Here is a 72089-nt window from a genome sequence, read left to right as displayed (position 1 = left end):
TGATGAAGAGTAGGGTTTTTTTTTTTCAATTTAATACATTTGATTGAGTGAAAAGTTTGTGCCAGCCACTGCCCTGAGCCCTCAGGTAGCAAAGACGATTTTCTTGAGGAAGACAAACACGTGAAAAACACTGCAACATAATCAGTGCTGGAAGGGAGGTACTTAATGGGGGCAGGGGACACAGAGGAAGCTCCTTATCTCTGCTTGAGGATATCAGGGAGGACCTGAGGAGTCCCCAGATGGACAAAGAATGGAAGGGTATCTGTGCATTGGAAACAGCATGTGCAAAGTTTGGGAAATGAGAAAGGGTGTGGCTTCTGTAAGGAACCGTACACAGTTTGCAGGATATTTGTGTCAATGTAGGAAATGTGCCAGATCTTGAAGGGCCTTCCATCTCATGCCGAGAAGTTTGGATGATTTCTGCAGACATTTGGAAGTCACTAAAGAGGACTCCCCAAGAGGAATGTCATGGTCAGATTTGCATTTTAAAAAGGGTGCTCTGGCTGCCATGTGTGGGATCAATTAGAGGAGGGCAAGATAGAGGCAGAGCAATTTTAGAAAATTAATGAAACAATACAAGCATGAAACGATAAGGCAGCAATAGGGCTAGAGCAAGCAGGGATAACACTGACACAGCTTTGATGACCTGCTAGATGCAGGGGGCTAGTGAGAGACAGGAGAATTTCAGAGTGACTCCTAAGCTTCTGACTTGAGGGGTCAGTTGTGTGATGGTGCTTTCAGAATATAGGGTAGATTGGGGAGAAAAGAGGATGTGTTGGGTTCCAGGTTGGGAGGACCATTTTGAAGATGGAAGGAGCAGGTCAAGAGCTGGGAATATATATTGGAGAATTTTCATCTTGTGGGTGGTAGTTGAAGCTCTGAGTGTGGATAGGGTTGCCTGGAAAGATGTGGAGAGCGAAAAGAGAAAAGTAATGAGGACAATACCAGGATGGCCAATACTTGAGAGTAAGAAGAAGAGGTGAAGCTGACAAAGGGAAATAATAAGTGGTCTGAAAACAGGAGGAAATCCAGGAGAGAGTGTGGTCATGGAAGCACATGAGAAGTGAGTGTCAACTGTCACCAGAGGCCAAGTAGGACACAATCTGAAAGGGAGACATTGAATTTGGAAACCAGAAAGTCATTTATTTGTTCAAGTCAGTGAATACGCATTAAGCACCTATTAAGTGAATATGCTGCTCAAGGCACCAGGGATAAATCAATGAACAAAACAGAAAATAAAAACCCTGCCCTCTAGGCTTACATTCTAGTGGGAGACACAGACAACAAACAAATAAATATGTGAAATTTTAATATGTTGGATAAGCACTATGGAGAAAAATAAACAGGAAGGAGGTGTGGAGTTGGGGTTGAGAGAGATGTGGATGCAATGTAACATAGAGTGATTCAAAGGTTTTGGTGAGCAAGTGCAAAGGCCTTGAAATTAGAGTGATTTTTACTTGTATCAGTTTCAGTCTAGTGAAAGTAAAAGTAAGACTGCAGCGACTTGAAGAGTGAATGAGAAGAAAAAGAAGAAAAGAGCTAATGAAAGAGAAAGGAATGGAGTAAATAACTTCTCCATGAAACCTGATGCTAAAGAGAAGGCATGAGATCCTAAGTGCAGGTAGAATGGATGGGGAAAGAGTAGATGAAGGTTTGGAAACTGATAATTTCACAGGGTGGAGGCTGGGAATCGGGGCTGCGAAGCTGCACAACTCCAGGGACGTCCGTTGCTCCCTGTAATTGTGAAATGGGGTCTTCCCAACTCCCTCACTCCATTAACTCCATTTTTGCTATGAATTAGGAAGCAAGGATGTCTATTTTCAATAGAAAGAGAACAGTGATGTCATGTGGGGCTTCAACTGGTTGGGACACTAATAGTAAAGAAATAAGTAAAATTTCTCGAAAGAGTTGATGTCAGAAATAGAAATGAAAGTTGAATCTAGGGACAAGCAAAATGGTGGCCAAGTGGCACTGAGAGCTGGGAGGATGGTTGGGCCATACACTGCACCCTTCACTCACATCATCTCACCCAATCTTGCCAACAGTCTAGCAAGAAGAGCTTATTCTGACTTTCTGGATGAGAAATCCGAAGTCCACCGTGGGGAAGTACCATGCACAAGCTCATGAAGCTGGGAGGTGGTAGAGCCAAGATTCCAGAGATGATGAACTTTCCCCTACAACATGCCACTTGAGATACAAAGAGGAATAGAATATACAGTCGCTGCTCTCAGCTCTCACACACTATTGGGAACAAAAGCATATAAATAACTATAAAACAGTGAGATGAACGTGAAACTCGTTTATGAGCAAAGTGCCGTGGGAATATAGGCTTGTAAATTCTCCCAGGCGGCTGTATATTTACGGTCAGCAGGAAGGGAGAACAGGAATGACGAAGGCAAGATATTAATAAAATCTCACGATAATACAATGAGTATCCTTCACTGCTACTTTATTTTAAAATATGTATCCATCATTTCTCATTTTGAACCAGCAACTTCTTTAGTTAATATGTAGTTGGTTATTATGAGCCTGATTTGCAGATTTTTAAAAGTAGAGAGTTTAAGACTCATATAGTTAAAGTGAAGTGCTTCGAGATACGAAAACTTTTACATTTTGTATAAGGAATGAGGGAAATAGGAATTTAAATGTATAGTTATAGACTAAGTGTATATATAGATATAGCAAAGACTATATCTAGTTTTTGCACGAAGAAACGCTAGAAGGAAAAACCAAAAACCTCTCGGGTAGAGGTGTGGGGAACGATTAGAAGGGATAGGCATATAAGTGAGACTTTTCTGAGTACATCCTTTTACAGAGTTTTTGTTTGTGATCCTTGCAAATGTTTTACATATTTTTAAAAAAGCAAACCCTAAAATTAAAAACAGACTGAAACAAATTAATCAAACTATGTATCAAATGGGTAAGATAACCACACAGAGACAAGAATTTTGAATGAATTTTTTAACACAATGCTCTGATTATATATCTTACTCCTACATATTCTAAGGACAAAAATAATTTTGAAGACATCTTAAACTGCACCCTGTACTTCTATTTTGAGTTGTAATCATAGCATTTTTGAGAGTACTTTGTGTATATTGTAGAATAAAGCAAATAAATACTTTGAAATTATTAGAACCAAGATGTTTAGTGTAAGAAAAACAGTGTACAAATATGAAATTATAGAAGTTAAGAAAAAATGTAATGTTAATATCTGAACTGACCTGTGCATCAAAGGACACAATCAACAGGTGAAAAAGCAACTTAGAGAATGGAAAAAAATATTTGCAAATCACATCTCTGATATAGGATTAATATCCTGATATATAAAGAACTCCTACAACTCAATAATAATTTTCAAAAAACAGATAATCTGATCAAAAAATGGGCAAAGGACTTGAACAGACATTTCTCCAAAGAAAATATACAAATGGCCAACAAGCATGTGAAAAGATGTTCAACATCACTAATCATTAGGAGTATACAAATCAAAACCACATTGAGATATGACTTCACACCCATTAGGATGGCTACTATTATTTTTAAAAAACACAAAAATAGCAAGTGTTGGTGAGGATGCGAAGAAATCAGAACCCTTGTGCACACTGTTGATGGGAATGTAAAATGGTGCAACTGCTGTGGAAAACAGTGTGGCAGCTCCTCAAAAAATTGAACATAGGATTACCATATGATCCAGTGTTGTTATTTCTGAGTATATACTCAAAAGGATTAAAATCAAGGCCTTAAAGAGATAGTTGTACACCCATGTTCATAGCAGCATCATTCACAATGGCCAAGAGGTGGAAGCAATCCAGATATCCATCAGCTGATAAATGGATAAACAAAACGTGGTATATACGTACATTGGAATATTATTCTGCCTTAAAAAAGAAGGAAATTCTGACACTTGCTACAACATGGATGAACCTTGAAGACATTATGTTAAGTGAAATAAGCCAGTAACAAAAAGACAAATAATGTATGATTACACTTATATGAGATACCTAGAGTAGGGAAATTCGTTAGAGACATAAAGTAGAATGGTAGTTGCCAGGGGCTGGGGCAAGGGTACAACGAGGAGTGGTTGTTTAATGGGTTTAAGGGTTTCAATTTTGCAAGATGAAAAAGTTCTGCAGATTGTTTGTACAACAATGTGAATACATTTTACATCACTGAACTGTACAGTCGAAAATGATTAAGATGGTAAATTTTGTTATAGATATTTTACCACAATTTTTAAAAATCTGAATCAAAACAGCAGTATGAGCTCCTGATTTTTAAAAATATATTTCTTAGTGCTGTCCTTTGAAAGGACCAGAAGCAATGGCATCCTTAGTCTTGGTTTCTCATGCCATTTCCCACCAAAAGGACCAGAACTCCTTAGACAAATGCCTGATTTCAGTCCTGGGCAGAGAAATACAAGATGAGCCCAGGACATCTTAATGCACCAAAAAGCAGGAAAGCTCTGAAAGACTAATGGGGATGTGCCAAAAGGACACAAGAGCCAGGGTGAAGAGGCTCCCACTGGACAGATCCAAACAATCCGGACATCAAAAGGAATAACTGATTGTAAAATATTAAATTTTTAAAACTCGATGAGTTCATGGAGACAGAAATTATTACACCAACACCTTACCCTAATATTTGATAATTAAAGGGGAAGAATTAAGCATTCATCCTACCTTTTTGTAAGGAACTGTAGTTCATCGCCAGTGGATGAGGGGAAGCTCTACGGAAGAATGCAGTTAATAAATGTGGAAAGAATAATAGAAACAGAAAATCACCATTTTGCTACCTCCAATAAACTTGTTGATTCAGGCAAAGATTATATATGGAATCTAAAACCATTAGGTAAAGTGTTGTAGAGAAACAAGATATTCACACAGTGCCAATGTATCACCCATAGATTACTTACTAATTACAAAGGGAAACATTATCAAGAACTGTGAAGGGTCTGAGAAAGCCCTATCTGCAAACTGACAAGGTAGCCAGCCAGTCTCTTGGATATCTTCAAAAGACACAGGACTTCTGGCTTCATGAGAACTTATTCCTCACTGTGTATCAGCATTTTTGTGTTGGTTCCTCAAGACCCACAGGGCAAAGCAAAGAGGGCCAGGTGACACCTGCACACCATGGGTTGTATAACAATGAAAGAACCCTGAACTTAGGGAACCCTAATCTTTTATACTGGACAGTAAGCATGCCTGCCCTTGGCTGCAGAGACTGACACTATGTCTACCTTCCAAGGCTGTTTGCTATCCAAACTTCCTCGAAAACATAGTCCAGCGGGAAAAAAGGGCATTCAGTGCCTTGCTCACAAGTTGTCCAGAAAAACGAGAGACCTGTGGAGAACTGTCTCTCCATACATACACAAAGTGGAGAGGTCTGGCCATTGCCACCTTAATCAAGTGTTCAAACTTAGCATCACTAATAATGGGACACCTGTGCCTCCTGATGGGCTGCAACACAGAGCACACAGGCTCCCTATGAGTCTTCACACGGAATTGAATCAAATCTTTAAACATAACGTCCCGGTTACAAGACTTACCAGGAAGAGAGGGACAAGTTACCACCACCAGGAAGCAATCAGACAAATCTACATTTGACAAAGACAACTGGTCCAGTCAATTTAAAAAATCAATGTCGTTTTCTAAAAAAGGATACGTGGAGGGAGAATCTAGTATAAAAGAAGACATAACCAAATACAATGCATGAATCTTGATTGGATTCTGAAGCAGAAAAAAGACACTTTGGGGACAACTGGGGAAATTGGAATGTGGACCGGATATTAGATTATTTTAAGGAATTGTTTTCTTAGGTGATAATATGGGTTTTGCAGCTGAATGTCCTTATTCTTAGAAAATACATTTTGAAGAGTTATGTATATCTGCAACATATATTCAAGTTGTTCAGCAACACACCCACTCACTCAGACATTAGATTGAACTACAGGAAATTTTTCCTATTCAACCATTTTCTATTACAATTTCATATGGTTTAACCTAATAAATAAACAAAACAAATATAGCAAATGTTAACAGTTGTTGAATATGGTGGTTGATATACAAGTGTGATTGTACTATTGTTTTGACTTTTCTGATTATTTGAAAATTTTACTAATAAAATTTTGAGAAAACAAAATAAGAAAAGAGATAGTTTGACATAAAAACTCACTGAGGAAGTCAATCCTGCCTTTGCCATTTAGTAGCTATGTGACAGCCATGATGCCAAGAGAAGGTTCTTGGGGAGGGGAAGGGAACTGGGAAGGCTTGATTCCATCCACATCCTCCTTGGGGACCCCACCCACGCAGCCCCAATAAGCATAACCCTACTTAAGAACAGGGTAATTTAGCACAAGTTTCCTAAGTACTAGATTTTTGCTCCTAAGGCCCACCCACCAGATGCTACGTGACCCAGGCGAGTTACTTAATTTCTCCAAGGACTTATTATTCAGTAGATCTGAAGGATGAAGAGGAAAGAGGAGTTTAGGATGACTTCCAGATTTCTGGCCAGAGTGACACCTCAGGAAGAGGAGGCGTAAGCATCCCTGGGTGGTTGGGAGCTATTTCAGGCCAAAGGACTCAAAGAGGAAAGAGACCTTCTCTTTAGAAGTGATTTGGGTACTGTCTAATTTTAACGAAATGGGATTTCTTTCTGTACCCCAAGCTGATGAAGAGGAATACAGCAATTATGTCTATTTTCCAAATGTCCTATAACAAGTACATACTGCTTTACTTTTAAAGAAAAATTATAAAGTAGTTCTGGTATAAAGCTCAGAAACAGCAAAAGCTGACACAAGATTTTGTATATTATGAGCCATATTTTTAATTGAGCAATTATATGATTATGAGCTAAATAGTAAGCTTTCAAGTTCATGCATTTGAACTTAGGAAATAAATTTACATCAGTCAATGAATAATAATAAGATGCAGCTTGGTGTGTTTCGGCAGCAGCTGAGGGAGAAACTGACAACAGCAATAACTGCATGCTCAGGGCACCCACACTGGCAGCAGAGGTGGCATACGGAGAAGAGGTGGGCAGTGAGAGAGAGCTCACGGTTGGAATGCCGGGAGACAGAAGACATGACAGGGCAGCTGGGGCTATGAGCCATGCAAGATCCCCAAGGAAGGAAGAAACATGGGTGGGGCAGGTTGGAGGTCCAGTAACACCACCAGGAGCAAATTCTACTATTAGTAGAAATAAGAGCCACACGATGGCTCACCAGTTAGATTCCTAGGCATTAGTAATAGGTTACCCCTGACCCTCACCCTAACGCTGTAAGGCAGGATTGTTACGTTTGGTTTTTGTTTTGTCAAAGTTAAAAAAGAAAAGAAAGGCAAATAGTACAGGAAGACTTACAGCAAAAAGCAATTGTTCCTTGCTTTTTGCTTCCCAGCCTCAGACCCACTTTGCAAGTGCAAACCACTTTTACCTTCCTGGCTTTCCGTTGTCCTGCTGATGCTCTCCAATGGTGTATAGATAGACCATTGAGATGCTATTCATTTATTGACTCCTGCAATGCCAGGTCAAGATTCAGCTTACTTAGTATCACACCCACACACACAATAGTTACATCACTATTTTTAGTTCTATTGTTCACTTTTGAAACTCTCATTTCCTTAAACTTTTGTTTTTAGTTCTCTCAAACACAGACAGCATCTCTTGGCTCTCCATTTTGTGAGGAGGAGATTTGAGCTCCTACCGCTCCTAGACTCCCCTCCTCTACTTCTACCTCCAAACTTTTCATAAAGCTGAACTCTTAGATTTCCATGACTGAGAACATTTCCATTCCCTTCTGCAACCATAATTAAGTCTTCTATAATTGGTCCGCAGGTTAGAGTCTGTTAGATCTAACAGACAGTGACCAATAAAGAGCACTAACACCAGGATGTTTATGAAAACTTTCCTTCACGGAGAGCAAGAATTGTGTTTTTCTGTAATCAGTGTCACAACCTGTGCTGCTCAGTTGCTCAAAATCTTGGTTAGTTTGATTTTTGATGCTTACCGTTTTCTTTTCTTATTGAATGAGGACAGCTGTGCCACCTTGTCTGTTCTATCTATTGCATTCTTTTTTCTCTTTCTTTTTGAAGCCCACTGACGTCCTATTCTAACTTGATTCACAGTTGGATTTGGACTTTCTTATAGAGTCTTTTTAAAAAACATTTCTAGTTGCTTTTCTTCTTTTCATGCATTCTTTGCTTATAGTGTATCTTCAGGTTCCTCCAACTCTATGTTATATGAAATTCTTTTCTTTCCTGAAGCCCTATTCTTGCTGCAATATGAACTGGTGGCTAAGTCACCCACACAGCTGACATTCTTGGTCACATCTGGTATTTCCTGAATCCCACATCTTCCTCATGTTACTTTGTTGTTTTACTGATGGAATACATGCTCAAATAAGTTCTTACGAAAAGGTGTATGGCAAGTAAGCTTTCTGAGTCTTTAACAATGTCTTTATTTTGCCCTCACAAGTCATTTGACTGGGTATAGGTTTCCCAGGTCAAAAATCATTTTTCCCCTGAATTTTGAAGCTGTTATACCACTACTTCTAGTGTAGCTATAAGAAATCTAATGCCGGTATGATTCTTGTTTCTTGTAGGAGTTGGTGTTCCCTCACCCCAGGAAAGCTCTTAGGTTCTTCTCTGTATAACTTGTTCGAAAGCTTCAGATGATGTGTGGTTTTTTTCCCTTCCCCCTAATCAAAATCCAGAAGGCCCTTTTTAATTGAAAGCTCCCATCTTTAGTTCTGTAAATTTTCATTGTATTGTTTCTTTGGTATCTTTCTCTCCTTAGTCTTCTCTGCTCTTTCTAGAATTCTTATTGGTCTCTTATTGCACCCCTCTGGATTGATCTTGTGTGTGTGTGCATGTTTATACTCTCATATTTCACACATTTTTGCTCAAGGTTTTGGGAGATTTTCTCTACTTTATCTTACAATCTTCTATGGAATATTTCATTTGCAAAAGTTCCTCCCCATTTTATGATTCTTGCTTTTTATAGCATCATGTTCATGCTTAATAGATGCAATGTCATTTCACATCTCTTTAGTAATAAAGAATTAGTTTTGTAGGGTTTTTATTTGACCCTTCTTATATTCCCTGAATTATATGTTTCCTCTGGGGTCAGTTTTTCTCTGTTTAGCTTTCTTCATCATACTGTAGGCTTTTCTCAAATATTTGGGCATTCTCAGTTGTCTGGCTATTCTTAAGAATGAGACAGGAGAAAGACTGACTAGACACTCTAAGCACAGGAGTGGAACTTGCTGACCGGCGGGCTTCAATTTAGGGTAAACAGCCAGAGATCTGTTTGTTGTGCTGTGGCCCCTCAAATGCCGGAATGTAGATGGCTTCGTGCTGGGGTACCAGTGATGACTCTAGATGCCCAAGTGTTCTCAGAAAGATCCTTCAGTGTCTTTTAAAAAGTCCCTGTTGGTCATTTTTTGGTTGGCTGGTTGGTTTTGCTCTTTTCTGTGGTCAAACTACCTAGTTGCCGGGGTTCTTGGCACCAGAGTTGAGGAGTGGTGTGGAGGACGACCATTTCATACACAGACCTTCACTGTCTTCTGTCTCCCCTTCATCCAGGAACTTCTCTGAGTCCCCAACCTCTGCAAGGTTCTACCACATAGGGAGGCACCCTCATCTCCTGCAAGACTCTTCAAGCATATCCTGAGCTATAGCTTCTTCTACTCAGTGCTCTTCCAAATACTCTGTCTTCCAGAAATTCATTGAAATCACTTATCCTCTTGTTCTCTAAACCCTTTTTGGTGTGTACCTTTTATATCCCATTACTATAAGTATAAGTGAGTCTGAGAAGGGATAGGAAATAAATATGTATGCTCAAATCCCCAACATGAACCAGTAGCAAGGGTAGGTATTCTTCCCATTTTACACATGGAAAACAGAGGCTTATGTGATTAAGTGACTTGCCTAAGATCACGTAGCTAGAAAGGGAAGGGCCAGGATTAAACTTGTATTCTTTTGACTATGCTAAACTACTTCTTTTTGTCCAAACCATGACTCAGCTGGTATGACCTGGAAAAAAAAGAATTTACATAATACTATGAGTTTTAAATATGCTGTCACTTGTGCATAAAAATGACTCAGAAACTGCCCAGACTAAAAACTGTGCAACATCATTTTACAATTGCATACCTAGAATACAATGAGAAATCATCAAAGTCATAAAACAACAATTTTATATTGGGTGGGTCAGGTTGGAGTGGACCAGAACTCGAGGAGAGAAAATTGGTAGGAAAGGCTGGATTATCATTTGGGTAACGGTGGCAAGGGCTTGGCACACTGAATGCTCTCAGCTCTAGCAAATCTACTTTAGAAGTCACAATTGGGGAGCAATTGCCCCAAAGAGGTGGTGCAGACTCCAGAGCAGTGGCATGGATGGAAGAGACTTGTTAGGAAGACAGGGCACCCCATCCACTTGGAAGCCACTCTCTCATATGCATTTAATAATTGTTAAGTGACTGCCATGTACAGACACTGCAATAGACTCTAGAGACACTTTCACCTTCAGCCAGGGTGATATCTGCAAAAGATGAAGATCTCTTTGTTTCTGGAGACTTCTAGAAATCAAAACCCTACAATATCTCATAGGAACACATCACATTCATAATGGTTTAAGATTTAAAGTATTAGAATTGTTCTAGTTCAACTGCAAAGGTAGTTTTGAGGGCTTTTGAATAGCTAGTCATTTATTCCACAAATCTTTATTGAGCTTCTAGTTAATGGCAGCCACTGGGGCTAGGACCTAGGGACACAATGGTGAAGAATACGAGATTATTTCTAATGTTTACCACTTATCCACCAAAGACAATGCTGAGGCACCTAGTTTTCTCTTTCTCAGAGGCAGAGGCCAAGTTATCTTCTAAGTATGAAATGTAGAGATTGACTCTTGTTAGGGCCACAGAAAACTGGGGAGGTGGATGGTGAACATGCTATTAGCTGGTATTAGTTCACTGTGATATTAATTTAGATGCATGATATCCTGCCGAAGAACAGATCTTAACAGAAGATCTTTCTGCTCACAGTGTTTTTCTCTAATTTTCACCTTTCCTGTGGCTGTTTTGGTCTCATTCTGACACTGTAGGAAAATTCACTGTGAAATCTGGAACAAGTGAGCATGTACCCTCTGTCCTCAAAGGTTGGGACACAAGCCTGTGAACTTGGAAAGAGAACAAAGCTTTCTAGTATGATAAACAAAGAAAATGGAGATTAAAAAGTCTGGTTTCCTCTTTTTTGCATCAGCACATACCAGCTGTCAGATCCCTCTGAATAATCTATTTCTTCTGTTCCTGAAAGGTAGATATTATTATTACAGCATTTCCAGAAGGAAGTATATTTTAATTTTCAATAAAAATGGCCACAAATGAAGTGGTAATGCAAAGAACAGAAGAGAAACTTTTACAGCTATAGTATTTGCATTTGTGACTTTTTCCCGTCTAATTCCACTTTCTCCACTGATCCCTGAAACCTCGCCAGCAGGCTGACACCCTGATAAACTCCAAAAGGAAGAAGGAAAACAGTCTGAAAGGCAGGGAGGGTGTGGTCGCTAGAGGGGTCATGGTGAACAGGAAGAAAAGTGCAGCTACTCCAGTGCATGCAGATAAGGCATGAGGTTCAAGGGCTGAAAGGAAGCACACAGATTGCAGCGTGCCCACTTGGTACTGGTGACAGACTTCCAACGGAGGAGCCCCACCTTCGGGTTCTTTTGTTTAGGCCTGACTTCCAAACAAAGCAAGCTGGACGACCAGTCCTAACATCAAGCAGAAGAAAGCTTCCTTCCTTTGGGAAAATCTAGTAAAGGCATCTCTCTAAGCCCTCTTATTGCAAAAACGGCCTGCTTTCTCCTGAAGTTTCTGCTGTTAGAGAAGACTTGCGAAGGCTGTGATAGCAGAGTGCAAAGAGGTAGGCATTTAGGATAAAAATATGAGTGCACGTCCATCCAACCCTACAGGGCTAATTCCCCTCCCTGAGCCTCAAATTCTTCCTCTGTATAATGTGGTCGGGAGGTTGAATCAGAAAACAAAAGTGGTTCTAAATTTCTAAAAGACTTCTTTTCTCTATTTCCCTCTTTACCTCTTTCTTCCAATTAAAAAAGCTTAAGCTGTAAAATCATAATCCAGTCTACCTACTTTCCACATTTTTTTCTGAGTGTGCTGTGGAGTCGACTCTGACTCCTAGTGAGCCTACCCAGTCTTTATTGGCTCCATCCTTTCACCTTCCAGCTCTGTATTTGACAATGCTCCACTGCCCTTCACAGGGCTTTCACAATCAACTTTTTTCAGAAGCGGCTGGCCAGGTCCTTTTTCCTAGTCTGTCTTAGTCTGGAAGCTCTGCTGAAACCTGTCCACCATGGGTGACCCTGCTGGTGTTTGAAAACCGGCGGCATAGCTTTCAGCATCCCAGCAACATGCAGCTGCCACAGTATGACAACTGACAGACAAGTGGCGTGGTTCCCTGACCTGGAAACGAACCCCAGACTGCAGGGCAAGAGCGCTGAATCTTAACCACTAGATCACCGGGCTGGCTGCTTCCCATATACCCGAGATTAATTTAAGCACATTCTGAGTAACATGATAAAGTTATCTTTAGAAACATACACACACCAGTTTCAGAATGGCACCCCCTGGGGTCCCTGCTGCCAATTTGGTCCAGGAACACAAAGTCAGCATCTTGATGTCGGGCAGTGTCCTGGCCAACACCCACTACCCACTCCAGTTGGTGCTTTCTCAGAAGACAACACCTTGCTTTCAAAACTGTCTACTTTTTTGCTCAAAACAATGATGGATGGATGGATAGGTCTTCATTTGACTCACTACCTGAAAAATCAGCTTCTTATGTGATTTCCCCAAAGCAGAATTAACTCACATAATTTTGTGTCACATACCAGGGCTCTTCCTTGCATAAAAAACAGTAAGATATCACCAAACTCTGGCCTGAAAGTTCTTCTAGGATATCTTGTGGTATCACCATTCCTAGGTGCATGGTAGTCATAAGTGACTTCATCAGCCAAATATGAAACTGGTTCAATACTGCCCCTGTAGGTGTCAAATTCTTATGCATTTACAACTTAATAAATTACCATTCAGGGTTGTATTAGCAAGTTTGCTTTGTTCCAGCCCTTTTATAGTTGAGACTCCCAGATTTCTGTTTCAGGTTGGAATTGGCAAATGAACTTTTCAAAGCATTTCATCCTCACAAGTCACATCTTGTCATCTTTCACATCCACATGAGACACCAAGCCCTATTTCACTCTTGTTTAAATTCTATTATCATTGTTATTAGGAATAAACCAATAGAAATAGGATTACAAAGGGAAAGGTTCAGGATAAATAACTTCTTCCTTATAAATTCAAACACAGGTGCACACACACATGCTGGTCTGTGTGAGTTACTTCCTCCCCACATTCTGTCCTCCTGCACAAACAGTTATACAAAACAGTCCGCACAACAATGTGAGCAGCTGGTACCACAACCTGAGCAAAGGACCCCAGTTGTGTCAAGTCTCAGGCTGACTCTTGGTCTAGATGACCAGCTTCTCCACGCTAAGAGTACTTGTGGTTTCATCCTCTTCATTTGACCCAAAATATCCCGGGAGGTCCAGCATCCTCTGCTCGGCTTCAGTGAGGCCGAATGATGTATTGTCGTAGAAGGCGAACTCGGGGTGCGCCGGGAAGCTCTGGCACTTGTCTTTCCGACATTGAGAAGGGCTCAGAGGACTGACCCTCTGGTAGCTATCTTTGGGGGCAGTGGGGGAGGGCTGCTTCCTTGAGATACTCCTGTGACTGGGGGACGGTCCCCGCCGAGCTCTGTGAGGCTCTGTTCTCTCGCCTCCTGCCACCAATCCCGCCTGACGATCCCCTAGGTCTGGCTTCCTGGTGGGCTGCCCCAAGGTGTAGGATTTAGGGAGGGGGCTTAGTGGACCAGCGGTTCCACCTGCCCCTTGGAAATGGTCCAGTTTCTCAGGAAGCGCGGCAGCACCCCGACTCTGAGGCCTGAACCTGTCTTCTGCCTGGTCCCAGGTCCGCGTCCTAGAACTGTAGGCGGGGGCCTGCCGTGGGGTCAGGGTAGACATGCTCCTCTCCCTGAAGGGCCGCGCCTGCTTGGTCTCGTGGAAACTGGCTGTCCTCCGGAAGTGGGAACTCCTGGGGTGGCTCCGCTCTGACAGCCCCCCTCTGCTGCCCACGTGCCTCATCTGGGATTTGCGGATCACGGTCTGGCTGGGGCTCACGGCACAAGTGGCCTGCGAGACCCCGACATCCAGCCTGGAGGGAGGCCTCTCCCCGGCGCTGACCGCGGGCTGGTCCAGAAACGGGGATTTGATCCTGAACTTGTTTGCGGCAGCTTCTTCCGGGTTCTCCAAGTCTAAGGGGGAGACGGCGGCGGCGGCGTCGATGGCCGTGTCTGTCAGGGGGCTCTGAGACACGTGGTACACCTTGGTGGTTTCTGTCAGGCCTTTCTTTTTCATCTCCTTCAGCTGCTGCTGGGCAAGGCGGTAGCTGAACAGCGGTGGGATTATCTTCTGCGCGTTGGACTGGAAGCTGTCACTGCCGGGAAGCGTCGTCCTCGGGAGTGGCCGGCACGCTGCGCCTGTAGGTCAGAGGGATGCCCATGTCCCCCGGGCCCCCCACAGGCCCGTCACCCCCATCCGAGAAGCTCCCGCGCTGCTCGCTCAGCTCGCAGATGTTCTCCTCATCTGAGTTCTTCCGGAAGCTGGGCGAGTGGAGGGAGTTGTGCCGAGCGGGGGTGCTGCACTTGGGGGGGCGGCCGAACTTCCTCCACAGCGTGATGAGGACGGTGGCCACGATGATGAACAAGCACAGCGAAATCCCAGTGACCGTCACGATGTTGTTGGACTTCACCGGGCCCTGCGGCTGAAGAGGAGACGGGCTGGATGGCCGGAAAGCTACAAAAAAGGGAAGAACAAATGTATTCTCTAGTAGTGTTTTCTCTGGTGGTTTTCAGGTCTCTGAGAGGCTTTTCTAAGAACAAAGATTTCTGGTCCCACATCTGCATCTCTGCTGGCAGCTTAAGCCAAACTAAGAAACAGAGACCCATGTAAGTGAGGTGACCAGATAAGCCACACTTAAGGTGATTCCTGGACTCGGGGGCTCCTGCTGACGCTTGTCTCACATTTTTCACAAAGAAGTAGCATGAGGAAAGTTTCAAGGTAAAATCCAGGTTTTTGCTTACAATGATGTAAACATGGGATATCTGTAGTTAAATGTACCTTTGAGATGCACGTTGGAAAATTCCTACCAAGTATAAAACTTGAAATGCAAAATAATTTAGGTAGGTTGTACCTAAATTTGCACATCTCGAGAGAAATTGATAGGTGAAAGAAGATCTTCGGTAATACAACAGAATTCATTCCTCCCTTCTAATACCCAGGAACTGTCTTTCCTAAATGTTGAAGCCTCTGCTTTCTCATTCCTCTATTTTTAGCTGTCCACTTCCCTTCCTCCCTTCCAAGTGGCCTTGAGTTTTCCTCTTCTTCTCTGCTCTCTCAAACTGGTTTGTCCCACAGTCATCAAAATGTTTCAGCAAGGCTCAGAGGCCAGCGGGGCCTCAGGCTGTACTGCCACCGAAACACCTGGGAACCTGAGACCACCTAATGCCACCAGGCCTCATCTCCCTTTCCTCCGTGGTCACTGTCCTCCATTCAAGCCCTTCCAGTCACCTGTCCTCTCTCTTCTTGCCTACTCTCTTATCACCACCAGCTCTCTGCGTCATCTGCTAGACCCACACTCTCCCACTCTCTCCTCTCCTTTCTACTGTACCCTGTGGTAACCAACCTCCTCCACATCCGGAATCTCTCCACCAAACACTCCCTTTGCCTCCTTGCCTTACCTGAAGACTGAATATCCTGCAGGACACAGCTTCCCCCTGCCCACCCTCTTGGGTGGAAGCTGTGACACATACTTTATAAGCAAACAGGGCCAGAAGTAGGGTGTATCCTGTCTCCTCATTCCTGACTGCCATTTTCAACCAACTCTTTCACCTCTGTATAAAACTTCTACTCTTTTGATGCCCGTGCCATCCACCCAAACCGCCCCCGACTCCTCCTTCAACTCTGTTATCTGCCAACCTCGTGGCAGCCATCAGTCACTAGTACTTGAGTCCTACTGGAGTCCCAGTGCTTCAGTGTCCATCCAGCATGTCATACCTTTCCGTTGTCTGCAGCTGCTCCTCTTCTGAAATCTTGAACTTCACAGCCCACTTTCTGGCTGTATCCTCCCCTCTCCTTCACTCATGATTACTACACTGGGTATTCAACCTCACTGCAACTTCAGATTCCCCAACCCTTGCATTTTCTCCCAATCTGCCAGCCACCTCCTGGCCTCACTTCTCTCCCTACACCCATGATCCATCACTTAAACCATTCTCCTGCCAAAACCTCAACTCTCTGGCCACTAATACTGAGCTATAGCCCTTTCCCTGCTCTGCAGAAAAAGTCCATCCCTAGATAAATCCAGGAATGTGGGTGTGGGAATCCCAGCAGATTCTCAGCTGCTGCACCCAGGCCCTGAGCTCTGGTGGAGAAAATAATGCACCCATGCAGGCCAGTGCCTCTACGCACTGACAGCTCCCAACCTCGGCTGCCCATAACTCCGTCCATGGCTCCCTAAGCAATTCTCTCTTCCATCTTCCATTCCAATACAACTGCCTCAAAGTTTCACCACTTTCCTCACGCCCCCACCTAATCCCCTTCCTTGGCAGTCTGCTAGGTCACAAAAATAGACACCATCAGGCAAGTACATTCCCAACTTCTTCTGCCATCCTCTCCTCCCCCATAAACTTAGCAGCAGGCACATCTCTATTTACCTCTTTCTCTATGGAATTAGTGGGAGAAGTCTCTTCTTATAAAGCAAGTCCGCCCAGTACTCTCTAGGCCACCCTTCTCCAGGGGGATCGTCCCTTGGTACCAATTATCTCCAGCTTCTCCTTTGTGCAGCTCCACAGAAACATGCTCAAGCTCTTCTCACTTTGTAAAGACCTTTCTAGAACCCTCTCACTACTGCCATAGCTGTATCTTGCTCCTGGTATTCCCAGCCAAGCTTACAGAAAGAGGAGTCCACATTTGCTGACTTACTGCTTCCACATCGTCGCCTCTGGCTCCTGCAACCTGTCCCCAGGATTCCAATGAAACGGGTCCTGTCGAGGTCATTAATGATCTAATAGCCAAACGACAAATGCAAAGGCGCTCTGTCCTGATATTCCTTGACTGCTGCAGCACTGGTTACTGTCTTGACACTTCCTGTGAGTTTTTCTCTTCTTGGTTTCAATGATAACATTCACTTAACTAACTGGAGAGAAGAACATGAACTTTGGAGCCAGGGAGATCTAGATCTCATCCTGGCTGCAATAGCTCTGCTCTCTGCATCAGCATCCCAGACACCTTCACCTCCACATGCCCAAGACTCATCCTCCTCCCCCCAAAACCCCCCAGTACGATATGTCCAATCTCAACGGCATGGCCCTGCTGTCCATGCAGTTGCCAGTACCAGAATCCTGGGTTTCATCCCTGATGCTTCCCTCTCCATCACTCACCACATCGGAGTCTTGGAATCCCTCTCTCCTCTGCATCCCCACTGCCAGTGCTTCATTTCTTACCTGGGTTAGTGAAGAACTCTTAACAGGCCTTTCTGCTGCCACCCCTACCCCTTCTGATTTATATTCCACACTACAGCCGAGAGATCTCTCTAGAATACAGGTCCAAACCTTCACAGCCCCTCAGAATCTGTCTCCTGCCTACCTGTCCAGCCTCGTTTTTACCACTCCCTCCTGACACACTATCCTCTAGCCACATGAAACCATTTTCCATCCTCTGGGTCTCTTAATGTGCCACTTTCTTCCATTGCCCCCTTTGCTAAAATTTCCCTTCTCACGTATTTCACCTGGTGACACCTACTCAGCTTTCAAACTTCAGTTCAATCATCACCTCCTCCAAGAATGGAGGTGTTCCCAGCATACGTTATCACCCCTGTAAGCATCCATAGCAAGCTGTGGATACCTTCATCATTGTAGGCTCTCTATTGTACTGTGTATTGTGCCTGTTTATATGTCTGCTGAGCTACTATATCATAAGCCCCTTCCAGACAGGGACATGTCTTATCCATATATTCCCAACCCAGTCACAGTAACTTGCACATAGTTGATACTCAATAAATGTTAGATTAATTAATTGATTCATTATTAAAAAGGTAACTGCAAAATGATCAATATCCCACCAGACAGAACGTGGGTACAAGGGCTATTGGATCCTCCCACTCTTGTATTGAACAAGATGGACCAAATTAATACAGAACTACCCTCAGACTTTGGCACAAAAATAGCCTTTCAAAGCCAAACAAAACTCTAAACTCTCAACCAAGTGAAAATAGTTGAATGATGACAGACTTGATTGCTGACTCATCACTTCTTCCATCTGCAGTGGCTGCTTAGGTCAGTGGGTAGCAGCATTGCTCCGGTACATTATGGAACCCCTTACTTAGCTGTCATCTCTGACTCTGGCTGGTTCCCTGCAAAACTATGGCTGGAGGAAAGCCCAAAAGCTGCGGACCTCGCCCATCTCTGCCTCATCTAGCCTTTCCCCCTTCACCAAAAGTGATGGAGATTTCCTGATGCTAAGCAGCCTGCAAACAGATCTTTACATTTCCAAAGAGTGGAAAATAGGTTGAATAGGAAAAAGAGAACACTTGGAAGAAATGACCATTTTTACCAATGTAAGCATTTAACTGAGGACCACTTAGAGTAGAAGTAGGGTACCTGCAGCACTTACCCTTTTCACTAATTTATAATGTACAAATTTCTAGTTCCCGCCTGGAATTAAAGAGTTGAGATGCCAGAACATGAAATAATACCACATATCCTAAAAATGATTGCAAATTCCAGGCTGTCGGTGCTTCTAGAAAGCTAGACTGGCTTGTATATTAAGGCAATTATTCAAGATAGGTAGCTTAGTAGATAGGTGTCATATCTAGGTCCCTGCTTTCTAGCTTTATGGTCTCGGGCAGGTCACTTACCCTCTCTGGGCCTCCGAGTCCTCATCTGTATGTGGAGATCATGATGTACCTACTTCATATGTGCAAGGCACTTAGAAAAATGCCTGGCAGGCAGCAAGCTCTCAAGATTTGAGCCCAACATAATAATCCTTACCTCATAGAATTATTGTGAGCTGTAAGTGAGCTAATGTATTTAAAGTGCTGGCACATAGCAGATGGTCAATAAATGGTTGACACTGCTGTCACTTCCAAGGGTGCAGTAGAAGCCAGTGGCAATTAATTTTAAGTTCATCTTAGTATTATGGAACTCTACATGGAATATCTTAACCCGATTCTGTTCTCCCAGAATTGAGAGGAGCAGGCATATGTGGAGGAAGTTATACACAAGGAAGGAGCTGTGGAAAGTGAAGAGGACTTGAAAAGAGCAGACAGAGAAGAGAGCCTTAGACAACAGCATGAGACACAACTGGAGAAAGAACAATTCAGGGTGGGGCCCAGGGCTTATGAAAGAAGAGGGGCAGGGTGAGGGCTAGGAGAAGAGCCTGGGCCTGAGGCTGTAATAGGAAAACCCAGAAGTGAGGATATCCTCAGGATGCTAGAATAAAGAGAACAAAGCCTACAGTATTGGTTGGAAAGACGAGACAGCAACAATGATTTTCTAAGGCCACAGGCCGGGACACTGGCCAGGATGTAGCCAGATGCCTGTGGTTTTGGCTAAAAGGTGCTCTTTAGCCAAAAGTTGTGTTGGGAGCCAAACACAGAAAAACACCTAACTTCTCCCTATCCCAAAGGGAAAAGGAACTAGGGATGGTTTTTTAACCTGGAACTGGACAGTGGAAGAAGGCAGGACTTGACAGAATGACTTTATCTGAGAGTTGGGACCAGAGCAAAGGCCAGCCAACTAAGTGGAGGGCTGATTGTATATCAGAAGGTGGGATGGTGTGTGGGACGAGCAAGGAGCCTTTATTACTATAACCTATGCCAAATGAATGGGATGCAGCTAACTAAGTCATGTGAGCATCACATCTATGGACCATACACATCACTTATTGAGCATCTACCAGTGTGTACCTTCAAGATGCTTAGACGATTAAGGAAAGGTCAGTCTCCAGGTGAAGGAAAGAAGAAATCTCCCCACCTTCTCCTCCTGGGTAGGGGTGGTATGGAATACATGTAGAGCCATTCAAGGGACAAGACAAGCTGTCTTGCCTCGTTCTGACAAATAACCGTCTGTGTGGTCCCCTAGGGCTTCTCTGGGATGATAAGGAGAAGAAAACTTTTTGAATGTTTTCCCACAGTTTTGGTGGGGAGAAGTAACAAAACAAAAAAGCTCTTGGGAAGAAATGATCATCCCACCCATTTTTGTATTTTTAAAAATTATTTAATATATCTGAAGTTTTAAGTTAGATAGATTTCCGTGTCATTTCCTGATCTTCCACAGTGGTAAATGCCCTGTCATCCCACTGGCCAGTTACTCCCAGTCATAGACACACTAAGGAATACAGGGTTAGTACAGCCAACAGCAATAAGAGAACGTTAATGAGTCCACCCCCGAACTCAGACTGGTGACTTTCAGGCAGCTTGGGTTCAAGAATCTCTCAGATGGAGGCTCTGAGGAGAGACTCCTGAAGGCAGAATACCTACCAGCACACTCCTCCAGGGAACACAGGGAGGTCTCCGAGGACATTCCGGGGCAGCCAGGTCTGGAGCGGAAGGAAGTCAGGCACACGCGGCGACGCTCTCTGACACCATCCCCACACGTGACACTACACTGGCTCCACGGCTGCCACAGTCCCCAAGTTTCTGCAAGGACATTAGCCATGCTTTTAATGCTAGTTCATTTGAGAATCAGACTTTAACTGTACCCAAATGAAGCAGCCAACTCAAATCTCAGGTCTTGAAAAGTCAGTAAATAAAAACATTCCTAAAGATGTGAAAAAGCTGGAAAAGAGTGTTGCTCCTACCCTTAAAACAAAGAAAGGCTATATAATCTACAAAACACTAACCTTCCTAGAACCCCACAGAGGTAAGATCACAGGGCCACCAACTAGCCTGGAATATAAGGAAAGACAGGATGCAAACACTGCTTACCTGGGGCAGACACCAGGCCTCATATAAGCTGGTGAGAAGTCATCTAAAAATGTAATGAACTGCTAGAGGCCTAGTATGGGCTAGCATGGGAATATAGGACCCCTGGGAGCCACATATGCAGGGGGAATTTGTACCCATTTGCAGGCTCTTCCCGGATCTCAGCAGATGCTCACAAGGACTGAGAGCAGAGAAAGCCTCCCTTGTGATGGAAGCCCAAGCAGGGAAGGAGCAGCGCTGTGGGAAAGACACAGACCTCACCCAGACCCTCCTCCACATCTGCTCTATCAACAAAAGCCTCGACCACTGGGGACAAGGCAGCAAACCTTGTAACTCTAAGAGCACCGGTTGAAACTCAGTGCCACTACGGAATGGAGAAGGAAGAAAATCCTTCACCCTGGAAAGGAGCAGACAATATCCTGGGCCCAGACTATGAGAGAGCTTCTAGCACTGGGGAGGGGCAGGATCATCAGGAAGGCCCCATCACTGAGACTTTGGGGCACAGCACTTGCCTGAGACTAAGGCTGAACTGGAACAAGAGGATGCTCTCCCACACCCATTGCCCGACCCCCATGCTGCACCAGGCCAGCAATTACCACGTATCAAGTAACAACAGTCTACTGCTGAGGCAGGGGCAAGAGTGACAGGAAAACCTCTCTGATGTACAGGCTCAAGCCTAAAGCTGAGGGTGCAACAGAAGCATGGAGAAAAACCCTCTGGCAACCCAACTCCTACCCTAATCACAAAGTAACATTAGAAAATTTTGAACTCTGTCATGCACTGAAGGTAGCCATAGCAACAGCAAAAGCCCAAACAGCCCCAATTCCTTACCACATTGACCCAATCCCCACACTAAAGGCCTAGCAAAAACAGGGTATGCCCATTTCCAGGCATAAATACTATCTGTCGGTGTCTACAATTCTAAAAAAGATGTCCAGCTTTCAAACAAAAATTGTGAGATACACAAAGAAGCGAGAAAAAAACCATAAACCATCTAGAGACAAAGTAATCAAGAGAACCAGACTCAGATGTGACCCAGATATTGGAACTATCAAAGAGAGAAGTTAAAATAACTATAATTAATATGTTAAAGACTTTAGTCGAAAACATGAGCAAGATGCATGAACAGATGGAAAATTCATCAAAGATTCATAAGCTTAAAAGAATCAAATGGAATGAAATGAATAGCGTGCTAACAGAGATGAAGAATGCCTTCCAGAGGCTCACCAGGAGACACGACACAGCTGAGGAAAGAAGCAGTGACTCTGAATACAGATCAATAGAAATCACGAAAACTGAAACACAAAAAGGAAGAAAAGAGTGAACAAAACAGAATAGAATACACAAGAGGTCTGGGACAATATCAGATAGTCTCTTATACAAGTAACTGTAAAATAGCAGGAATGTATTATGTGTTTATAGGGCATATAAAGTAAAATGTATGACAACAATCACACAGAGAATGGGAGGAATGAATTGGGAGTGTACTGTCACAAGACCCTTACACTACATGTGAAGCAATATAACATTATTTGAAGGCAGACTGAAAGCAATTAAAGATGAATATTGCAAATTCTAGGACAACCACTAAAAAACATTTTAAGGTAGAAACAATAAACCAACAGTCTAAAGTAAACCATAAAAAATATTCAATTAATACAAAAGAAGCCAGAAAAAAGGGGGAAAAGAAACAAAGAACAGATGGAACAAATATAAAACTACCAATATGGTAGATCTTGGGGCCGGCCCCGTAGCCGAGTGGTTAAATTGGCACGCTCCACTGCGGCAGCCCAGGGTTTCGCTGGTTCGGATCCTGGGCACGGACATGGCACTGCTCATCAAGCCATGCTAAAGCGGGGTCCCACATATGCCACAACTAGAAGGACCCACAACTAAAATATGCACCTATGTACCGGAGGGCTTTGGAGAGAAAAAGGAAAAATAAAATCTTAAAAAGAAAAAAAGCTGGTAGATCTTAATCCAACCATACAATGATTACAGTAAATATAAATAATCTAAAGACACCAATTAAAAGACAGATTGTGAGACTGGATAAAAAAGCATGACCCAACTACATGCTGTTTAAAGAAAATACCTTAAATACAAATACATAAATAGGTTAAAAGTAAAAGGATGGAAGAAGTTATACCTTGTGAACATCAATCAAAAGAAAACTGGAGTGGTTATATTAACGTCAGACAAAGTAGATGCCAGAACAAGGAATACTACCAGGGATAAAGAGGGACAATACATAGAGATAAAAGGGTCAATTCAGCGAGGAGACTTAACAACCCTCACAAGACCAGAGCTTCAAAATACATAAAAAACACTCCCCAAACAGTCATTATTGCTTGAGAAAGGCAAACTTCTCTTCCAAGCATAGGTGCAACCACTCCCAGATAGAATAACTGAGTAGTCCCCTCTTAAAAAATAATCCTAATTGCCTACTCTATCAGCACCCATCCAACCCCAAGACCCATCAGGTCACGCCAACACTAGGCACCAAAACAACCTCTGCATAAAAGCCCTTCTTCATCCTTTATGAAAAAAAACTCATACCGCAGTCAAAGGTATATAAAGCACTACGAAAACATGAGGAGAACGTGGAGGGCAGAGACATTCTCAGGTGAGCCAAGTGGTGCAATCTTTGGAGTGAGTGACTCATGGAATATGAGTTCTTCACAGCAATTAAAAGTTTCTGGGATCTTCACAAGAGTGGGAGCATTACAAACCAGTATCCTGGACTCACATCAACTGAGGTGTGGTAATTATGTTCCACCCAGAGGTCCAACTGAACACAATATCGGTTCTGTGCCTCCCAGATCACACTGCAGCTCCTCAAAGGGTAGAACAATGAGCCGGCTTTGTCCTCAAGCTTCAGAGCTGTCCAGACACTAAGCCCCCAGTGCTCGCAAAGCTTTGGGACTCTCATAATAAAGTCTCTCTAAGTTAAAGTATTATGATTTATTTTTCAAATATCTACTAGGAATTCCACTACTGTGAAATCTAAATTGAAAATTAAGTCAATGTATAGTTTATCCTTCCCTTGTGCTCATATTTAAGACCACAAAAGGGAGAATTACAAAAGCTGAGAATCTTTCTGTTATTCTTTCTTAACTCTGCCTTTACTTTACATAAATGTAATTTATTTAAATACTGAAAGTCATTTGTCAAACGGAAAACAAAAATTTCATTAGTAGGTGCCAGAAAAAAATGAAAGTTTTAATAAAAGCTTGAATCTTAATGTCAAAAATCTCATTTTGAAATGTTGTGTCCTTTGCCCTTGAAAGTGAAATCACAGCTTATATGATAATCAACAATGAAAATAAGCAAACATTTAAGCTACGTTTTGTCTTTTTATTTCCAGATCAAATTAATCAAATAAGAAACACAGGAAAACATTAAAATAAAGCAATGGAAAAATTTAATCAGGCAAATAAAAAAATGCCTTAAGTAACTCTATCTGTTCCCTGAAGATTTCTACTAATAACTTTGAGGGAAATACTTGGCAAAATGGGAAGTAATTAAATAACTGTAGTTCATGTTTTAGAAATGAAGAGCAAGATGACCAATATTCCAAATAGTCTTAACTTTATGAATGGAAGGCTGTCTGTTTTGTCCTGTTTAGATGTCCACACATGCGTTCACACTCCATAACAAACCTGTTTTGCCAGGATAAATACCTTTCAGGCCACTCGAGAGGATATTAATTCTGAATGAGCAAAATTTTTCTGGAATAGTAGAAGGGAGATTGTTTCCACCCCAAGACTATCTGAAGGAATGCAGCCTGTGAAATATTCACATCTGCAAGACATTTCGCTCAAAAGACTAAGGTAACTAAACAAAACATGCTTATAAGAAGATTCTACTGACATGAGTGAGTAGCTACAAGCAGCAGTAGGAGCAAAGTCTCCTGGATAAGCAGTTCAGATTTTCTGGGCACAGAACAAGGCTCACTTATATTGGACAAATCATGCTTCTGCCTGGGCCAGTGGACTCCAAAGTGAGTTGTATGTCGCTCAAGGGGGTGGGCAGCACAAGACGAACCCATGAGATGAGGAGGAAAATATTAGAACATTTTTTTAATCTAAAAGCTTTATATTGTTTAATACATGGATTGACAGCTGATTATATGGGAGGCACCATAGAATAGTGGTAAAAGCAAACTGTCGAGCCAGTCTAACCACCAGTGGTGGTTTAGCCACTTAACCACCATTGACCTTGTTCAAGTTACTTAACCTTTCGGTGACTCCACTTCTGCACCTATAAAATTGACAGTATAATAAACCTAACTCATAGGGCTGTTATGAAGATTAAATGGGTTAATATTCATAAAGCACTGAGACCAGTGCCTCATGCAAAGTAATCACTATATAAATGTTAGCTTTATCATGTCACATGGTCACATACAGCACGTCAGCTGTCCTAAAGGGATCCCAGAGGAAGAGGGGGAGCTGCACTGAATGAAAGGGTTTTACTGGTTCATTCACTTTCAGAGAAGTGACGAGTATTACAGCATCCAAGGGTCTGCTTACAGGGATTTTTAAATTATATTTTCTAGTTTTAGGTAAACTAACTCACAAAGTAGACAAGTGGCTTAATCCGATTTCAGCAAAGGATTAAAGATAAAACCATTATCGCAAACAGCTACAAATAAGAACAAAATGACAGGGGTGACAGCACTCCTATTCTTGGTAAAAAGCTCCTGTTTAGTCATTAGGAAGGAAAAACAAGATCATCTATTCGGAGAAACAAAAAGACGGCCAAAAATGTTAAAATATCAAGAAAACTATGCATTAAATATGTACAATTTTTGTCAAAAAATAAGTAAAAAAATAAAAATATGTGAATATGAATTTATACCCTCTATCAATAATAATTCTCAACTCAAATATATATATTTTTGGCCTTGAGATACAGGGTCCATACTCCCTATCTGAAACTCTTGGGGCAGATGTGTTCAGAATTTAGAATTTCTCAATTTCGATTTTTTCAAGTTATTACAGTGCCTGTGCTGTATATTACTAACACTCCCCTAGTGGGATCTCAGGCAGCATCCCATAACCAAACGCATTAACATTTCTGCAGAGAAAAATATAAACATTCACACTAAATAGGATAAATGAAAATCATAAATAATCATTTTTGGCAACATCTATTATATATTTGCTGTAAATCGTTATTTACACACTATCTTCAGGCCCCAAGGAGACAAAAATCCATAGGACTTAGTGATTTATTATTCATAGGAGCTGAAGGAGAAGAGGAAGACGCCTGGGTTTCTGGTTTGAACAATGAGATGGGAGGTGGAGTCCAGCACTGAGGAGCAAGATTAGGGGGTAAGATGATGAATCCAATTCCAGGTACATTGCTTTTGGGGTACCTGGGAGCCATCTGAGGGGTGACAGCTATTCAGCAGCTCTTGGATGCAGGGGAGAGGCGCCAATCTGGAGTCATTGGCCAGGACAGTAATCACTTAGGAAGTGTGTGAGGAGTAAAACAATGCAGAGGTCCAACACTGAAGGGATGAGAGGAGGTGGTGGAACTGGCAGGCAAAGGAGACAGCCACGGAGGTAGGAGGTAAACAAGGTGAGTATGAGGTCACAGAATCAAGGTCAATGAAGATACGGAGGTCTGAAAAGCACCCCCGGATTTGGAGACCTGGAAGTCATCTGCTGGCTGCTTTAGTGACACCATTTTCAAGGGAGGGGTGTGGGTTTCGAGTGGGTTGAAAAGTGAATGTGAAGTGAAGAAATGAACCCCAAAGTGTAGGCAACCTTTTCAAGAACCTGGACTATGAAAGGAAGAGAGAAAGAGGGTCTTAATTGTTGGAGAACCAGGGGTTGAGGGGCGGGGTCTGTTTTGTTTTTAGATAAGAAAATTAAGTACATCTCAAAGTTGATGGGAATGAGCCAGTAAAGAGGGACAGTTAAAGACAGGAGAGAGAGAGGATAATGATTAACACAAGTTTCCTGAAATGAGCGGAGAGGCTGGGATCCACAGTGGAGAGGAGGGTTGACCTTGTACCAGAGGAATGACACCTCTCCTCCGGTGACAGCAAAGAAGGGGGAGAGGATGGGACGATGCCTGTAGGTCTACATAGATTTCAGTGGGAGGGCGAGGGAGCTCACACCTGATGGCTTCCAGCGACTCTGTGTGGTCAGAGGCAAAGTCAGCTCTGAGAGTTAGCCAGGGAGTAGGTGAGGTCCAAAGAGAAAGCAGGAGGTCTAAACGAGCTATTGTGGGGAACAGGAGCAGAGCCGACCAGGGTGCCTTACTGGGTGGCATGGTGAACCCAGCTGAGAGGAGAGGCATGACCCACCCACACTGGCCCCAGTGTACTTGGGTGTGACCTTCTCGTCCAGCTTGGGTACAGTGGGCGGCTGGCAGATTGCTGGATCCATGCAGAGCTGGGGTGTGGCCTGGCAGGTGCAACGGAAGAACAACAGGGCAGAGGAGTTTATGGTATTAGTAGGAAAGTGATTAAAGGGATGGGCCACAGAATCTAGGCCAGATAGAGAGGTAAGTGCAAGCAGGGAAGTGGCCAGTGGGCAGGGACAGAGTTAAAGGAAGGGGACGTCTTCTAAAAAGAGAATGTGGGTGAATTTGGAGCAAAATACACTTGGAGTTACAAAGATGGCCCAGGTTTGGGCCATGAGGGGGCACAGGCTCAGTAGGGAGGAAGGTAAGAGCATATGTAAGTGACCCAGGCAATCTCTGCCAGATTAGCCTCTTGCCAAGACCAGGCCTGCACCCAGCAAAAGGGAAAGAAAGGCAGAGGAACATGCGGGGTGGAGGGGATGGTGATAACCCCCTTTCCTGTGATTAGCTAGGGCATTACCCAAAGAATCCAGAATTTGAAGAAGTTTAAAAATCTTGCCCTGTAATCTCACTAAGCACACTTCCTTCCTCTAAGGAAGGAGATGTACTCAGCTGAAGGAAGACAGAAGTTACTAAACACGATTTGGGATTTAGCTTTGAACTCTGATCGTACCTGCCATGGATTTGCCATGTGACATAATAATATAATTTTTAAAATATAATGTAATAATAGCTAATGTTTATTGGTGCTTCCTATATGCCAGGCACTACGCTAAGAACTGTATCCATTTCCTTCATTCAATTCTCACAACTCTCTGAGGTAGATACTCTTACTATGTCCACTTTACTGATCGGGAAACCGAGACCTAGAGAGGTTACATGAGTGGCCAGCCAGGTCTGTTTATCAGGACTCTTGACTTTTTATATAAGGATGATAATGCCGTTTGGGACATTATGAGGAATAAACCATAAAAATTATGATACAGTTCATAGAAAATTAAGTTCACTTAAATTCAAAATCATAATTTTGATTGCATGAAGGCATCAATTTGATTTAAAAATTTTTTTTAAAATCTCAATACCAACCTATATTTCTCTGAATTAGCATGCACTCCTTCTCCTTTGTGGAAAAATGGCTTCCGCTGGAAACACCAAAGTCAAAACAGTACTTATTCCTCCCCATGTCAAACAAAGTGCAGTTGAATACTGTTCTCCTCTCTCCCAAGTTCAGGCTGTTTTCAGCCAGTCGAATGATCGCTTCCCCAGGGTGTCTGGGGGCTTCCTTGAAGACGGCGACCACTCCTTGGACAAAGATGCATGGTGGGGGCAGCACCATCACCTCCACCCCAGACTCACATGTGAGTTCCGGCACCATCACTAGTTTGTATCCAAATTTCTGGGCCAGGTCAATGGGTCCTGTGGAGGTAATGACCGAGTCTCGGCCAAGCAGCTTCAGCACCACAGTGACATAGGCTTCAGGCCCCACAGGTGCACAGCCAAACTCAACCCATTGGCCTTGAGAGAGTTCTGTCCTCTTGCTAGTTCTTATCTCCAGTGGCTGTCCCTGACTCTTTCTTGCCTCGGGAAGACTGTTGCTGAAGATGACATCCACCAAGATGTTGGGCTTGTCCACAGGGAACGGGCACAGTGGCTGATTGGTAAAAAGGCCCACCTGGAAGGTACCTTCTGCTGCCTTGGATGTCCTATTTAAGTCAACGTGAAAGACAGGCCATTCCACCTTGGGAAAGGCACTTTTCTCCCACGAGGGGATGGGAGTGCTGTTGTCTGCTGCTTCTGGAGTCATCATGAACCAGTAGTTGCCAGCCTCTTTGAAGTAGAAGCACTCAAACTCGAGCGTCCCCTGGGACTGGTTGGTCAGAAGGTACTTGGTGGTAACAGTCTGGTTGGTGTCAGCCTCCAACAACAGGACAGATACATTCCTCAGCATCCCATTAGCACCATCGAAATAATGGAAATCCACAGACACCGTGTGGTTGCTTAGCGCTACATGGCCTGGCTCTCCCAAGAGGAGGTATTCAGCTTCTCCAAGAACTGAAATGAAATGGTCAGAAAGGGCTTTAAAAAGGTGTTTTGAGCAGGACTATTGGTGCCATTGAAGAAAACAGCATTTTAGACACAAGAGAAGTCTGAACTGAGCCAAGGATGATGTAAAATGATGCCGAGTGCTTATCCTGGGAGCTGGGCACTGTGCTGCTCCCATTCTAAAGGGGCTTGTTCCTACATTTCATCTTTCATGGTTATGTTTAAAGTAACTAATCAGCGATAAATACTCTGAACTCACAACACTGAATAATGTAATATATTTGCAATGAAAATCTACAGTGCAAGAGTAACGACTCTCAACATAAAAATCCAACACCTCACTTTTCTCACTGTAATCAAATTCTGGTGTTTAAGTATTTGGGGAAAATGGATTTACAGTGAAGTGAAAGAAAGCTTGGTTTAAATGATATAATATAAACTGCTCTAGACTATTTAAAATGTAAGATCCCAAATATACTTCAAAGTTATTATTTTCTGATATTCAAGACAAGTACTTGGGCATTTTCACCAGTAAAGGAACCAGTGCCCTTGGTTTGTATGAGACAGAAGTATTTAAAGGAATAAGAAATGTTGACACTATTCTCCAAGGATCATCCAAGGGGTAGAGTGACCATTTATGAAGTAGCCTGGCTTGCCCTTGACAATTTTAATGACATTACAGTAAGTCCTATTGGCCTAGAGAGAAGAGATGACTACTAGCCCACAAGTATCACTCAGTTAGGATCAATCATACCTTCTTAAAAAAGACCTATCTGAGCAGCTGAAGTAGAGAGTGGAGAAAACAGACACACAAGAATCCTTGTTTCTATTTTGAATCTTATCCAAATACATATCAAAGGAGACAGAATTTGGCAAAGTAATAATCAGCTGGCCCATGGTTGTGGTAAGAAATAATTCTAGACTTAAGGGGCTGCAGCATCCTTTTGGTTGAAAAACAACATATGTATGAATTTGTTAGTCTTAATATGTATACATAATATAATACAATATATTATATTAATAATAATAACATACACATCCTATATGTCCAAAAGACTCAATGTGTTGTTTGGGTTGGTAGTCTTTAAATATACCTTACATGTATTCAATCAATGATTGTTAGACTCAGCACATGAATATATGGGCACATAAAGGTTTGGGTTTGTTTTTTTTTAATTAGTTCAGCATTTTACCCATTTCTTATTTAAGATGAGGTGAAATAAAATACATAAAACTTGGACAGACCTGAATGCTTGATCACCACTTGCTTGGAAACTGTAATATGATAAAGCTCTTTATTTTCACTTAGTCAGTACAGAAGTTGAGGGATACTCCCCTTTGGATGGAGATGACTCAAGTTTGAGGAAGGAAGCTGATTTTGGAGCAGCTTGGATACTGGTTCAGAGCCCACCTGGTAGCTTTTTGGGAATAGGTGGCTAAAGAGACTGCAGTGCTCACCATAGCCCAAGGAAGGAGCTAAGACTGAGAACACATGTCAGATTAATTTGAATCTGATGGGGCAGGATGGTTCTGAGATGCATTTTAAGATCGAGAGGCATACACCCCTTAGCTAACTAATGAAAGCCTACTGTCAAGGACAGAGATTGGCAATGAGGCAGATCAGATTCTGATTTGATGGGCAGCCAGCTAAAGAAAGAGACACACGTGCTCACTTGGAAATGGAGAAAAAAGATACAGTTGATGGGTACAAGCAGTGGCAAAGAGAGAACTTGCTACTTTACTCTAAAACCTTTGTTTTTACAAAGAAGAATACATTCTCATTTGGAAAACTACAGTTTGGTTGTATCATATCCTGACTACTACAGTACAGTCACGACTCGCTTAACAGTGGGGATATGTTCTGAGAAATGTGTTAGGCGATTTCATCATTGTGTGAACATCATAGAGTGTACTTACACAAACCTAGATGGCATGGCTTCCCACACACTAGGCTATATAGTACTAACCTTACAGGAACGCTGTCGTATATGTGGTCCATTGTTGACTGAAACCTCGTTATGGAGTGCATGATTGTAGAGTGTTCTCTATTCTCTCATTTCTTCTCTCTCCATTCCTTTATTGTATTTAAAGTAACTCATGTCTCAATATAAGCATGTTTTCTTTTAAAAAAACTAACTGGTAGCAACATATTTAATCAACATCAAGTGATATTGATAGAGAAGAAGGGAAAAAATCCAGCTCTATGAAAATATCTCCTTTTCCCTCAGTAGCTTGTGCACTCAACTTCTATGTTCTGCTCTATTTTACACTCATTCAACTTTTATTTTTACATTCCAGTGAGATATTTTGCTCTCAACAATGACAAACATCCTAGCAGATTTTATTTAAATAGAAGACTTTGGTGTCTTTATTTACCATTTCGAAACCAAGGACACTTTTATAATTTTTTGTATGAGGCTGTTACACATAGAACAATCTGTTTTTAAGTAGGGATCAATGATTCTAAAAGAAATGAATCCCAGATTGGTTTTCAGTAAATCAAGCATCTTCTTGTTTAACTAAACTTCTTAAAAAGAAAAGACTAGGGAAGGAGATTCCCCGGACACAATGAACAATATACACTCTGGTCTAAGTGGATATGCCACTGATACGAGACGAGCCAGGATGCTCTGTCTCTTGAATCATAATTTCTTCATCAATTTGAAAACAATTTCCACTCTCATACCATCAACTGCTTAGATGAACTGCTATGAAATATTTCGAAATCATCAAAAGAAAAGAGTATTACATTGTTGAATCTATTGGTTCAGTAGTTGCATACAACTGAGAAATGAACTCTATTTTTTGAGGCAAAAATGCAGTCCCTTAAGAGAACCCAGGGTTGCAAGGATCACAGTCTAAAAGGTACTGCACTGGAGACCCTGCCTTGCCTCCTCCACACAGGGTCGACATCAATGCATTTCTAAACCTCACGCTGATGTTTCTTTTTGACACCTATAGCATTAAGTATGCTCACAATACTCACCACAATCACAGAGCACCACCAACAAGCGATTTGAAAAGTCTTTCAACATTTGTTTCATTCTGATCAGCAAAATCCCAGGTCTTTGGTCTCCTCATGTCCTTTCTCGCATCCAAATTGTGAATTTTTTTTTCAAAAACACCTGAAACCAGAACCTCAAAAAATGGATGGCTCTGTTCAATGTGATTCATAAAATAGTAATCATGAAATGATAAAACCATTCTAAGAAGTCAAATTTCCTAGTTGGTACTGAAAACAAAATAAGGAGGACACTAATTTTTCCCGGGGAAATGATCTGTAATTCTGCATGTCCCTTTTGTTCCGTGATAGAGCACCTGTTAAGAACATTCAGGTATGCCCAACACCAAGATTGTCTTTGCGAGACAGCAAGTCTTTCTCTTTATAGCACATCCTTACATGGAGAGTTTGCTATTATTTGCTTAATTTCATCAAAGCCAATAGCCAATCTAAATGATACATCTGCTAGTCATTTCACAATGATTAATATACTAAATTTTTGCCAAAGTTTCATTGCACTGTGTAGACCTGCCTTGCTTCCACAAATGGGCTTACCAACACTGTCTCTCTTACACAATTGGTGTGTTAGTAGGATTGCTTCATTTCTTAATGCCTAGGAGCTCCATCAAAACTATCAGACCTTTAGAAAAGATACCCAGGGTATTACAATTAAATGAGAACTCCCTGTGACCCTGAGTCCCTTGTTTAGGGCACTGTAAAGAGAAAACACAAACAACAATTATCATCTTCTGTCAGTCTTCCAATACTTGCCGCTGCTGGTATCCGTCAGGAGACAGACGATTTCATGCGGCAATCTTCCCAAAGCACCTAGGAGGGCAGGAAAGACCCTGCTGGCCTGTGGTTCAGAATGACTTGTGGAAGGAGGCACTTTGATATAAACAGACTGTTAGGTGATAGAATAAGATGTAGGGCATTTAAGTGCCACTTTTTTCATACCAAAGTCTAGGAAACTATGGGCTACTAAACATAACCAAATGTATATTTTCTTAATGTTTACATTCCCATTATGCACAGCTAATATATTTTTACTAAGCATATTATATTCCAATATATGTATGTTACATCCCTTTAGATAAGACAGAAATTAATGGAATGTAAAGAATTGATGGAAATAATAAAAAATTCAATGGAAAGAGAACTGGTGTGTCTCCACGAGCTTTTTTTTTCCTTTTGAGGAAGATTAGCCCTGAGCTAACATCAGCTGCCACCATCTTCCTCTATTTTATATGTGGGACACCTGCCACAGCATGGCTTAGCAAGTGGTGCGTAGGTCCACACCTGGGCTCTGGGCCCTCGAACCCCAGGCCGCTGAAGCAGAATGTGGGAATTTAACCGTTGCGCCACAGGGCTGGCCCAGGAGGTTCCTTTCAGTAGAAATTAGCTGAACAAAGGAAATACTGGACTTCCTCAAAGGGAAGCAGAGATTTGAAGTGTAATTATGCAGATGATTAGAGCTCCCTCCCCTCCCTAACAAAAAAAAGGAAATTCAGTTTTGCTGGAATTAAGCATAGATTGGACCTAATCTTTTCCTTGAGCGGGGATGGGAAACTTGGCCAAAGACAGCAGGTGAGCATCATTGGATCTCCTGGGCAAGTGTGGGTGCTGAGGGCACTTTAAAGACTTCCTTTAAGTCACTGATCCTCAGTAACCAAAGAAAGGAGGAGCAAGGCTGGCCCTGTGGCTGAGTGGTTAAGTTTTCGAGCTCTGCTTCAGCGGCCCTCTGCTTCAGAGGGTTTCTCTGGTTCGGATCCTGGGGGCGGACATGGCACCACTCGTCAGGCCATGCTGAGGCGGCGTCCCACATGCCACAACTAGAAGGACCCACAACTAAAATATACAACCATGTACTGGGGAGACTTGGGGAGAAAAAGCAGGAAAAAAAAAAAGATAAAAAAAAAAAGAGAGGAGGAGCAGGTGATCTGTAGCTCCCAAAAGTTGAACTTGCTTCTCCCAAACTGCTTGCTTCCCCATGACAATCATTTCTTAAAGAAGCTCCTAATCACAACTGATTTTGCAATTATAACACATTTTCCTTCTTTGAAAATGACCAGTAAAACACAGAATTGTGTGATAATCTACATTTAGAGCTGAATGGAAATGGAATTATAAAATACACCAGCCTACCTGAAAATCATAATAAGGATGTTTTTTTAAAATGTTCTCACTTTTGAAAATAAATGCTCAATTTTTACCAGCTCAACCATTAATTTGAAGATATTAACAGAACACCCCAGAATGGAATGGAAGGCTGGATAAAAAGCACTACACTTTTTAAAGAAGATAGCATGCTTCTTTAATTTTCCTTTTTTTACACCTTGCTTGCTTTTCTTCCAACGTGTTCCCAATACACTACTGGCTACTTATGTTTGGCTTGAGAATCATTTTGAGAAAAGAAGAACTTAGGTGTATTTCATACACATTTTAAGATACTTCTATATAGCATTCACATACAAAAACGTTTACAGACAAATTTTAAATGTATCTGTTGTGAATATTCTCAATGGCTAACAGCATCATGCCAAGCTCAGATCCCATGTTTTTGCTGAAACCAGCTAAGAGAAACCCCTACAGGGTCTTCACAGCTGCCGAAAAAGAAAATAAATTACGCTAAAGTCCATGGGACCAATGACTTACCAAATAAAAGGGAAAATAAAAATAAGCAAAGTGATTTTTGACCCTTCTGACAACCACGCACACGCTCGTGTGTGTATATATCTAATAATAATATTTATTAGGAGGAAATCCCTAATTCCAAAGCAGCTCGTGTAAACAGGCCTTATTTATATATTCGATCGGCTCTACCCTGGTCCCCCGGGCTGGACGCAGCTTCCCTAGAAGCTGGGCGCTCCCCACCTCCACTCAGCTTTCCAAAGGCCCGCAAGTCAAGTTCATACTTGGAAATCCAGCCCTGCCCGCGTCGCCAGCACAAAGCCCTCTTAAAATGAGGACTGTTCTGAAATGCTTATATCTCAGAGAGGATTTCTTTTTAGAAAGACCCAAACTTGTTCTGAAACGCTTCGCATCCCAACTGGGACTCAACACCCCGCTACCGTCAGCCTCAGCCCCTCGGCCACACCTGCGCCAGGGGAGAGCCGCGCTCGCGTTAAAGCCGGGACTCCGAGATGCGGAGAGGCACACTTTTCCAAGCGCGTTCCTCGGCGGCAGAGGCTGAGCACTAAGAAGCGAAGGCAGGGGACCGGGAGCGTCCAGGGAACGGGAGTGTCCACCTGTGCTTTCAGGCTGCGGGGAGGGAAGGGGCGGCCGGGTCCGGGCGCACTGCCGGGCCCCGGCGGAGCCACCGGGAGCCCTCGCGGCTCAGCAGCGCCCGCCGGATCGCGGAAGGCTCTTCTTACCTCTCGGGACTGGTGGGCGCAGCAGCCCGGGCCGGGGCGAGCGAGGCGACGAGAAGGGTGGCAGGAAGGAGGCCTCAGGGGCCGCGAGGCAGGGCGTCGAGCATCCCGCGTCCCAGGACTGCGCGCCCTGGACAGCAGCGCCGGGTTCCCGCAGCCCCGCCCGGGCCCGCCCCGAAGGCGCGAGGAGGGCGGCACCCGGAGGGCCGCACCCGGAGGGCGGGGGACCTTGGCGAGCGGCCACGTCTGCCCCCGCCCTCTCTGGGCTGCGCATCCTTTCCTGCCCGCGCCGGGCGAGCGCGCTGCTGGACGGGAAACCCGGCAGGAAACGCTCCTGGCCGGCCAGGGCCTGCGGGAAGCGGGTGCGGAGCCCCGAGCGCGCACACACCCGCAGCCCGCAGGCTGGACCTGGATTTTAAGGACAAGCCAGCAGTCTCCCACCAGTTCAAATTCAGTCACTTCCCCAGCGTCATTTTCTTCTGGGGTAACACAAAAGTCAGTCGTTGAAGTGCATAACTGGTGGGTTGTAAACTTGGTTTCCCAAATGTCATCGAAGAGTTTCAAAAGGAAGCAATTCAGGTAAAGTGCATCTTCGTTTTCTTAGCAGCCAGAAATGGTTGTTCAATAAATCAAAAAGAACATTTAAAAAACTCTAATCCGCATGTGTTAAAGTTGTCTTCTTAAAAGAACACAAGAGGATGGAGTTCACCTTAAGAGCTGTCATTTTCGAGTCCACTGTGAAGTGCAACGCACTTCACCATTTGCTTTTCTGTTACACAAAATACACCACTTGACAGACAAAACTAACGTGTGGTAGTAGAAATCAGAGCACGGTGGTGGCCTCTGGGGAGCAGGTGATGGGAAAGAGGCACCAAGGACCTCTTGGGAACGACAGATATCTTCTATTGTTTGGTGTGCGATTTACATGGATTTTTTATGCATTTGTCAAAACTCATCCAACTTAAGATCTGTGCATTTCACTGTGTAAATTTTACCTCCATTTTTTTTTAATGTTTTAAAGATTTTTATTTTTCCTTTTTCTCCCCAAAGCCCCCCAGTACATAGTTGTGTATTTTTAGTTGTGGGTCCTTCTAGTTGTGGCATGTGGGACGCTGCCTCAGCATGGCTTGATGAGCGGTGCCATGTCCGTGCCCAGGATTCAAACTGGCGAAACCCTGGGCCACCGAAGCAGAGTGCACGAACTTAACCACTCTGCCACGGGGCCAGCCCCTACCTCAATTTTTAAAACAAAAAAATACAGCATTTGCAGGTCTTTGAATCTAACTTAATCTTTTAAAAGATGGCACAATTATTCAATTATCAGTTTACCAGAGGTACTAAACTTGCTAAGTATTTATCTTGTCAAATAACTAATTCTAGCAGTATTCATTTAATCTACCCAAAGTTTCAAAAGAGGCTTTAAAGTCATTATCCACTTTCACTACCAACAGAATTATCTAGTCCAATATCCATTCATCAGCTCAAATTGGGATTCCTTTTCAAATGCCACAGTCCCTGGCATTTTCAGTTTTAAAAGCAAAAGCTCAAGGCAAAGAGTGGGCTTTGGAGTTAGATACAGCTGAGATTAATTCCAGCCCTGCCTCTGTAACCTTGGGCAAATTACTTAATCCCTCCTTTCCTTCACTATAAAAGGCATATAATAATGGTTATATTGAAGTTTTCTGGTGACTGGGTGAAACAGTCAGAAAGCAACTTGCTCTGCGTTAATCTTTCAAAGACACTCTCTCCCCAGGACCTCAATCCAGGTACAAGTGGCTGGTTAACGTGCTTGGTCATTTCTTAAATAACAGCTTTATTGAGATGCTTGGTCATTGTTGCCTTCATTAGAATTCTCACCAAACTGTATTACTGTCTTTATTGGACAGTTAAAACAGTTTAATCTTTTCTAAAAGAAGGCACATAGACTTGAAGGGAAAAAAAAGCTTTCAAAAGGACAGCGGTATGTTCTTGTCAGTATTGAACTAAAGCTGGCTGTCTAGATATCCTGAATTCTCTTTATGGGTCAGTGACTGGTCTAATGATCTTGTGCAAATTGTGTGAAAATTGTTCACTATCTCAATAACATCCTTTATACAAATGGAGAGATCTTGTATTTCCCTAGATAATACCCTGAGAGAAAAGCTTTAACTGACTCCTGATTATCAGGGCACAAGGAAGGACACGAATTACCCAGTTTTCACACTGTAATAACAAGATCTTACATGTGTGTTAACCTGACTTTTCTGGAGTGCTTCCCACATCATGGATGTGGCCTGTGTCATGGAATTTGAATAAGATAGTGTATCTCAGACAGGCTGAGCCCTGACAAGTCTGGTTGAGAAGCCCCTTGGGAAGAAGGGTAAAGGACTGATTTAGGTTTGTGAGTCAACTCATGGCACATTATAATCCAAAATTGCTCCATTCAGTTAGTACTTAACCAGGATCTACCTTGTACAATCACTGACTTAGGAGTGGGAATTCAAAAGTTGTGTCATATGAAAGTCCTTGAACTCAAAGAAATCCAATTTCTCTATTTTATTACGGCATCAAGACAACAAATAGAGAGCAAGATAAAACACAGTCAAGTATATGAGACGGACAGTAACTCTTAGGGAGTTTAGAAATAGAGCTGTGTACTGGAAACAGATTTTTCTAGAGCAGGTGGGATTGAGCAAAGCATGATTTTGATTAGTGGGGGTAGGGGTGTGAGTGGGAAGAAGGAACGATGGGAAGTCTGGACAGACAAGGGGAAGCGTCCCAGCAACAGGAAGAGGCACACCTCACGCTGTTCCCGTGACCCAATGCCTGCCACCTACTGACCATCTCTTGGTCCTCGTGAGTCTAGTTTACCAAGCTCTTCCCCTCCCACGGGGCCTTCCCAGGTCCCTCCCTCAAAACGAAAAGCTCCTTCCTTGTCTTCCACAGCGTGGTACCTGTGCCCCTTTCATGGCATGGACTTCCTTCCATCTTCAATTAAGGTTGCTCACATGTCTCTTTGCCCAACCGGGCCACCCTCTTAAGGGCAGGGGCTGTATCTTATTCACTTTTGTATCCCCACCAATGGCCCACAAAGCTCCTCACACAAATTCAGTATGTATTAAAAAAAATGTGTTTTAATTGAAGTGACTGGGAGATAAAAAGTAGGATAAAGTGGAGCCAAATTATAAATAGATAGATACACCGGAGTTAATTCATTCAATAACTATTTATTGAGTCATACTGTGTGCCAGGCCCTGTTCTGGCCTCTGGGGATCTATCCATGAACAAACCAGAGAAACATCTCTGCCCTGTGAGCTTACACTCTAGAAAAATGGATGGGATCAGCAATAAATTTACATAAATTCAACCATCCTATTCAGGAAAAAAAAGGATCCATATTTAAATAGTTTATTGGTGCTGTAAAAGTCTACTGTTGATGTGTAGTTTGTATTATATATTGTACTTACTATATTCATAAACTATTCATCCTCATGTATCACACTACAGGGAATCTAATATAGAGAACTTTATTGGCAGTTTAAGAGATTCTCAAGGATCATTTTGAGCATGCTCGATTTCATCCTTAGGCAGTCTTTAGCACAGTCTTTGAAACCTAACTACCTTATAAGTTGTGACTCTACTGAAACAAAATGAAAACTCTGAGATTGTTGGGCAAAGAAGAACCAGTTTAAGTATTTGAGCATGAGAATGCTGACAATCACGTCTGGTCAGATTTGTCTGGTAACAGGGAATGAGAGACAGTACATTCACATGAACACACAAGGTCAATCAACAGTGGAATTCACATCAGGAATTAGAAGAAAACAGTTCATGAGCCATTTCCCATTCTTTTAAAACTAAAATAGTAAGAGCTTGAGGTCATAAATATTTATAATCAACTCTTGATTATAAAATCTAAACAAAAAAATTGTAACATACTGGCTTATTCTAACTAAAGGTTTATCATTTTCATATATTTTTCAAAGAGTATTTAAAAAGAACGCCAAGAAACATCGTTTTTAAATTTTGCAAAAACTTTACTCTATATACATTAATTCCAATCATTTAATCCTGAAAGCAATCTTCACTTGTACAATGTAAAGAAACTTTTGACAGTATGTGACTAGAAATATCCCATTACCATAAAGCTACAAACAGATTTATGCTCCTAAGAGCAAAGTTAGGGAAGCAAAAATAATAACCACACCAGTGATAAGCACCAAGACAGAACTTTTTTGCACTTAGGGCCTGATTGGCTCTATTTAAACAAAACCTCTACCAACAGAGGACCAAAATAACACCTTATTTGGCAAAAAAAAAAAAAAAGAGAGAGATAAAAATATACATACAGAGGTCTGGAAACAGTGGAGAATGCCCACTTAAAAAATTAAACAATGAAATTATTCATATTTGTCTTTTAGTTAATGTGACATTTGCAAAATATATTCATATGTCACTTTTCTTCTTTAGTTCGCCTTATACAATTCAGGTTGTGCCATGTTTGTTAATGTTGTCACACTACTGTAAATCAATATGGTGAACAATGGGAGTTTGCTGTAATGAATCCGAACCATGAGAGCTAGATCCAGGAGCCCAAACAACCTTAGTTGCAACTCATTAAGCAGTGAAACAGATTATTTATCTTTGTAATTTTTACAAGCCGTAGCCAGATATCATGTGTGTGTGCGTGCGTGTGCACGTGCAAGTATGCCAGAGCAGTGAGAGCACAACTCAGAAGGGAGTGACATAAACAGGCTCACACAAGGACCCAAAAGATTTGGGCAGCCGACACTGAATTTCCCCAAAACAAACCTGAAGCTGAGCAATGGGGGAATTCGGGGATCTGTCATCACAATATAGAATCAGTGACAGATTTGGAGAACAAAGACTAAGTAAGGCAGGATGCCTCAGCCACAACATTCCCATGACACTGGAGGACACAAAGCAGTGACAGCCACTCTTCAGGCAGGGATCAGGGACAGACTCTGCCTGCACTTGGAGGGATTCCCTGGGTCTGCGGCCGAGGGTTCCTGCAAAGGCAAAGGGTCCCCAAAGGGCATCTGCAGTAGCCTCAGGCAGTGGCCCTCCACCTCACTCAGTGAGAATGTCTTAGGGACCCCAGAGTGTGGCCCTGGGTATCCCCTCCTCCTGGTCTCAACCGTTCTCTGGATACAGATACTATCCCTTCCAGAGACTTGGTCAAAAACTATTGCTACCTTCCACTTCCAACTCAGTCTCAGGAAGAGGGTGTTCTGGTCCCCGTGGGGTCCCTGAGTTTGAGGTAATGCCGACATACTGTATGCTGTACCACAGTAACATATGAAGGCAGGCAAGTCCACTTGAAAACTCAAGCAATCTAAATTCAACATCAGCCAGTTTTTGTTACCTCGGTAATACTGTTTGGTGAGATAGTTTCTCCACACAACTTATGATGTGTGGGGTAAAGAAAAAAAATATTGCTAGAATGTGATAGAAATATTTTTAAAAGTTCAATGTTGAAACTCCTTAAGGGAAGGAAAAGGAGACATTTTACTTTTCCACTGTCTATGTTCCTGTCCTTGGCTTCGAGGTCAAAGAGCACCAAGGTTCCTGTTAAGCTAGTTCAAGCTTCTCCCAGCCCCTCCCCTGCACAACAATCCTGGGGAATTCCTGAGCCGTCTGCTTCCCAAATTTGTAATCTTATCTCTGGGCATGTCTACACAGCTCTTTAATTCAGTTTCAAAATCCACAGTACTTTTTAAACAAAATGACATAGTTGCATTCTTTAAATGCCAGCTATGAAATCATCACTTAAAAAAAAGAAAGAAAGAAACTACTCAGATTATATATACGTAAGACAAATAAAATTCTCTCCCTTTTTAAGTGCTTTATTTGGTCTGCTGCAGACATGCGTATGGCTGCTTCCAAAGAAAAGCCCTTAGGAGGAGCTGCTGACAGCATTCCGCAGTTTGATATTTGTTCCAATGTTGTCAGGTTCTTAGACGACACCGTACATATGACTTGCTTCATGAAAACCCCCCAAAATGGGCACATTAGATACAGGAAAAAACCTTATTTATAATTCAGTGAATTTTTCTCACACCAAAATAACACTCTAACCTGTCCAAACATGCAACTTCTCCTTTTCTTCCCCCATGAACTAAATTCCTTTCCTTAAAAAATAGTCAGACTTGAGGATTGAGTGAAAAACTACCATATTTCAAGTTCAACTCTGAGGGTTCTTTACAACTGTAGCATGATTTCAAATTCACGTTGTCATTCATTTTTCTGTATTTTCCTATATTTATCCTAAATAACCTTCCTGGACCATTATATTTAGGGAGAAATTAAAAGGGTTTTATATTATACTGCAAAGTTCCTGTAAATGCTCAGTTTATCAGGGTTTACTCTGAGCTCAATGTCAGACAACCTCTACATGACGCAAAGATACAGACAAGAAGTATTTCAAATACAAAACCCTTAGCTCTGTGTCATAAATAAATGTGGGTAAAATCGCAAGCCTTCCGCGGAATCATCTCGGCAAAGATGGCCCATCTTCTCTGCAAGAAGCAACCTAGAAATCAAGAGGAAAAGCCACAATCATGTGTCTGTTCAGAAACACAAACTACAAGGTGTAATGAAGAGCAAGGACCTTACGTACCGTTCTTTGGCCAGGAGGACAGACATTCCTACGAGCTTGGCAAACTCTTCTGACGTTAGGGATCCCTTTTCTGAAACCTAACAGAAACACAGAGCAGAAAAATGTGATGGTGTGGACCGTCTAGGCGCCAACCTAAGGAGAGCGTCCACCAGTATACTCAGGAATAACGGACTGAATTTCCTACTAAATGTAAGAATATCCACTACAGAACCACCTCTTCTTCACTAATGTTTAATTCTGCAAAAGCTGAAGGACCCAGAACAAACAGAGAAGAGGTTAAAATATCACGAAGTGCATAGTAAAACAGTGCGGGAGTACAAAGGCGCTACAGTAAAGCTTAAAAAGAACTATTGGCTATTCTAAGAAGGAACATACGACAAATTCTAATTGAGTGCATATTACACGCTCCACTGAGGACCCTTATCTACAGATGTAGTTTAAAATATGTGGTAGAAATACCTATAGTCTTGGGATTTTCATCTAGCTTAAAATTAGAAGCATAATAAATATGAGTTATTCAAATTATACAGGCTCGCCGCAGAGGCTATGAAGGCAGTAATATTTCAAATATCCTAATGAGTAATATTAGCAGTTTGGCCAGCAAAAGCCATCTAAACTACAGTTGCTTTTCATATTTTTTGAAGCAATTATTTCACAAAACAACTTGTGATGTTTTATAATGCTGCTTATGTGGGTGTTACTGAAAGAAAAAGTTCAGTCATGGGTAACATTCTGATTAACAGAGTTAAGAACCTGTTCTCAACACTGGGCATCAAATGAAAAGAGAACGCCTCACTAATTCTATCTCCTTACTTACAAGACGTTACGAGTATCGGTAAGTTTCAAAAAGCTTTCAAAGTATAATTTTGATTACTATTTATTCATTAATGATAAACTGTTTTTAATTGGGTCTTCAAATGTTACTTTTTAGTAAAGTTAAATCCAAAAGGAAATCCTGTTTCTCAAGTTGCTAAGCATCGCGTCTTGGTAGCAAGCCCTAATAACCAGAGGAAGCCGGGTTCACATACTGTCTCCAAGGCTGAGGCCACCATTTCCTCTTCCTTGTGGGCCTGAAGCTCAATTACCATGACGCCGCTGTCGAAAACTCGGAGCCTACAAATCGCAGATGGGAGAACAAAGCCATGAATATCCGGGATTTTCAACCCCTGAGGAGGCGCAAGTATTTCTTGATATCTTTTATGCCCAGGTATGAGGGGAAGAATAACACAAAATAACCTTTAAAACATAACGACCACAAGCAACCATGGCATAACTAAAAAGCTCATGAATAAACAGGTAATAAAATTATGAACTATAATCCAGAGGCTTTTCTATAATCCAGAAATACGTATGGCTACTTTTTTTTAACCTGAGGATAAGGAAAATGTAATTCACAGCTCAATATTTGCACTTCTAAGCTTCCAGAAACTAACGCAAAATGTCTAGGGGAGGAGGCGCTGGTTACTCTGGCCTCATGGGAGGTGCCTACATTCTACTCTCACTGCCCTCAATCCACAGCCGTCAGACTACTAGCACCCGCAGGCCACGCCCAGCCCTAAGGATGGAGGCCAGAATGACAGAGATGCTTGTGGGCCCAGTGAATTCTGTTCACACGGAATGTAATTTCAAGAGGGGCGATATGGTGGCTGGCCCTGCAGGACGGCACCTGGCAGCGCTTGCCTGTCCACTCTGTGAGGAGCAGCGACTACAGCCAGCAAGGCCCCGCGGAGGACCTTTTACCTGAGAGGTAATTTCAGCGCTTCCAGCATCTTGCACGCATTCACTAAATCTTCTGGCGAGAGCAACTAATGGGGAAACAAATCCAGTTTACACTGAAAATTAATAGAGTGATGCTATATAATTATAATGACCACTGAAACAGAAGAGCAAACTTAAAGCATCGTTTATCAAGGATTTTAGGTAGCTTAATCACTACAAGGCAAAAAGGATTAACAAAGAAGCAGACTTCTACTCATTAAAGCAGTGCTATCCAACAGAAACAAAATGCAAGTCATAAATGTAATTTTTAATTTTCTAGTAGCCACATTAAAAAAATAAAAGGAAACAGGTGAAATTAGTTTTAATACGTACATTTTATTTAACCCAATAGGTCCAAAAATTCAACACATTATCAATACAAAAATTACTAATGAGATATTTAAGAATTCTTTATTCTGTACTAAATCTTGTAAAGTCAATGTATAATTTACACTTAGAGCACCTCTCAGTTTACATTAACTACACTTCAAGTTCACAGTGGCCACACGTGGCTAGCTAGCGGCTACCCTTCTGGACCACATGGCCTTAAAGACTCAGCCCATGTGGTGGCTGACAAGCACAGCTCTGAGTCACAAAGAATGGCTCCAGAGCCAGCCCAGCCTGGGTCCAAATAATTTGCCATGGTCAAATTATTTAATCTTTCTAAGCTTCAATTTCCTCTTCCCCAAATTATCCCCCAGACAGGGACAGTAAAAGTAGGCCCCTCACTGAGTTATTGGGAGGCTAGATGAGGGAACCCTTGCAGAGTGCCTGGCGGATGGGGAACACTCACTGATGGCAGTTATGATGACTATTGAAATAAGAACAGAGCAGAGGCTTAGCTCATGGGGCAGGCTGAATGCTGGAGAGACAGGTGTGGGTCATTTGCATGGAGCTGACACCACAAAACTGATTTAGAGGGCACAACGGTGAGAACCCTGGAGGCCAAGGACATCTGGGTGTGAAGGGACAATGAGAGTTGAACAGCGGCTGCAGATTCAGAGCCAAAGAAGCAGGGCAGCTTTTTCTGTATCATTTACAGGCAATTGGTATCCAACCCAGTTAATTCAAACAGGTGACTATCACAGAGAAGGGGCATCACACTCAACCTTATTAATCACAGCAATACGAACACAGAACATTAGAGCTGAAAGGTATCTGTGCGTCCAAACCCTTATTTTAAAGGTAGAAAACCTGAGTCCAGAGAGGTTAAGTAAGCTACTCAAGGTCACTCAGCAAATCACTGGCAAAACCAGGAACAGAATCTACCTCCTAGACCCCAGGGCAGTATTCTATTCACTGCACCACACTGCTTCTCCAAATAGTTTTGATATTCACAACCCTTCCTCAAATTCTATTCACTATAGGGGAATTTGTACTATATTAAGAAAGTCTATAATTAGTTAAAAGAATATCTAAATATTCTATTCTTACTTCCATTCCTCGAGCTCGGTTTACTAAACAGTATACCTCTGTGAGTGACATTATTCCTCCTCGTCCCTGTTAAAAATGAAACAAAAGAAGTATTACGTTACACTTAGCACCAGTTGGCATTTAACAGAAATCACAATCAGAGTGAAATCAGAAATCATAAAATTTCTTAAGAAGCTTTTAAAAACTGTATTTACAAACAGGAAGACCTGTTCAGATACCCTGAGGCAATTCAAATTCAATACTTGGACTTGTCATTATTACTGTTTTAACATTTACTCAACGAAAAATGGGGCTCTCTTCTTTCATGTTTCAGAAAGAGTATTTAAATGTTTCAAGTTATTCCAACTAATAAATGAAAAAAAATCATAGAATTAAATAGGAATATCACCATTTTACAACCCCTAATAAAGTAACAGATCTCCATAATGACTACCAATGGCTGCCAACATCACAAAAAAAGACGCTCAGACGTTATGCACCTCCTGATGCATGGTGCTGGTGACTGTGGCTGGTGGTACTAAACCCATAGGAGATGAGGTGAGTGCTTCCGCTTTTGGACTAATGTGCATTCATTCCTCCGTTTACATTTCCAGTATAGTCATTTTACCTACAACCCTCGAACTGCTGACGTGCACCGGCCTTATGCTCTCCTCTGGCACCATCACACCCTCATGCCGTCTGTTGCTGAGGTTGAGGCGGTCATCAGCTGACCTGGGAAATCTTTTTGCAATGGCAGCTTTTTGGTTAAAAATTTATCCTGGGTTTTCATCTGTGGCAGTTATATGCTCCACTGCTCCAGGTTGGATTTTGAGCATGTAGGCATAGCCTCAGAACCTAGTTTTATTTAAAGCTTAGCGGCAAATACACTAAAGTATTAATAGTGTATGTTTTTGGGTGATGGGACTATAGGTAATGTTTTCCTCCTCCATGGTTTTTGGTTTTGTTTTGTGTGTCACTGTGTTTCTTGTTCTGGCTGCTGTAACAAAATACCATTGACTGGGTGGCTTAAACAACACACATTTGTTACTCATACTTCTAGACGCTGGGAAGTCCAGGATCAAGGTGCTAGCTGGTTCCATGTCTGGGGAGGGCCCTCTTCCTGTTTTGCAGAGGGACCACTTTGCTGTGTCCTCACATGGCAGAGAGCGAGCACAACCTAGCTCTCTGGTCTCTTATAAGGGCGCTAATCCCTTCATGAGGACTCCACCCTCGTGACCTCATCTAAACCTAATTACCTCCTACAGGACCCTCCCCGCCCGCAAAATGCCATCACATTGGGGTTAAAGGGTTCAACAAAGGAATCTGGGGTGGGGGGCCCAACATTCAGTCCGTAGCGTTGTGACTGATAAAGGAGCATGGATCCTGCAGTCAGGCAGACCTGGGTTCGAATCCTATCATTGCCACTTAGCAGCTGTGTGACTTTGGGCACAACATGTATCATGTCTAAGTGTCGTTTTCTCCGTGTGGCAGTTGGGGTCTTGCTGTTCGCCTCACCGAGTTGCAGATCCTTCAATGAAACAGCACGTGCACGTTCCTGGTGGGCGCTCAGGAAGTGTTTCTCTCCCTTCATCTGCCCTCTCCTTTACCACTGAGTTTCAGCGCAGTGAGTGCTGCATGAATGAACGGCTGGACAGGTAACTGGTCTCCTGTGCTGTGTCCTTTCAGTGACCTGCATAATGCGGCTGCCGGTTCCTTCGCCTCCGCGTTTGCTGCCCTGGTGCTCTGCCCCACTGAGCTTGTGAAGTGCCGGCTACAGACCATGTACGAAACGCAGATGTCGGGGAAGATAGCCAAAAGCCAGAAGTAAGCACCGCTTGGGCACAAACATTAGGTCTCGAGCATGTATTGAGTATTTTAAAAAATATATTGTACTAAAATTAAGTGACAGATATAGAAACAGATGTGTCTAATCCAAAATACTGTTTCTAGAACTTCTACCAATCAGAATAATTTTCTGAACGGACTATTTGTGGTGGTCGGACCCACCCCCCAGGCCACAGAACATCATAGACAGGTGTTTAATACCCCAGAAGTGATGAAGCCAGGAGCTTCTACCCCTTTTGACCGGTTGAGGGCATAAGGCATGATCCCCAGCTGTTTTCGGAGGCACATGGCAGACAGCTTTGGAACTGTGTGTGAGAACTGAGCCTTCATAAGGGCCGCTTTGGTTCTGAGATGAATATTTGATGCCCTTTCCCAGGTTTCACGTAGATGTTCAGGCTGATCACCTCAGATCCCCGCGGTAACTTTCTTTACGCCCCTCCCTAATCCTTCAAGCGGACCTGCAAAGGGCGCCAGTTCTGGGAACACTGAGCAGGACCGTTGTGAGCATAGCTGCCCTTCAGATCAAATTCCTCTCCAGCTCAGTCTTGAAAGATCCTAGTTACCCTGTGAAGGTGTATATGTCACGTAATATGATTTATTTGAATTGTAAAGCAATTTATTATCCTGATTAATCTCAAAACTTGCTTATTTATCTTCACATCTGGCTGACTGCAGTTCTGGGGGTGAATATTGCTGTGGTTAACTCAGACCCTGTCAATCCACTGGGGAAAATTGGTAGATAAATTGACCATTTTCAGAGTTACCAGTCCCCTTGCAGCAGCGAGGCTGGGGTTTGTAATAGAGCCCAATTTCCTGCACCCTTGGGATTCTTTGCAACCAATTTGAATCTATTATTCATAGCCCAGAGTCCAAAACTGTGAGTCTTTAAGACTTTTTATTGAGATAGTATGTGTACACAGTAACGCGAACACACACAGAAATCGTAAGTGTGAAATGAACATGCCTTTGTAACCAGTGCCCAAGAAGTAGGACGTTAATAGCCCCCAGAAAGTTGCCCTCATGCCCCTTGAAGTGGTTTAAGGTATTTTTAAGGAAAATGGTTAGGTCCAAAGGACTTAGGCAGATGGACAGCTTGCGTGAAAGTAAGTACTGGCTGACTGTATTTTGGGCATAGCAGTGGCCACGCAGGGGTGTAGAGTAGCTTGGGGTTAAGACTTGGATGGGAAGGTAGGCTGGCCGTGTCGAGTTGGGTTACTTTGTTACGTTCACATCCGAGGATGAGAGCAGCGTTGCAGGAAGGACCTGGCTGATGGATAATACCCGATGAAGCCTTCTGAAGTCCGAGGAAGGAAGATAATCATCAAAAGCAGGTGGCCTTTATTACCTCTGGGCTTGGTCCTTCATTGGTCCAAACTGAGTCACCTGCTCTCTGAGAACAAAGTGAGGAGTGAGGGGTCCGCCAGGCTGCTGAGTGTGCGGGTTCTGCGCTCTTCCTGCCACGGCGCACGTACTCGGGAAGAGGAGTCTAGATGGACGGGGTGCTGTGTTCCGGCTGCTGCAGGACTCGGATCTGCTTAATTAGAAAGCCTTGCACCCCTACCTCTCTAAGAACTAAGTCCTGGTGCTTCTTGCCTTACAGGAGCTGTAGCTCCATTCTTAGAATTTCTTTTGTCTTGCCTTAAAGTAATGTTTAATGTTACTTGCTCGTTTCCCTGCACTGACACAGAATAAGACAAACCCTAAACACCTGAACCAATTTTCTCAGAACATAGCAGATCAAAAGAAAGGTTGGGGAGATAGAAATCGAGGGAGGTAAGGGACTGGGCAAATAGGATACCGTTTTATTCTTGCTGAGTTTGGACAACTCCTTATTGTAATTTCACTTGTTCCGTATTGAAAAATTGGATGTTAGCTTTTTTACATCTTTGATAATATGCCTTCTAGAAATGTGTGCATCCATTTTAATGAGATTTCTTTACCCTGGAGTAGTTCAGGTGACAAAGGTTGTTATAAAATAGCTGTATCTGAGCTTCCCTGAGATTTCCTTCCCACAGCGGCCTTTTAGAATTCTGGTTCTCTGTTTACAGATTCAGCTGCTTCGCCTGCTGTAACTGTCTCTCTGTGTCTCCTCCCAGTACAGTTTGGTCTGTCGTGAAGAGTATCCTTAGGAAGGATGGCCCCTTGGGCTTCTACCATGGACTCTCGAGCACTTTACTTCGAGAAGTACCGGGCTATTTCTTCTTCTTTGGTGGCTATGAACTGAGCTGATCGTTTTTTGCATCTGGGAGATCAAAAGATGAACTAGGTAAATGTATTTGCGTGGACGGCGGGTGGGTTGATGGTGTCCGCTTCCCGACTCTATGGTTGCTGCGGATTCTGTGCACTCTGCGCCGCCTTGTAGGGGATCCACCTGGCACTGGGGAGATTCTAAATCACAGAAAGTAACAGGGCCGAATGATTTCTAGCATCTTCTTCTGGGCTTCATAATTTCCTCAGGACAGGGGCTGGAGCAGCACATCCCGAACTTCTTCCCTAGAATAACATTTGTGAATTTCTTCTGGATCTATTTTCGGGAAGAAGAAATATAGAAATTACTTTCCCTGTGGGAAATTACCTATAAGTCAGCTTGCAATAAACTTAGAACTTGGTAATAAGTCTTGATAGTGTTTTGAGAGCAGTGAAAAGTGTAGTTCTTTCTAGTTTGTTCTGTTTAGCTGCTGGATACAACCATATCAATGTTTGAATCACATGGGTGATAACTTTTTTCTTGAACACCTCCCTTCATGGTTGGTGGACTTATTCTGGGGTTGGTCAAGCTCCCAGGCTTAACTGCCTTGTTTAATAAGACAACGTTGGTTTTTCATGGTAAAGGAAGAATCAGGGCTGTGGGGCATTAAGATAGTTAAGAGAAGGCTGATAAATGCCTCACCCTGCATTTCAGTGGCCTCTATTCTCATTCCTCCTGTAAGGCGTTGCCATGCTGCTGGGGGCCTGCTGATTCTAGGGGCCAGCCCTCCAAGGATGGCACAGGATGGCCACAGTGCCACAGTGATCAGCCTCAACATGACCCTCACTCGGGCTTCTCGTCCTGGCATGATGAGGGGTAGACGCAGGCCACCAACCGGAACCTTATGCTCTTAGAGCTTCGACAGTCTCCTCAGGGAATTGTGTTTGCAGCGTTTTTGTTTGTACCTACCTCCGGCCACTGCCATTGGCCTCTGGAAATATCACATCAGCTGCCCTTGAGACAAAATACTGTTTGCTAATTTTCTTCTCTAGGCCCTGTCCCTTTGATGTTAAGTGGTGGCATTGGTGGAATCTGCCTCTGGCTTGCTGTATACCCAGTGGATTGTATAAAATCCAGAATTCAAGTTCTTTCCATGTCGGGGAAACAGGCAGGATTTCTTGGAACCTTTATAACTGTTGTGAGAAATGAAGGTGAGTCTGGTAATGGCAGAAACAGGAGGTATGTTTAGAGGGGCTGGTCATTTCGGTGCTAGTCTCATTGAGGTGGTCAGGTGTGTAATTGCTTTCTTCCCCCGCCGCATATCCCTTTTCTAGTACTGTATATTAATCCACATTTGTGGATTTCTGTTTCCAACCCCCTGTCTTTAGTTTAGTTAGTTAGTTAGTTTAGTTAGTTTCATTACTCTCAAGAAAATTTAAAGTTCTTATTCCTAACCCCTGGCCCGGGTACCTGTCAGGATTCTTTGTTCTCAATAGCCTGGAGGGAATTGTTAACTAGGGGCTTTGTCTAAGGGAATAGGTGTTTTGAAGTTAGCACCACTTGTTTTACATAATGTATTATCAGAAAATGATCTCTAAGAACCACGAAGGGATTTAAAAGAATGTACAACATCCTTAATGCTAAGACTTCTGGAATTAGAAATGCACTGAGCAACTTCTGAAGGTAATTTGCTATCAATTTTTAGAGTTAAGCAGGAGGATAAAGATTTCCCAGTTAATGTTTGTTTAAAGCCAGTTTTATGCAACTAGTGAGTAAAGTTCTGTCCTTCCAGCATCCACTGTACGTCTTAAACCTTGGGATGTGAATGTCCCTGTCTTGATTTTAAGAGAGAGAGCAGGAGCCAGCTCCGTGGCCGAGTGATTAAGTTCGCGCATTCCGCTGTGGCGGCCCAGGGTTCGGATCCTGGGTGCGGACATGTCACCGCTCGTCAAGCCATGTTGAGGTGGCGTCCCACATCCCACAACTAGAAGGACCTGCAACTAAGATATACAACTATGTACAGGGGGGGTTTGGGGAAATAAAGCAGAGAAAGAAAAAAAAAAGCACCATAACAATATGCAGAAATTGTTTCGTTTGTATCCCAAATAGAGTGCAGACATCTTGTACATTACTGATAGTAACCCCTCTTTGAATTTGTGTAACACTTTATGGTTTTACAAAGTACTCACACCTCAATTATCTAACTAGTTCTTCATAACTACCTTGGGCAGTGCTAATGCTAGAAACAGGTCTCTGACTTCAACGCTGGTGTTGATGCTAGAAACAGGTCTCTGACTTCAGTGCCGGTGCTCTTTCTGCTGGCCCAATGCCTCGTGGCCCTCACCCCCCAGGAGAAGCTGCAAGGCTGCTGCCTCCTGTGGCTCTGTGGTTGCCTTCTGTCTGCCCACGTGAGGCCTCAGCTCTACCCAATCCATTTACCAGAAGTTAACCAGGTGTGGAATTGCTATATGTTACCTAAGCATCAACCAGCTTTGCTGGGAGACCTGACACTTGTCCTGTTTCTGTTAGTTGATTTGTTTCCGTCAGTCCAGGGAAACCCGGAAATAAGTCTTTCCATCACTCGTTGGTTTTTAGTGCTATTGGCTGGATTTCTAAGTGTAAAAATATCTATGCTTTGCAGCTTTGTGGGGTGGCTCCAAGGAGGGGAGTCTCAGTCTTCCATCACCTTTTATCTTCTAGGAATAATGGCCTTGTATTCTGGACTGAAACCTACTATGATCCGAGCGTTCCCTGCCAACGGGGCACTATTTTTGGCCTATGAATACAGCAGAAAGTTGATGATGAGCCAGTTTGAAGCTTACTGACGTGTTCTGGCGAACCTAGATCCAAACAGGCGTTTGAGGACTGCAGTTCATCTCAGGGTTTCATGGAGTACAAGACCAATGTGGAATTATTTTGATTTTGTGGGAAATTTGTTTTTGTCTTCTCTTCTTCTGCTTTAAATCTTCAGCTTTATGGAAGGACTTCTATTTTGCATCATGTAATTTCTGCTCATAATTGTATTGAAATAGAAAAGTTACTGCTCTTGTCCTTGGTGGGACTTTCAGGGCGAGCTACTGGCCGTCTGTACCGAATCTGAAAGGCTAAATATAGTTATATCAGGGCTTTTGCGTAACCCTGTATGTGTGTACATGCAGTCTGGATGGCTATGTGTTGTGAGTGAAGCACACTTTGTTCCATGTTTGATCTCAAATCTCACCAGGAAAACCTAGAGGCGTAAACCACGTTTCATAAAGATGGTTATAAGTGATGGCTTAAGCCATCCTATATGTAGGGTCTCTTTTAAAATCTGCTTAACACCTATACTATACTAAGTGGTTAAAGTTTTTAAAAAGTTTTCCTGTGGTGCTTGAAAACTAAAATATCCATCTGTGTTTTAAAGAGGAGACCATACCTGCATACTGGTGTGGCTTCCATGTTCTTGATTTAAGTTTCAGAGTAGGCATCCTGGATTTTCCCAGGATGCTCTACTGTTAAAATAGTGCCATTCATTTTCTAGGTGGAATCATATTCTACACTCTGATGTCTTGTTGGGTTTGGCCTAGAGCATCAGGCCTTCGGGCAACAGCACGCCCTCCCCTGTGCCAACTTCCCTTCTCCTCTCCCAAAGAGCTTCCTGTCTGCTGGGCTTTAGGTTGAGGAAGGGGCTGAAGGGAGGGGGCTGTGCTGCTGTGCTTTGTGAAGTCAGCTTGTGGCTGACAACAGCCCTTAGCTTCTGTCTTGCTCCTGGTCTGGGTGGGATTCCAGAGTATTGTGTTGGACCATCTATGGGCTGTTGATCTACTTTGAGCCTCTCACTCATTACCTGCACCAATTGGAAACCCATCCAGCGAGCAGAGCGCCAAAGCCAAGAGAAGCCCTCGTTCCCTGTCTGGTGACTGAGTGATGGGGCTCATGGGTGGAGTCCTCCCATCTCGGACAGAACTAGACACAGTGTAGTGTTTGCACTCCACTGTGAGTAATGTCTGGGCTGACCCATTCTAACATGTCTCAGGATCCATACTGCTTGCCTTGCTTTTACAGTTTCGGAGCCTTTCACATTTGGTACTGGCAGTCAGTGAATTTTAATGATGACCATGTGGGGGTGTGACTTTATAAAGCAAGGAAACAGGAAAAGTCGTTTTGTTAAACTCTGCCATGTATGTGTACTAACCACAACAAAAACCCCAGTTCATCCGATCCCCAGACTTGGGGATGGGCAGCTGCTCCTTGGCCACCTGGTGTAAGAGAGTCCTCCTCGGCACCACTAAAGCAAGCCGCCTCATTCCATGCCACTCCAAGACCAGCAAGGGCTCTCGCAGTAAAAAGTGTTCTTAAGCAGCCTGTGAGACTGAAAGCAGGCAGCCTGACAATGTTAATAGTAGTCCATACCAGGTGTGTCTGTCCCTGTTGGCAGAATGTAAATAATTTTTCTACCTTGCTTTTCTCTCCGTACTTAAATGGTCAGTAGCTACTGAGGGGTGCCTCATCTCAGCAGTCTTGGCTTGACGCGAAGTAGAAAATGGGACTGGCTTCCAGCAGGAAGTGAAGTGCTTCAGAGTCTGTGGTCCCCCTGCCCGGCGCCTGTGGGTCGTCTGGGGGTTAGCCCTGTTGGCAGCAGACCCTCTCATGTTGTCCTTTAAGGATTGAACTAAGTGTCTGCAGTAGAAGCCGTCTGAGGCAAGGAAGAGTGAGTTGGAGTAAGGAATGGAAACCAAAGTCAGGAGAATTTTTTTTTTCATTCTGTTTGCTTAATTCATGGTTCAGTATTTGGGTACAATTTGTACCATTTCAGATTTGTACTCCAGACAAAAATATAGTAACTTGAAATATTGTGTTTAAAGAAATTCTATTGTTCTATCATCATTAAATTATTTACCTAATATTTGAGCATATGATGAGTTGTTTTGTTTAAGTACTTTATATCCATGCAAAGAACTAAGTGACAGTGATGTTTGAGGCATGTTTAGTAATATTCCGAGGTGGTGGTTTTCTTGCAACAAGCATTGGTTTTTGTCAGCAAGATTCCTGATGTAAAATTATTTCACTGTAGGTAAATGGACCAAAATACACACTTTTTACATACACTGGCGGTATGAATCTTGGCTCTCTGGAATCACTCCCCCTGCACCAGGCTGTGGATGGGACGGGACTGACTTGGCAGGATGCCATTCTATTTTTTAAAATAGTTAAACTTCTTGCTATTAAGTTTTGGATAATTCTATTTCAGATTAGTAAATTCTGTTTAAGAAAACCAGTATTATTCTGATGTATTATGATGGAAGTTTCTTGCATTGGTCAAAGAACGCTTCACAGTGGGTTTGAAGAAAGCAATACCCAAGAGGCCCTAAACCAGTTCTTGTTAGGTGAGCAAAAGCAGGGGAGTGTGGTGACTCAGAATTGCCAGAAATCTTGATGCATTTTGGAGGATTAGGGGAGAGAAACCCCAACTGTAGTCCCCTTTATTTCTAAAAGCAAGGTTCTTAAAAACTGCGCTTTCCTTCCCTTGTTGTTGGCAGTATTGAGAAAGGTGACTGGCTCGGTTGAAGAGTGAGATCGCAGTTTTTCCCCATTCCCCTAAGCCCGCCGCCACCTCTGCCCTCCGTGGGTTGTTGCTCCAGGAATTTTAAAGGAAACCGTACAACGTATTCTGCCACAACACGTTTCTGTCACACAAATACAGGGAATAAAGTAGTCATAACGTGGAAGGAACTTGAAAGCATGTTCCTCCAATAACTCTTCCTCCAAGGGAAGCCCAATTAGGGGAGTAAAATGACAACTTCTGTCAGAAAAGCAGACAGCCTTCAGCTACGCTGCTGCACCGGTAGCTGGGACCCTTTGTGGGCTATTTTGAGAGGAAAAAAGAGCACCATAACCAGGCAGCCTGCCAGGATTGCACGGCTTTCTGTGCCACCATGATGCCCAGCGGCTCAGAGCTCTACTCCCATCTGTGCCGCTCTGCCACCCACCAGCCCTTCTCTAAAGTACGGCTCTAGGTCCCCTTTAAAAAAGATACCTACGATGGCAACTGCCAGATAGTCTGAGCTGCCAACCTGGGTGGTGAGTGGTTAGCATGCCGGTTACGAAGTTGCTTAGTTGGAGTGGTCCGTCCCAAACCCTATTTTTTCCCCACGAACTTGTTTTTTTTTTTTTTTAGTGTGCTTTTTGCCGAGCACAAGGTTTTCAGGAATGAGTACACTGTTTTAGCACAGGCACCGGTTCTTATCAGTTGCTACCTCTCACTTCTTGATAAATTCAACTTGGTCTAGACTGTTGAGAGCCTTGCCAATAAAAGGAAAATCACTCAAGGATAATTTAAATAAAGCCAAACTAGAACTGTTTTCAAGGACAATTATGGCCCTGAGATAAAGTTGCAGTGAAGGTACTTAGAATAAAATAGCACCCAGTACCAATGAGAATATGATTTCCGGTGGACACAGGGCTAGCGTGTGTTTATGACAGAAAGGTGACCTTTCCTCGTAGTTCCACATCACCCGAGTGAAGTTGGTTGTGAGTAGGGGTGGGTTGTAAAATAATCTAGATTTCTCCAGGCAAATATTTCCTTTGGCTTCACTGATGATGTTACACAAAAGCAAAAGTTACTGAGATTCTTTATCCTTCATGTTTACCAAGATTCTGTTAGCCTCCCCGACGTCTGTGCCTGTAGAATTAAAGGAAGCTCGTCACACCGTGCGGTGCTTGGGGCAAGAGAGAAGTGTGTGTTGGGGGTGGGGGACTGCTTGTGGAATGGTTCTTGGGGTTTGAAACAGTCTTTGCTGCCAATGTGATGTTTGCTAACAGACAGTTTATAAATCAAGTGGAGGAAGAAAATAGGGATTGCCTTTCTAATAAACCTGAAATTACAAATGTGAAAGCGGGGAATACATACTTGTTCAAAAATATATAAGTAAATGAAATAAACCCACAGTATTGGGGAGAATCGCATTTTTAAAATATCTCGATTATTTTGATATGAAAGTTTTATTTCAAAGTTCTTAAAAGTGGTAACTTTTAATGTTCCTGTTAGTGCTGTTGAGTCAATTCTGACTCCCAGCGACCCTGTGGACAGCAGAGCAGAACCCTGCCCGGTCTTTTTGTACCATCCTCTCGCCTTCCAGCGCTCTATCAGACAATTCTCCGCTGCTCTTCACAGGGTTTTCATGGCCAATTTTTTTGGAAGTGGGTGGCCAGGCCCTTCTTTCTAGTCTGTCTTAGTCTGGAGTCTCTGCTGAAACCTGTCCTCCATGGGTGACCCTGCTGGTATTTGAAAAACTGGTGGCACAGCTTTCAGCATCACAGCAACATGCAGCTGCCACAGTATGACAACCAACAGATGGGGTGGTGTGGTTCCCTGACCAGGAAACGAACCCAGGCCGCAGTGGTGAGCACGCTGAATCTTAACCACTAACCCCCAGGGCTGGCGAGTTTTCCTGTGTACTGTGTTCCAAATTTATCTCAATACAGATGAAAACTATGTGTGAAGTATATTCCTTCAAAGAAGAAAAAAAAACTGCCACTGACATTTTATATTTGTAATAGATTTCTTAACACATGTACATATATGTAAATAAAAGTACACTGTCAAAGAGACAGGTTTTTAAGATGTCAACGTGCAGTAGGGATTGAAAAGACGTGATTCTATCCTGGAAAGGACACTGTGCTCAGTCAGACGTTAGTTCTGGCTTGAAAATATATCTCGACTGCAAACTTTGGACCGTAAATTTTCCATGTCTTCTGTTTATGGGGATTATCCAGTTCGCTTCTTGAAAGATAAAGCCTAGAATAGAAAAAAAATCATTACGTTTAATTTTGGGCTAAGAGGAAAGCCATGCAGCCGGGCCCGCTTGTTAGAGCTTTAGAAGAGACCTGGCCACCGTTAGGCTCAGCCCCTTCTCAGAGCCCGTCCTCCCACCTTCTCTAGGGAGACGCAAAGTATCTTAATCCTCAGTAACACAGCAGTAACAACATGTCGTCGATTCTTTTAACATTGCCTGTAATGGAGTTAATGACATCTGGGTTTAATAAAATAAGTTTCTATATGTGACAAATCAGCCAGAGAGACTCGATGTGTATTAAAACCCAGTAATAAAATACTGAGTGTCTTTTAAATGATGAAGCTGACATTTTCAGCTGATTAAGAATCTTGTAACTAATAAAAACAGCTTTACTAGGTAGTATGGAAATTTAAATGTTAAATCTTTAGAAACACATAAGTGAGGAGAAAAGTCATCTAATTTGTTGCCTCTCCTATATGATTATGGTGTTTTAAAGGAAAAAACTGTTCTTAGCAAGAACCACTTTTCAGGAGTAGCATCAAGTGACGTTCTGCCCAGATGTCTATATGAGGGACTTTGTTCCTGTTAGGAATCAAAGTTTATTGTTTGCAAACATCTAGGGAAAAAATTGCTAGAAATTTTCCATTAAATCCAAAGTTCAGTCTATCAGAACCCATTAGATGTGTGTCGTTGTAAGTGTGTAGGCCGGATGTTCAGTTCAGTGTTGCGTCACTGGACTTGTGTGATTAGATTTAGTTCAGGGTTGAAGGAAAGGCTAGGCTTGCATGTAGTGAGAACTATCAATTCATGCCACGTACAGTCACAACCACTTCTTCAAAACTCACCTGCACAATGTTTTGAATATTACTTTCCTTTTGTATTTCATGGTATGGTGATACCAATGATCTGAAATTTTCAGCACCACAAAACATACTCCTTAAAGTGAAGAACTTATAGACTCAGGAATGAGTTTCCAGATATGGTAGAAGATTCTTTGGAATAATAATCTTCAAATCAATTAATTTTTAAAAAAGCTTTCCCAATTTAGTTATTAGAAAATCCTTTTAAATGGGAGACTATTAATGATTTTTGTTAGCTGTCTTTATGATACTTATTCTGTCTTATAACTTCTGCCATTGATATAAATGAGTCAATCAGCTTTTAAACTAGCTGAAGCCTTGCTAGGTGATGCCTTCTTTTGGAAGAGAATTTGGTGGTGGCCGGTCATCAGTAAATCAACACATACTGAGGACCTGCCATATTCGAGGTACTGAGCAGACTCATATTAAACTTCCATGGGAGGGATTTACCACCACACCCGAGATCTGATTATAATACATTTTAACTTATAATGCAGTCCTATGGTATAGACCTTGAGGATGATGCAACAGGGGGTCTCAAGAATAACCATATTTTTTAAATACTCAGATTAAGATGGGTAAGGCAATGAAGAGTGGTGACTAGAGGACTTTTTGGTTTCTATAAATTGAGCTTATGGTAATCAGCAAAAGACTTGCCATTTCACCTTACACATACATTGAAGATGAAGCCATTTCTACTGGATTATATCATAGCCATACCTGTTTTTCATGAATGATGTATGAAACCAGAAGAAAAACGGGCATTTGTCATAGTACTTAGGAATATTCTAAAAAGACATGGTTTAAAAATAAAAGGTTATTTTTCATAGTAAAATTGATACCAAGAACTAATCATTCCAAAGTGATTAAAATTCCTTCCTTTAGTCTTGTTTATCAAACAATTGTAGCCATTAAATATGCAGCACTTACAGTCTTTAACATTACACTTAACACACAAAGGAGAAGGCTTTAAGAGACGGCTCTTTTTTTTTTTTTTTTTTGAGGAAGATCAGCCCTGAGCTAACATCCGCCACCAATCCTCCTCTTTTTGCTGAGGAAGACTGGCCCTTAGCTAACATCTGTGCCCATCTTCCTCTACTTTATATGCGGGACCCCTACCACAGCATGGCTTGTCAAGCGGTGCCATGTCCGCACCTGGGATCCGAACCGGTGAACCCTGGGCCGTCCAAGCGGAACGTACGAACTTAACTGCTGCGCCACTGGGCCGGCCTGAGACTGCTGTTCCTGCGCCACTGGGCCGGCCCGAGACTGCTGTTCTTTTGCTGTTTCTACCAAAAATTTCAAGGAAATCTATTTTTTCTGTGATAGGTATTTATAAATGTAGACAGTGGTCTTTTAATCTGGTTTAGATAGTGCTAAACAGAATCTACTAAGGATCTATGATTATTTATGCCCAAATATATTGTCCATTTCTACAAGGAGCAGCTGCATTGGATAATTAACCGTCATTATTGATGATGATAAAAATACCTAAATTTTTTGAAAGTGCTTTCATCTCATGGCCCTGGAAAATCACAAAGGCCAGGTATTACTAATGTCAATGGGTCAATGCCGTTACACCAGTGCTTCTGCTTGGTGTAGAGACCACTGATAGAGAATTCAAACTGGTCCATTATTCAAGGGGTAACCATCCACTGTGGGAACAATCCAGGTCACCTGCTTCAACATATTTACCATTTCAATACTTAACAGATTCTCTCCCAACAGGGAGCAAGCAGCAGCTGAAGGAAGGCACAGGAAATAAGTTTTAAATTGATCAGCATATTTACTTATTGGCAGTTCTCTTTGGTGATTTAATAGGAAGATGAAACTACTGAGGCTTAGAAATTTGTTATATACAGAATAATACACATTTTTTTTTGAGGAAGATTAGCTCTGAGCTAACATCTACTGCCAATCCTCCTCTTTTTGCTGAGAAACTGGCCCTGAGCTAACATCCATGCCCATCTTCCTCTACTTTATATGTGGGACGGCTGCCACAGCAGGGCTTGCTGAGCGGTGCCATGTCCGCACCCGGAATCCGAAGGTGAACACCGGGCCGCCGAAGCAGAACGTGCGAACTTAACTGCTGCACCACCAGGCTGGCCCTACTCACACATTTTATGACTATCAATATAAACTATATACGTGATATTCAGAGTAATGACAATGGCAGACGTTCAGTTTTTCATAAAGTAAATATTAGATTAAAACTACCATTTACAATGTATTATAAATCAATTCAGAGGAAAATAAAATCTCCCTCACTTTAAAGTATTTTGTAAATTATGGGGAGTGATGAATTTTTTTTTTTTTAGTTTGGCACAAGCTAGTGTTATTTTTTAATTTTTTTTAATTTTTATTTTTTTCGGATGTACATCATATTTCAAATTCTGTATACATTACATCATGTTCACCACCCGAACACTAATTATAGTGCATCCCCTTGGGGAGTGATGTATTTTAAAGATACAAAACAAAAATGTGATCACTGCTATAGAGTAAAACATACCTTTGTTGTTTTAACATCTTGGTTTTTGTATTTTTTTCTTATTTGAAAGTTAATCCATGCAAATTGTATAGAATTTAGAAAAAACAAATGAGCAAGAGAATTTTAAAATTACATATGCTTTTCTTTTAAAAAAAAAATTATAGATCTGACTTGTTGCTTTTCTTTTCTCCCTCTCCCTGGCTAGGGATTGACATCTCCTATCATCTCCCTTGTTGGGAATTGTAGCAAAGGAAATCCCAAACCAGAATCAAAGACCAGACAAGAATAATGGCATAGGTTGTTTCTTGATTACTCACGGAGGAAGAGAAAAATTGCACTTTCACGTCGTCATACAGAGGTGGACAGTTAACTGGAGTAATTATCACTCTGTCTGTTTCCACATCATGATGTATCTGTGAATGAATACATGGAGTTCAGAACTATAAACCTAGCTAATAATGAGATAATGAGTAGAACAGCGAAGTTCACGTTCACTTATTGAGGCTTCCTATATTTATTGAGTACTCTTGGTCTCATAGCCCAATCACATGTATATCTACACGTTAATCATTATTTCTATAAAGTTGCAATACTGTTGTTTACATTTTTGAAAGGCCAACATATCTGAGGGTTATGGTGGGGCACTGTTGAAAAGCAAGTATTCAATTTTCTATTAGAGGTTTACCCAGTAAACTTTACTGTTGAATGTGTGTCACTCAATTTTCATATATTAGGAACATGCTAAGAAGCTCAATTTTAAAGTTGATATTCACATTCAAAAAGCAATGCATAATTGGTCACGTTCTATCCAAAATGTTGTGATTGCTGATGGGATCATAGGCCTTGTTCCTAGCAGACTGCTGGATGGAGTGGCCAAAGATATGTCAAGTTTCTGGAATGAGCAACTTTGAAGCTATACTGAATATTTCTGTTATTGCTTCATCCTTGTATAATAGTGGCACCACAGTGAGAAAGGTCTATACTAGACCTTGTGAAAAATACAGAAGAAGGTGCAGACTCAGTTGACGCTTCAGGGAGCTATACACATAAGCAACAATAGTAGCATGGCATATAATGATGTGTCAAGTTGTATGACGAAGACTGAGTGTGCTGTTGTGTGCTTCAGGGGAGGTTAACCAGAGGTATAGAATGAGAAAGCTTCACTAAGGGGGTAGAAATTGAGTTGGGCATGGAAGGACTTGTATAAATGAAGAAGAGCATTGAAAAGATAATCCAGTTCAGGCAGGAGGCAGCTGGGGGTGGGGGATGGGGCCAGAAAGGGGAAGGGGGAGGAAAGACCAACAAAAACATGAATCAGACATTATTGTGTTCCAAAGGCCAAAGGGGACCCAGTCTACTTGGAGTGGAGACTGCAGGTCAAGTTATGATGGAAATAAGCTCAGGTATGATAGGGCTGTATCTTGAGAGTTGAAGAGCCAGGGAAATAAGAAGGAAGTTGTTGAAGAATATGGTGGGGCATTTCCTTTGTGACAAAGTGGCCTGATAATTATCACATATAACATTTATTTAGTGATTAATAGCTCACAAAGCAACTTCAACTATATTATGTAATTTAATCCTCACAACACTTGAGATGTAATCTTTATTTTACAGATAAGAATACTGAGCCAAATATAGTAACTGGCTTTGACCATGGGCACGCAGTTTGTCTTCTGCTCTACCTATAAGCTTTTCACAATGAGAGCAGTATTTCAGGATGCATATTGCAGGATCCTATATACTGCATTATAAGGAGAAAGAAAAGGTAAGGAGATGATTGTAGAAATCTAGGCGTGAGCAAATGAGGTCCTAGACTAGGTGGTAGCAATGGGAACAGAAAGGAAGGGAGAGAGTGAAGAGAGATTTCAAAGGTATAATCAGCGGGAATTGGTGACTAACTGAATATAGGGGGCCAAGGCAAAGAGAGAACCAGAGATAATACCAAATTTGAAGGCCTGAGCGAGAGAATGCTGGTGTCATTTGCAGAAGCAGAGGAAAAGCTCATTTGATAAATACGGATTGACAAATGTGTTTGAATTGTTAGGGCAGAGACTGTCCATGTTGTAGCTCCAGTATCTATCACACAGTGGGTGCTCATAAATATATTGAGTGAATGAAAGAAAAAAATTATAGTTTAAGCCAGGGGGATGGATGAACAGAACCAATAATAGAGTATGTGTGGAGAGAAGAGCAGAAAGCCAAGGATCAGGCCTCGGTGAGTGCCCTCAGTTGGGAGGGGGGCACAAAAAGAAGGGAAAGGAGTGCTGTTGGAGAGGTAATAGTAGAACTAGAGACAGAAGCCTGAGAATTTTAAAAGTTAATTTTTCTTAGACCCATTAAGGAAGCTTGCTTATTGCTTCAGAAAAGGTCCATAGTCTTAGGCATTTCTCCAACATGTAAGAAAACATTGACTACCAGCTCCCATTGCTTTGGGTAAAGAGATTCCTCTTGCATTGTTTCTCACAGAGCAGTTCCATGGGACATCTGAGTTAGAATGACTTGGGACATCACTAAGTCTAGAGATTCCTGGGCCCCATTCCAAATTTCCTGAATTATACTTTTGGGGTGCAACCTAGGAATCTGCATCTTACAAGCTCCTAGGTGATTTTCATGCACACTAAAATTTCACAATCAGTGCCATCCAATAAAAGGACCATGAGGCAGCATCCCACAAAGCACAACCAGAAGGATCTACAACTAGAATATACACCTACGTACTGGCAGGGGGTGGGGGAGAGGCCTTTGGGGAGAAGAAGAAGAAAAAACAAATAAGATTGGCAACAGATATTAACTCAGGTGCGAATCTTAAAAAAAAAAACAACCAAAAGGATTCCTTTAAAAAGAAAAAATACTCTGGTAGATTCCTGGGAAACTGCTTGACATTTATGGAAAAATGAAAGACAATGCAACACTCTGAACTGAAAATATATTCTGGAAAATGCCCTGAAAAAACTAGTTTGAACAGTGAGTTTAATTTAGCTCTGACTAGGGACACTCAGTCGGATGGTAACCAGAAAGCAACTTGGCCTCTCTTTGTGGTGAGCACTGGTCTGGGGAGGTCAAGATGCTGATTTGACATTGAGATTGAGACAAATACCAGAATTTTCAGTTCACGTGCTTTCTCTTACCCTACAGTTCTTGGAAGCAGCACAGACAAAGACAATCCTTTTACGCATTATTATTTGTACTTTCAGATCACGTCCATTTCCATTTCCAACACCTGAATGAAATTAAAAAGTTAGGCTGGTTAGAGCAAAGATCAAAATGTCTCCCCAATTAAAATTATGGATTAAAACAAGAAAAGATTATCCCAGCTAACAACGTGTCAATATAGACACATTTGGGACATGCATAGATTTTGTCTTTGAAGGACAAGGCTTTAAGCCCAAATCTGTCTCCTAAAGCAGACATTATAAGGCTGGAGAAAAATAAAAAGTCATATAGGTCAGCTTCTAAGACTTAGAATCTCATCTTTTCAACTTTCTAAGAAAAAAAAATAGAAAAGGTGACTTGCAACCTTCCTTGTTAATGTGTTTCTTTCTTCAGACTTCTAATCATGATGTTTCTTAACAAATTTAAGTCCAGTTCCTAGCGCAGTCTCTGAAAATATCGAATATCTGTATCCAAACATTTCTACGGTGCTCAGGATGTATTTACAGACAGTTTCTTGCTTCTTTTTCAATTCCAATGGCCCACTTCCCTTAGCATTTCCTCAAAGGGCTGGTTTCTCAAGCCTCCAATTAATTTTTATTGTTTTCCTTTCAACCCTGCATATTTCACTTAAATATGCATGGAACTAAAGGTACAAAACTAAAACAAATATTCAAATAAAGTCATATACTAATCATTCTTTTTTTTTTTTTCCAAGGAAGATTAGCCCTGAGCTAACTACTGCCAGTCCTCCTCTTTTTTGCTGAGGAACGCTGGTCCTGAGCTAACATGCATGCCCATCTTCCTCTACTTTATATGTGGGACGCCTACCACAGCATGGCGTGCCAAGCGGTGCCATGTCCGCACCCAGGATCCGAACCGGCGAACCCTGGGCCGCTAAGAAGCGGAACATGTGCACTTAACTGCTGCGCCACCAGGCCCCCCATATACTAATCATTCTTGATTGTTCATCTTATATTATGTTTGTGTTGCTTTCTCTAATACCGTATTATTTTTTTTCATGTTTTTTTATAGCCTTTTTTTTTTTAAGATTTTATTTTTTTCCTTTTTCTCCCCAAAGCCCCCCGGTACATAGTTGTATATTCTTTGTTGTGGGTCCTTCTAGTTGTGGCATGTGGGACGCCGCCTCAGCGTGGTTTGATGAGCAGTGCCATGTCCATGCCCAGGATTCAGACCAACGAAACCCTGGGCCGCCTGCAGCGGAGCATGCGAAGTTAACCACTCGGCCACGGGGCCAGCCCCAAATACCGTATTATTGATTTGTCATTAGGAATCATGGTTTCTTTGCCTCAGCTCCCTCTGTCCTATTCCAGTTGCAAATCTTCTTCCTACTGATGTCTACCAGAGATCAGTAAAATGTAGAACTAAACTAAGTCAAATGCTTATCACATGACAAGAAAAGGGCATTGATTTATAAGCTTAAATTAATTCTCACACCTTTAAAATTTTTTAAATAATTGAAGTATACTTACATGACTTAAAAATAAAAGGTAAAACAGATGAAGTGAAAAGTCTCTGTCTCACCCATCTTCCCGTTTAGTTCTCCAGCCCCAAATAGATAATCGCTACTATTAGTTTCTTGCTTTTCATGCATACATAATCAAATATGAATATATATTCTCCCAGAGAATTTTATGTGTACACACACACAAATATGAATCCACATTACTGCCCCCTTTTGTCTTACAGAAATTGTTGCATACCATAGTACTGTCCTGTACCTTGCATTTTTTTAACACACATTAAAAATTTTATTTAACTCCTTAATTAATAAGGAACCAGTAAAATGTTACAGCTGGTTCAAAGTACTGCACATTTATAGGCAAATAAGGAATGATGAATTTACAGATATAAAACTGTCAACAATCAATCACTTTTCACTGAACACAACTAATTTGTATTTCTATGTACAAAAATTATTTGCATTATTATCAGTTTTCTACAACTTACAGAGTTGTAGAATAGCTTAAAGACCATGAGAGGTGGAGGGAACCACGGAAGGGCACCCTAGACAAGATACTGCCTGTTTCAAAGTCTTCCACACTTTTTCCCGACAGTCTCCCATCCCCTTTCTGTTGTGATCAAAACAATCTGAAAGGAAATTATTCCAAAAGAAGGCTGGTGTCATTAGGTTTGGCCTGATGATTTACATGGTGCAGCAAGAATTTTAACTTCCCATAGAGGCCTTCTTAAGTTGGCCCCACAAGCCTAGACCCACATTGTACTGAACAGCTGCTAAGGTCACAACTTTCTATCTGGAAGTCTTCATGAGGAATCTCAAATTGGACTTTTAAAATCCTCTATTTTATGTTAGCCCGAGATTAGGAAACCAAATGCATGAAATTCTCCATTTTTCACCTGCAGTACTTAAAAATTTGGGTTAGTTCCTCTGTTCACCACATCTGCACCTTATGGTTTTACTAAATGTCTCCACAGAGTTTAAATAAAATTCAAAATATTAAGAGAGAGGTCACAGTCTTAGGATACAATATCAGACTGGAACAACATATGAAATTCTAGAACTTATTAAAAACATTTCTAAGCTTAGGATTTTGAGAAACTAATCTTATTCTCATTGTTCATATTAGAGAAATGCATTAAAACTCCATTAAACTAGGAGGCCGCCCCGTGGCTGGGCAGTTCAGTCCGCGCGCTCCGCTGCCACGGCCCAGGGTTTCACTGGTTCAGATCCTGGGTGTGGACATGGCACGGCTTGTCAGGCCACCTTGAGGTGGCGTCCCACATGCCACAATTAGAAGGATATGCAACGAAGATATATAGCTGTCTACCGGGGGGATTGGGGAAGATAAAGCAGAAAAAAAAAAAAAAGATTGGCAACAGCTCAGGTACCGATCTTTAAAAAAAACTCCATTAGACTAAATGCCTGTTTGCCTGTTTTGAATAGTTTAATACTCACAGAAGTTTGTATAGATACTGTTATTCCCATTGTTAACAAAGAGGAAACTGAGGCAGAGTGTGCACTCAGGTACCATACAGGCTCTCACACCATCCAGTTGGTCTATATTTGGGTTTAAATTTCTTAGAGGAAGAAACTGCTCCAACAGCCAACTGTGTTGCCTCTCACTCTGTGGAATAAAGCAGCCTTGCAGTCTAGTGTGCAGGGCCCCACTGAGTGTGGGAAGGAAGGGGAGCAAAGCGCTTCTGACCTCTACTGGGCAGCCTCCTGCTAGAACAGGCTATGTTTCTAGGCTTTGCCTGCATGATGCTTGCTTGAAAATCTAGACCAAAATTTCCCACAGAAACAATGCTACTAGGTTGAAGTTGGTTTCAGAAGCCAGAAACCTACATAATCTGTTTGTGGTAATCCACCAAAATTCCTCACCACCACCTCTTGGTGATGGTGATATGGGTGGGTGTGTGTGCGTGGAGGAGGTATGTAAATAATTTGAAAAAAGCATTTTATATTTTAACAACTGTAATCTATCTTTTCAACTATGTAGTTTATATATATTTATTTAAAGATTCTTTTATTTGTAAATGATTGGATGAAATGTTAAAAAAAATAAATATCTAGATCTTACTTTGTGTGACTCTTCAGAAGGCTGAAAACACTAGGCTGTCTGGGTGGATACCAATGCTCTGGCACCATTCCACCCATGAGAGGTCCAGCACTCAGCACCTCCTCATGGTCTACAATCTGGCTGTTGCTTTAGGGATCAGAAGCCTCACCCCCTGCTGCACCTCTGGCAGTGAGAGTGAGGCCCTATCCCCTTTCTGCTGAGACATCCCTGCCTTCCCACCTCCTGGAGGTGAGCTGTGCAGGAAAGAGAGGTGAGTGATGGAGAAATAGAGACATGGGACTTGAGGCCAGTTCCTCTCCCTTCCTTCCTTTCTTTTCTTTCTCAAGTCCCAGAGATGGACGATCTGACCAATTTTCCTGCCTCCCTGGGCGGTGGTGGATCCCAGTCTCTCTCCATCATTCTTGAAGCAGGCAAACATCAATTCTTTTGAAGCTTATAAGGATTTTTACTCCTGGTAATAATCAGTAACAGTTGGGGCGTTGAAAGACACCCCATACAGCCCAGGTTTCTCTCAACCCTTTCCAGGCTCATGTGGATTCAGGTAGGGAAGATCTAAGCACTGTCCCCTCAAGAAGCTTTCCCTGACCCCCAGGCTGGGTGGGGCCCAGACTCTGTGTGCTCCCAACACTGTGGTCAGCTCTTTATCTTCGTACTCATTCCGCCCCTCTGCTAACCACCCAGCGACTCCTTAAGGGCAGAGAAACACTAGCGTGGGGCTGGCCCAAAGCAGGTATTCGGTAGTTATTTGTAAAAAGAATTTGTGGCAACAAAATTCATTTGCTGTTTGGGCATTTAAGACATCTTGATGGAGCTGCTGAGAGTGAGGGGGCTACAGGTGGAGGAGGGAGGGCAAAAGGAGAGACCAGGGTGGTGAGAAAACAAAGGGTCTCTGAAAGGAGTAGGTGAGAAAATGGTAGAGATGCTGCTGCCAAGACCATCCCTGAACTAGAGGTGGGTATGAGAGAGAAGTGGTCTCCAGGGCTCACAGGCCCTTCCTCTCTTCTGCATCAGAGGTTCCACTCTGAAAAGTCCACCTGGGCTGAGACCAGAGCAGCAATAAGAACAAGAGAAAAGGGAAGGGGATGGACCCCCCAAAGTGGTGATGGGAGAGGAACGGAGAAGATGTCTAAGGGTTGCTAATATGACCACAGCACTGCTAGGCCAATAGGAAATTCCAGGGGGAGGGGTTCATATGTGAGGATACATAAAAAGACAACTGTGAGTTGGGATTGTCTGTTTTATATAACCATAAGGGAAACTCTCTCGAATAGTAAGAACACTGGCCTTCCTGCCCAATTTTCCAATTATACTAAAGCACTTACCATGAATTGAATGAACAATAATTTTTTTTATCATAAGTATCCTTCTTGGAGGAAGATTCATATTGTAGATATTTTTCACAGCTGCAAAGTATCCAACATACCTATTCTGCAAAACAACAGAAGCCTCAGTTTAAGTGGAGATGAAAAGTCTAAAGTCAGCATTCCTGATTTTTTTTCTATACATAGAACTTGTTAAGGAGAGTAATTAATTAAGGAAACGTTTATTGGATGATATTATATGAATCTACATACATGCCATTATAGGCGTTTTTATATATGTTGCCTCACGACTGAATATCTACCTTAAAAAAAGATACTGAACTAAGTGCTGTGGGGAAGGAACAAGAAAGGAGCCAGGTGTTGCTTATAGGCTGCTGTGACTGAGAGGTTGACCAACCAGAACCAACAAAGCAGTTTCAACAACATTACAGTGAGATGCAGCTAACTGCAACTGTGAAAAGGGTCGATCCAAGGGTAGAAGCTTGACTGTGACGGAGTTAAAGGAAGGCTTGTGGTTTGGTGGAGAGTCGCCTCCTAGGCATGAGAGAACGGCAGATGTGAAAACTCAAGAGGAAGACTTCTCTAGGCCAGTGGTAGATACATATTCTTCTCTCGTTCCTTCACTTTGCATTTCCCCAATTCTGTTTTCAAGGAAGCCCTGTCCTTTTTAGTCTAGTTCTTCTCCTGTGGCAGGCTGCTCACAAGGGCTCTCTCCTTGAATCTTTCTTCAAGAAGCTGAAGAGTTCAGGTACTGAATCAACTGGACTTAAAAGTTCGCGGACTCTTCTGCACCCAATGAGAAGTGTTAAATTAACTGCCATACTTTGCATTGGAAAGGGCCAGTCAAGGGAAGCGCTCTTGCAATTTCTTAACTCAGAGGTGGATGAAATGTAGTCTGTAGAATGGCCCACAATGCAGGGTCAGAATTTGATGGTAGCTCAGAATTACCTCCCCACATGGAGGGAACTCTGTCCTGGGGCTTTGCCAACACAGCTCGGAAACCTGGGGCCGGGTCCTTGTATTGCTCTCCCAGTGAATCAGAAAAGATTCAGTTGTAGCCTAGGGAGTGCCAGTTCTGGACCAAAGTTAGAGAAACTGTGCATGACTACAGAAGAAATGGGGAAGGGAATCTGTACAGCGAGAGTCCTTGAAGGAGTTACATCTAGCGTCCCCTTGGCTTCTGCCACTAGATTCTTGATCTTTCATTAAAGGATGTAACCCATCATGGCCCTAAAGCTGCTCTTACTCTCACTCTTCCTTCTCCTTCAGCCTAAAACAACAGGGTTTGTAACAGAAGTTAATAAGACAAGCATCTATTTAGTAAGCATTCACTACAAACAAAGGAGATACTATAAGAGGTGCTTTGGGATGCCAAGGTTGGGAAGATGGGTAAGACATGGGCCTTGTCTGCAAAAGGGGCAGAGAAGTCGCCACTTCAAATAGCTAGAGAATAATATAAAGTCACTTAGTCCCTAAAAGAAACACAAAGGGATATAAAAACTGAAAAAGCAAGAGACTACATCAGGCTGGGAAGAGAAAAGGACTCCAGGAAAAAGGGTCCACATGAGCAACAGCATGTGGGTATAAAGTGGTACCAGGCTGAGAAACAGCAAATGGTCCAAATGTGTTAGAGCGTAGGACATGTGAATGTACGTTATGGAAGAAATGGTTGGAAAAATAAGATCTTGATGCCAGATTAAAATGTTTATATTTGTTGCCCTTGGCAGAGGGGAGCCATTATGGATTTTGAGCATGGAAATGTCATGATTAGAGCCGGGCTTCAGTAAGTTCAAGTATTACTTTTAGCCTATAGCTTATTACTATCTTTTTTTTTTCTTGGGTGTGGCAGAAAAGTATCAGCGGATAAGGCTGAGTTCTTTTGCCCCAAACTAAACTTCTAGAGCCAGCAGTTACTAAATTTCCAGAGCCAGCTAACAAGGCCAAGGTTATCTATTCAGCTCCCATCACTTCATTCAAAGAAAACTTTCTTTCACAGCCGCATCCACATCTACTTAACAATTGCCAACCAACTCTCACTTCGGTTTGAGAGGCAATATAGAAAAGGCAAAAACAGATGAGATGCTGTGCAGAGGATGGGAAATAATGGGCTTCAGAGTCTGACAGATCTAGACTTGAGTTCTTGGTTCAAAAAAATTTCACTGAACTTCAATGTTCTAATCTGTAAAATGGGAATCACAATGGTGCCCTCTCATGGAGTTATTGAGAGTATTAAAGGAGATAATGAATACAAAGCACTTAGCCTGGTTCAACAAAGTCTAGTATGTTGTAAACTCTATAGGATAAATGTCCAAGTTCCTTCAATAAACAAAGTACAAGGAATAAAGAAGAGAGATGGAAAACCTATAAACTAAAAGAGACTTAACAGACAAAGAAACCAAATGAAATGTGTGGCCCTTGTTTAGACCCTGATTGAAACAAACTAAATTTAAAAAAAGATTTAAAGATAATTGTGGAAATTTAAACATGGAGTAGACATTTGAAATTATTAAGATATTATTAAGGTATAATATTCTTAGATATGATAAATGGTTTTAAGGGTTTTTTAAAGAGTCTTTATGTTAGATGTCACACTAAAAGATCTGTTGGATAAAATGATCTGATGTCTGGGATTTCCTTCAAAATAATCCAGGTATAGAGAAAGGATGGAGAGTGAGTGTGTGTGTGTGCACGCGTGCGAGGAGAATGGGGAGAGAATGGATGAAACATGGTTGGCTACATGATGAAATGATTGTTGAAGTGGTGAGGTGACTGTAAGGAATTTATTATATGATTGTCTTGACTCTTTGTGTGTGTGTGAGTAAGTTTCACCCTGAGCTAACATCCATTGCCAATCTTGCTCTTTTTTTTTGCTTGAGGAAGATTGTCCCTGAGCTAACATCTGTGCCAATCACCCTCTACTTTGTATGTGGGATGCCTCCAAAGCATGGCTGATGAATGGAGTAGGTCTGCACCTGGGATCTGAACCTGCAAACCCTGGGCTGCAGAAACAGAATGTGTGGAACTTTAATCACTTGGCCATAGGCCGGCCCTGTCTTGACTTCTTATATTTGAAAAAGTCCACAATAAAATGTTTTCAAAAGGAAAAAATAGGGTAATAGCATATATTTCACATGGGTTGTCTGAATATGAAATGAGCTAATATATGTAAAAGTACAATAGTGACTGGTATATAATGGGTTTTTGAAAAATGTTAATTTCCTCTTTTCTCGCTCTTTAAAAACACAGCCTCCCCATCTCTCTTT

At 42.3% G+C, this 72089-nt stretch overlaps 1 protein-coding gene and 1 pseudogene across 1 annotated transcript; both read right to left on the bottom strand.

Moving 5' to 3' along the window:
• Positions 1-13335: 13335 nt before the first annotated feature.
• LOC139043683 (thrombospondin type-1 domain-containing protein 1-like) lies at positions 13336-35983 on the bottom strand (annotated as a pseudogene).
• Positions 35984-41079: 5096 nt separating this feature from the next.
• LOC139043687 (vacuolar protein-sorting-associated protein 36-like) lies at positions 41080-47444 on the bottom strand. The gene is made up of 6 exons (XM_070503604.1): positions 46261-47444; positions 45654-45719; positions 44202-44266; positions 43490-43574; positions 42462-42538; positions 41080-42374 (listed from the first exon to the last, which is right to left on the bottom strand). The coding sequence occupies exons 2-6, from the start codon at positions 45702-45704 to the stop codon at positions 42281-42283; spliced, it is 372 nt and encodes a 123-aa protein (XP_070359705.1). The 5' UTR covers positions 45705-45719; positions 46261-47444; the 3' UTR covers positions 41080-42280.
• Between the last annotated feature and the right edge of the window lie 24645 nt (positions 47445-72089).

Source organism: Equus asinus, unplaced genomic scaffold, assembly GCF_041296235.1.
Source record: "Equus asinus isolate D_3611 breed Donkey unplaced genomic scaffold, EquAss-T2T_v2 contig_316, whole genome shotgun sequence".
NCBI classification, from domain to species: Eukaryota; Metazoa; Chordata; class Mammalia; order Perissodactyla; family Equidae; genus Equus; species Equus asinus.
Note: the sequence above shows the minus strand (reverse complement) of the source record. Positions and strands in the feature narration are given on the sequence as shown.

Excerpts from the sequence above, each read along its gene's own strand:
- LOC139043687 (XM_070503604.1), bottom strand. The coding sequence starts at position 45,704 with ATGTCACTCACAGAGGTATACTGTTTAGTAAACCGAGCTCGAGGAATG. Across the intron at positions 44,267-45,653 it reads ACCGAGCTCGAGGAATGGAA|TTGCTCTCGCCAGAAGATTT; the intron begins GTAAGAATAGAA and ends TTTCCCCATTAG. Across the intron at positions 42,375-42,461 it reads GTCCTCCTGGCCAAAGAACG|GTTGCTTCTTGCAGAGAAGA; the intron begins GTACGTAAGGTC and ends CTTGATTTCTAG.